The 72089-nt window shown below is 46.9% G+C and overlaps 1 protein-coding gene and 1 long non-coding RNA gene across 2 annotated transcripts; one reads left to right on the forward strand and one right to left on the reverse strand.

Moving 5' to 3' along the window:
* Positions 1-3193: 3193 nt before the first annotated feature.
* Positions 3194-15030, reverse strand: LOC149327168 (retinaldehyde-binding protein 1-like). The gene is made up of 4 exons (XM_089564806.1): positions 14806-15030; positions 13847-14086; positions 12444-12637; positions 3194-3325 (listed from the first exon to the last, which is right to left on the reverse strand). Exons 1-4 carry the CDS (start codon positions 14960-14962, stop codon positions 3194-3196), a joined length of 723 nt encoding a protein of 240 aa, XP_089420932.1. The 5' UTR covers positions 14963-15030.
* An 11763-nt stretch (positions 15031-26793) lies between these two features.
* Positions 26794-29209, forward strand: LOC149327169 (uncharacterized). Its single transcript, XR_016286571.1, has 3 exons — positions 26794-27026; positions 27094-27210; positions 28972-29209. It is a non-coding gene; the product is annotated as an uncharacterized LOC149327169 (long non-coding RNA).
* Positions 29210-72089: the final 42880 nt, after the last annotated feature.

Here is a 72089-nt window from a genome sequence, read left to right on the forward strand (position 1 = left end):
TCACTCATTGCTCTGAACAATGCTACAATCAACTCAATGTTTAGAATCTAATATCTGTATAAAAAATCTCCGATTTATTTAGGCGTACTGGAATATTCAGGACTGCTCAGAACAGCGTTATGCTATACTTGGGAACTTCTGTAATAGGTCCTTTCTTCCGGTTCAAATTTTCCTATTTTATGAGTCCTGTCTACTGTTCTCTGGCCAGATCCCTCATGACGCTTACCTTTCAGGGCAAAGTGTTCTCCTAAACAAATCATCTGCATGAAGGCTTCAAACTATTTCATGAGGCTTCGTTGCTGCTTTAATAAAACAGGTCCAACAGTCAAACAAGAATCCGTGTTCACGTCGTCCCGCTTTTTAATCGCCTTGTAAAGCGCTTGTTTTGGTGTGCTTATTTCCGAAATGTTGCTTTAAACAGTTACGTACTGTACAGCTTTTAATGAATCTGTTTGCATTTTACTAATGCTTGGAAGATATTCAATGTCATTAGTTAAAGCAGCTTGAGCAGCACGTAACTTTTGCCGCATTCGATTTGAAATTATAAAAAATTACTGCAAGCACACCTCAGTACACTATGCGTTAGCCTTGTGCAAAGCTACAAGCACTGCACCTCCCTGCTTGAAAATTACACCTCGTCTCCGCTTCTAGCTTTGAGGCAGTGCAAAGACAAAGCCCCAAACAACATAGACGCGAGCGCTTCGCCTCAAACTGTGGGCTGCTTTCAAATTTGAACTTTGAATGCGTGGTGCACATTGCTCCAGCGCTTTGATGCAAACTGCTCATGCCTTTTGCATAGACCTCGGGCGTTTAACGTTGTATTAACTGAAAAGAAAATTTTCATGGCTTGAGTTGAGTGCAGAAAAAAAGAACTGCGGCCTCATTATTCAACCATGATATCAGTTTTATGCACTACGTAACCTGCGCCCGAAAAAGATTATTGCTTTCACAGCGTATTTTTTTCATCAGCATGTTCTTTAACGAAGGGAATTTCAGTAATTTTCTTTCCATATTTGTCAAACAAACGTTCTTACCACAAAAGCTTCAACGTGTTTTCCTACGCTTAAATACACCAATTACGAATACATCTGCTTGGTCCACAGGCTTTTCGTTTGAATCCACACATGCCGCATGTGTTTTTATAAGACAAGTTGCTCATATATTTTAATTCTGTCATGTTTCTGTGGCCGTGGAACATCGGATATGACAGTGGCAAAAAGTCTTAAGCATACCTTTAATCGCGTAACGCCAGATAGATGTAACATTTGCTTTTTTTTAGAATCCATTCCGTCTACCCAAGCGACAGTTTGTATGTAGGTCTTTGTATTAGTGATCGCGATCAGTGGGACGCAAGTAGATGGAAACAATACTCTCATTCTACATGTTTTCCTCCTGGCGTCGATCTATTTGTTATAACAGCTGCTAAAGAATGTTAATTTTATTTATCGCATCTGCTTAGAATAAACAGCACGGCGAACGTGAGCTCCTCACAAAACGTAGACAACACACGTGCTGTAGCAGAAAGCCTGAATCTTGAAAAACTAGCACAAAAGTTTCATCAATGGATACCTTCAGATGCGAGACTGAATTTTTAATGCAAATTGAATTAAAAAACATTGCATGATTTTCTCCGAAGTAAAATTTATCCGAGTGTTGAGCATGACTAAGCGCCGAATATCGAGCGCTAGTTACGGTGGGCACTTAATGTGCCCACCATAATGTGCCCATGTGACCTGCACCACTTAATGTGCAGGTCAGTAGCCTGCTAAAGGCTACTGACCTAAAGTACTTTACGAGGAGGCATTTACCATCAAGACATTCTGGCCTGCAAGGTACAGCCTCCGTGAAAAGTGTACAGTCCAAGAGGATCGCTTCTAAGCTTTTTAGCGGGGCTTCTTAGCACATCTATAGCCGTCCAAAGCATGGAAGGATTGAAGACGCGACGCCATTCCTCTTTTGAAACGTCATGGTCGTTTAGACTGAAAAGGAGACATACAATAGTATTACAATAGCATACAAAAGAATACGAGGCATCCAATAGCTTAGCAATAGGCTTTATTAGCAAATCCCTTGGGGCATATATTTTGTCGGGGGTGCACTACGTACGCATGTGCGAAATTGGAAAATGCGCCCAGTAGTCGTCCTACAGCACGTCCAAATACGACTTTAAACTTAATTTGTTTACGAGAGAACTCTTACTCGGCTGTTCTTAGAAGAAAGCTAGCTTTGCGTCTTCATGTGCGCTCCCGTTTGGAACTTTGCAAATTGGGCTGTTCCAGTGAGCCTTCAGAGTTAAAGCCGTACGAAAGAAAACAATCAGGACATTTGTTGCCTTCGTTTTATGTTTAGAGGCTCCCTCCTTTCAAATGTACCAGTAGTACGAACTGTCCCAGCAGCATTCCGTCGGCGTCCAAAAGAGGCGCAATTTCTCAGCAATCATTGCAGTTGAAAAACTTAAAGCTTTTTTAAGCACATTTCGAGGTATTTGTTCCACTACATGAATTGCTCGTAAAAATAGCAGATGCGACACAAATTTAGAGCTATAAAAACTTGTTTATAGACACATAAAGTCCAGAAAATTTCATGCCATACGTGTGAATGCTTTATGTTCCATACCGCAGCATGAACTCAGGGGACAAATACAATACAAATTTATACATGAAGAAAAAACATAGGTGTCAGATTAGACAAGAACAACAACCTTAAAAAGCAAATGCAACACGTTGCCCCGACTCGCTGCCCCGAGTCTAAGAATGCCATGTCAGCGACAATGACAGAATGCTGACGCAGCTTTCAGGTCCAGCTCTTTCGACTGCGACGACCTCGATAATTTCTCTTGTTAATCTATCCGAATTTCTACCAATAACATTGCATTCTTTAGAACCAGGCTTACATTTGTGAGCACGACAGTGCCGTGCCAAATTGCTGGAACCGCCATCCCTAACTTCCTTATGGTGCTCCCTTAATCGCTCATTAAGGCATATGCTTACTGCCCAGTGTACGCCTTGCCGCATGAAAGTGGGATCTTGTAGGTTATTTCCTCAGTACACAGCACAAAGGGGTTTCTATGCGGAATCATGCCACTATTCTGAACCCTGCTGTCAGGGCATGTGAATGCTGCCATCTTGATCGGCATTTTCTTCTATAATGCAACTCAGACGAACCGACAAAACTATGTGAAATCTAAATATAATCAGAAGGACTCTAGGGTTACCCTTTCTGCTAACTTAGCTTTTATGAATGGCTTTATGAGTGCGAAGAAGAGGTCGAAAGCATAGGTTTGCCTAACAATATGCACAGCCTTCATCTTCGTCGGCATGCAGTCCTGAAGTAGAGAAAAATTGTTTATTAGGGAGCGCAGGTGCATTTCTTCTACAATAGCAGTTTTCTCCAGAATAGCAAACTTGCACTGGAACGTGTCTTTTCAACCTTATATTTTTGCCGTATAGTCGGCCATTCATGACAAGCTGGTTTAGGTATCAGGTTTCTTAGTTGCATAATTTTTTATTTCCGCACTTCAAAAGTGGTTAACATTCCCAAAACAAATTGCTTTATTCTAGAAGCACGATTGGTTGCGTGCACGCATTATCTCGTCTACCGGGAAAGCTAACAGCGGCATATTAGCGGTAGGTCTTTTCACTTATCACGCGCGAGGCGAATTTTATATGTGCAGGTTATTTGAAGAATTTTTAATTTAGATACTTGTGTTTCATTTTTTACTATGGAGGACTCAAATGTTTTAAGAGAACTGCGACGGAAAAAAAATTGTGCCTATGATTCCGAATAGAGGACACCTACTCAGCATTCTCGTTTATTGCTTACAGCCGATGCATCGTTAACTGAAAACATTTCCCGGATTGAGCAGCTAACTGATCACTTTATCCTTACGTTGTCGCTACCTCCATACTGTCCTCGCGCTGAATATCTCATCGGCGCCGCCAGGTTATCGTAGTCGGTACAGCCACATTAGGCTCGGCTGTCTGGCTCCCAGCGTGCAGACGGGTCATAGCCGCTAAAATTGTTTTGTAATATTTTCAGCCTTAACGCCTCTGCACTTTCCTGTACTATTAGCTCAGATATTGGCACAGAGAGAGCGGCATCTCGGGAATAGCACCTACTATTTCAATATTATTGCGTGGTCGTTAATTGAACCATGCCATAAGGCGTACTTTAAGCGACAGGCTGGGTTTTTTTTTCTTACTTGTACACAGCCTTCGACTGTCACTGTCTGTTTGGTATACTGTCCAAGCGACATAACTGAAATCCAGATCCGCACCTGAATGCATTCTAGTGCTCTTCGGATGAACCCGGTGCTAAGCGACAGAATCTTGTCAGCTCTGAATTCAGCGTAGTCCAACAACAGCACAGCCGGTGTTTCGCCAAGCTCCTCTTCGGCTATCCGCTGCAGCTTGAACGGCAGCGCTCCTTCGGTATTATCCAACATATCGTCCACGCATTTCTTGGTGTAGACGCCCGACATTGTGCAAAGCCGGACAGAGAAGCGGCAGTGCCATTGAGAGAGGAAGAAGTGCATGCAGTATAAGAAGCCACGCCAGAAGAAAGGTCCCCCGACCGACTCATGTAAACAGGTTGTTTGGAGAAAGGGTGGACAACGGCGGCGCGATAGCCTTGAATGCGGCGCACTGTCATCTGGGAGCGTATTAAAGGGCGAGTTAAACAGCAACTATGCAGGGGTCCGGACATTTTAAAGAAACAAGCCCATCGTGTAGATAAAGCATCGAAGATAACCTATGCAAACTACCAAAGCCATGCGCGCCACGAAAAGATGTAAAAATTGAAGTCAAAGCCCGTTCGTTCTTTCCTTCCAGAAGCAAACATCCTCATCCTCTGCTCTGGCTCCCGAGCCTTCGGGTTGACGTCATACTGAAAACTTTCACGAAATAAATTCCATTGGTGCGTCGTTCTGACTGACGGGCGAAGGTTGGGCCTAGCCGGTTCTTCGGGTCGTCTGCTCGCTGCGCGCACGCTTTCCGCAGCGCCTTCCGTATTCGCACACACCTGCAAGCCGCATAGAGGAAAAAAAACTGAGGAGGGAGCGTCCGGCGACAGCCTTGAAGCCAACTCATAAAAAGCAAAAATACAGTAAAATGAAGGAGTCAGTAAAACGGAGAGAGTACGGGTCCATTTGTTGGGCCAGTCTTTTCAGCCGGGTACGCATGGCGGGGTCCGTTTCAGAGCGAAGGCGATCGCGAACTTTCGAATCCCAACGACAAACAAGAGTCCGTTGACAACTTTGAGCAACAGCGCGGGACAGACAGCACACAATGACAGACATGTCCGGCGCTGGCCTTCCATTGGCCCTTCCATTCCATTTCGTAGATCGAGGAGTGCAAACAGAGGCCGACAAAGGGAAAGATTGCACAAGGTACTAGAAGCCGCAAAAAATAGCTAAAAAGATATCAAAAGTTCAGAGAGAAACTACGCACCTGCCGCGAAAGAAAAAATGTTGCCAAGACGCCTCAGACAACACGGAAGGCACAAAGTGCAGAAAATTGTTTTTCAGGAAAGGAGTAACTGTCGCACAAATCTCGGTGGACACCCGTCATAATTGAGGGGGACTTTGGCTCTCTAAAGTGCTGAAAGGCGAAAGCGTTTCCTGGCGCACTGTTTGTTTGTATTTACTTTTTATTTTTCATATTCTTTTTATTTTTGCTCCTATCTTGTTTTTATTGTTTTTTATTTATACTTTCATATCCTATTTTATTTGGCTTTTATTTTTGCTTATTTTCTTAATTTTATTTTCCTTTCCTTCATTTTATTCCTTTTATTTTATTTATGAAACCTCTGCATTCACTAGATGCGCCTTTATTCATGCTGCAACCTTGAGCCTTCGTGGCGGAGTGGTAGCGTCTCCTCTTCAAATGCCAAAGGCGTTGGTTCGATTCCCGCCCTCGGCGCAGTTTCTTTCTAAGCAGTGGCGCCGAAAGGCGGACAAATCTGCCGATGCGTCTGTCGACACGGCTGCCGACGCGTCTGTCGACATTCCTGCCGACGCGTCTTTCGACGTTCCTGCCGACGCGTCTGCTAACGACAGAATGAGGCATTAAAGGCTTTCGCCTTAAAAACGTGTTTGAGCACAGCGGAGCAAGGCCAGAAAGGCACACGCACCTAGCAATGCACAATGACGATGCAGAAGCGGGGGACGAACAGAGGCCGGTAAAAGACAAGGGTCAAGCAGTTTTGTTGCATACCCAACCAGGAAGGAGAGGGAAAGTTTCTCTAGGGCCTCCTGCCTCTGCTAGGGTGTCCCCCAAACTCCTCTTCTGCTACCTTCTAGAGCTTCAAGGGAAGCCCGCCTTTCGGAGTATGAACCACGTGGTCGACGCATTTCTTGGTTTAAATTTGAAACATCGTGGGAATGGACTTACTCTCAGAGTCACTCCGTGCATGGGCGATCGCCGAACGTGCTCTGGGAACGCGTTGTCGTTTGGCTGCAAATGTAGCGATTGTGAGAGGCGAAAAACAGCGAGCAGATGACCAAGCACTCTGCTGTCGAGCGCCACTGCTCATCTCGCGTGACAGACAGGGCTACAAGGCAAACTGCAAAATTCAGTAACATGTGGTACGCCCTTAAAAACAACGAACCGCAAGCCGCAGTGCGGACTGCAGCATCATTGCGAGCTTTCTCCTTAGTGAAAGCCACGTTAACTCGTGCTTATTCAACGTGTAGTGGCACTGTATATGAGGAAGGGTCACGATGTAATCGCTAGCGCGCTGGTTATGCTGACAAAAAAACTTGCACTGGTGGCGTTGGTCGCTTCGTGAGCGGATATGCTTTCGTTAATTATTGTGCGCTCCTATAAGACGCCTAGAAAGCTAGGAACTTTTTTAGCTACTACGGAGCCATATTCACAACACAAGTTTCGGATTAAAGCAAAAGATGTAATTCCACAAAATTTACGTCCATCATTCGCTTGAATGCATCTCCTCCTATTAAGACAGAGTAAACTCCTCAAATTTGTCTACAATTGCTGAGACGCTGCCTCCCTATTATTGAATATTACGCAAATAATACGGGAAAACAGCAGTAACATTTTCTTATTTTTACAGAAATCATTAGGTCAACAACACGTAGTAAATAAGCACACTGGCGACCATATGAAGCGGCGCTTAAACGAAATTCATTGCGAATAAACGCTTCATTAATCATGATGTGGTATCTTGTTATTTCATCATGCCACTGCCCAAAGCCATTAAAGAAAATATGCAGTCACTTTTATGATCAAATTTAGGAATAATAGATTCTATAAGCCGGTTTCAACGCTGAGCTGAGCTGGTTAAAAGAAGATAATCAGGTGACCACAGAGGACGCCCGGTCCGTTGAGAGTAATGTGAAATGGTTTCTTTATTTCAATTTGTCTTCAGGGTAAATGCTTTGGGAAGCACTGCATAATGAAATCACAAGTTCTTTTAACAGAACAAAATTCTATGCTGCCTAAAACATTTTCTGGGAAGTCGGCAGGACCTCACAAAGCGTCATTTGGTTTAAAAGCACAGATTGCTAAAGGGATGCTGTGGATCAATTGCAGCTGCCCTCTATCAGTAGAGGTCCACCGATCTTCTAGATAGTGCAACAAAAAAAAAATGTACGCAGGCTTCTCTATAGATGGAAATAGATGCAAATATATGCAATTTCGTGAGCAATAATGGAGTCTTCTGTTGTCGGGCAAACATGAGCATAACTAGAAACAGCACTAGAATCGATTTTTGCTCAGAAGAATTATTGTATAGATTTATCCTTGGTACACTTTTAAATTAACTGCAGTGTTATTTAAAAGACGTTAAGTAGTGCACCTATATAAATTTTAAATACAATTCCGCGCAGAATACATCAGTTTATATTAAGGACAATGGAAACTTATCACACAATAGCTAAGAAAAGAACTAATCGCTGAACAGAACAATCTACAGTTTGTATTGCTCGCAAACATGACCCAAAAACAAAAAATAAATAAATAATGCGACCAGCTGCGCCAAGCGGACCTTAAAGAGCGGACACGTCACATAGAAGTAAAGCACGCATGTGGTTGAATAATATGAGGCCGCGGAGGTAGGTGTACATGCCAGATAGCAGAAAAGGCATTGCACCTGCAGCATTTCTAAAGTGAAATAGCATGAAAATCATCACCGCCAAAAAAAAACAAAATGCGACCACCTACCGTCACATACTTCCCATTGGCTGACAGGGTCATGACGTCACGCACCACGTGACGTCATGACCCTGTTCAGGGGAGGCTCGTGGCGGGCGAGAGCCAGTCCGCAACGGCCATGTGCAGACGTTCCAGTGTCTTCGTTGGCATGCAACCAGAAACTGAGGCGCTGCGCGCTATAGAAAATCCTAGCAAATGGAGAGGGCTTTTCCTTTATGCGTTGTGTGATGCACTAGCCACTACTTTATTAGCCGTACGGAGTAGCTATGCTCACGCATTGTCCACGTATTGATAATTAATTGCCCCACCCCTCAGAGTTTTATTTTTTTTCTGTGGGGGGGGGGGGGGGGGGCACGACGGCCTTACAAGCTTCTGTGCCATATAATCCACAGAACAACACAACGCAGTTTTTTTTAGCGATGTCAACGTTGTTATTAGGCATATTTCAAGAATGCAGCTAATTAGCTAGTAATCACTGCGGTACCACTTCGACGCTTTCTTGTGATGCCTGGTATCAACCGTTCGGGACCATGTGCCACGTATCACTATAGTGGCCGTTCTTTCGCGCTCAAGGCCGCAGGAAAGGGGTGTTATTTTTTTTCTGACGCGAAAAGCGACTGGACTAATCTCGATTCATCACAGGCAAGAAGAACTGCATCTACGTTTCTCCAGATTACTGTAGATGATCTTGTCCTGTTGTCTCGAAATTTCCTCGCCGGCTTTAAATTGAGCGATGCCACGAGCGGCGGGCATTCGTAGTTCGACGACTGACGAGCACGTTTGTTGCTTACGCCGCCGCTGAGTGATTCAGTTCTTTTGCGGGCGCAAGTCAGCCAAAATAAAGAGCTTCGTTTGCAAGTTTTGTTGCTGTCTTCCTGACTGCTGGATTGCCGTCACTACAACGTGACACCTGGTGGAGGTGCTGGGTGGCCTTCCATGTACCGAACACCCCCAACAAGTCGCGACGCCAGCTCTTCGAGTCATTCACTGGAGGACTTGACTCCAGTCCACCGCAGAAGCCGACGGCTACAAGGGGACGCACCTGAGTTCGGGATTCTGCCGGAGCCTACCCGGAAGCGAAAGCCAGTAGCAACGTACACCATGAGCGTGCCCCAGGCGACGACTCCAATCATTCTTCAGCAGCGCCGGGTGCCACCAACCTTCGACGCTTCGCCTGGTGCCGACCCGGAAGAATGGCTGGAACAGTTCGACCGTGTGGCTATCTTCAAGCAAGAACTGGGACGATGCCACGAAACTTAGGTACGTCTTCTTCGCCTTGGAGGGACCAGCAAGGATCTGGTTTGAGAATGAGGAAGCTAGCCTCACGAACTGGGAAACCTTCAAGGAGCAGCTTCTAAAGACCTTCACGAACGTCGTGCGACAGGAGAGAGCCCAGCAGCTGCTACAGTCTCGCATACAGCACCCAAACGAGACCGTTGCAGTGTACAATGAGCAAATGAAGCGTCTCTTCCGGCGTGCCGACGCAAACATGAAGGAAGAAAAAAAAGTAAAGCTGCTCATGGGAGGAGTTAAAGAGCAACTCTTTGCCGGCCTCTTCCGCAAACCACCAAAAACTGTCGCGGAATTCATAGAGGAGGCATCCACTATGGAAAAAACTCATGATGCCCGAGCCCGCCAGTATGACCGCCAGCAGCGCGTTTTCTCAGCAAATTGCCTGTACACCGCTAACAACGACAACCTGCCGGAGGTTATCCGTCAAGTTGTGCGAGAAGAGCTCCGGCGATTGCTGCCAACGGGAATGCATCCGCAGCTTTCAACGCTCACAGACGTCATTCGGGATGAGGTTCAACAGTTCATGGGTGTGACGCCGACAACCACGCAGCCTCTGCAGCCCACAGCCATGACTTACGCCGCAGCTGTGCGCCGTCCTGCACCTCGACGACAGGACCCAAGCCCCTATCGCCCTCAGCCAGCTGCGTTGGACCGCCGCCCTCTTGCCCCAACCCGCCCGTCCTACGAGCGTCGCACACAGCCGAGGACATGCGACGAGTGGAGAACTCCCAACCAGCACCGTCCACTATGCTTCCACGGTGGCGAAGTCGGTCACGTCCTCCGGCACTGCCCATACAGAGGACTGGGCATCCGAGGCTTCTCTTACGACGCTCCACGACCCCGACCCGGCCAGCGACCAGCTGAAATCGAGGATTTTTTGCGTCGGGAAGGATGCTCATCGCCGAGCTGCCTATCACGTTCCCCGTCGCCATCTTCACCGCGCTTTGTATCTCCTAGCCCAGGTTACGCGATGCGTGGACGCTCCCCCAGCCCCCGACGGTTAAACTGAATAAAGCAGCCTCTGGAGGTGAGGTTCCTTCTGAGCGCAAGAGCAAAGATCCTCTATCGACGAAAACGCAAGACCATGCCTCAACTACGACAACACCGACGACGACGAGGACGACGCGGCCATACTTTAACCTTATACCACCGCCCAGAGAAGTCACGTCTGAGTACGCCCACCGCAGACTCACTGCCCGACGAAGCCAAGATCGTACACCGAAGACAACGTGCAATACGAAAACGCGAACAAGTGACCTTGAAGTTATGGTCGACGGTCACGCGGTTAGTGCCTTGGTGGACACCGGACCTGACTACTCCGTCATGAGAAAAACACAGTCATTCAATGAGCAAATTGCAGCGCTCGCTAAAGCAATCTAAGGCGGAAATAACTAGGTTTCTCGAGATTTTGACCAGTAATGCTTTTCTTTCCCTCACTGTTCCAGAATTTGTTGCTTCGAATTTTTGAAGGCGAAAGCCTTTAGTGCCTTATACTGTCGTTAGCAGCCGTGTCGGCAGCTGTGTCTGCAGATGTGTCCGCGTTTCGATTACGTGTCTTATATGGGCATATCCCAGTCGTTACTTAATCGATACTTAATCGATGGCATTCGAAAGATATTAGAGCACGAATTAAGGGATTCTATGATAATTGCATGATAATTAATGACGAACTGAGTAATAATAGTTAATCAATTAGCCTAATAATCTTTCTAGTCAGACCACATAAATAAATAAAACCGAGTAGTTGTGCGAGACGAGCATGCTGACCACTCCGCTATGCCAGCTCGATGGTTTGGAATGAACAAGGGCGCGTCCAGCTAATAAGGCGTCTTCGTTCACTCCCATCTTCCTCACATCTCGTTACGGCGAGGTTCAGGTGTCCACCGAGATCTGCAAGACAGATACTTGAGCAGGGTGAGGTCACGGGCTGGTTGGTTATTCATAATAATTTTTTCAACAGCGCAAGCTACACAAGGACACAAGACGATGAAACACACACACGAGCGCTCGTGTGTGTGTTTCCTCGTCTTGTGTCCTTGTGTAGTTTGCGCTGTTGAAAACATTATTATGAGACAGATACAATTCCTATGCTCAAAAACCATTTACCGACGACGAAGGCGTACAGCCGAACGGGCGATGGCGTTCTGTTGGCTCCCTGGAAGCGTTGCAAGACGCTGTCGCGTTCCACTCTCAGAGACGAAGTTTAACATTTTAACAACGCTTCAGTGACACAAGCAGCAACACAGCACTTAAGGATTTAGCCTCCCCGCACTTTGGGTCAGCAAACTGCCGCCCCGAATATTTCACTTGCCGCTGTTCGTTTGACTACCGGCGCTCAAACTTCAGAATGCCAATTAGCACACCTTTCTCAGCAGGACGCGACTGTATTGATTGCGAAATACAGTGCAGTCTTGTCGACTAGGACGTGTGATATGGTTTAAAGACCACCTGCGGTTCTTTAACGTGCACTGACATCGCACAGTACACGGGCCTCTAGTATTTCGCCTCAATCAATATTTGACCGCCACGGCCGGGATCGAACCCGCGTCTTCTGAGTCAGTAGCCGAGCTCCATAACCACTGTGCCACCGCGGCGGGTCTGTAGTGGGATATACTTTCTCTGCGTGGCGAAGATAAAATGACTAGTAAAAAAGCAGAACTAGAAAAAAAATTGACGAACAAATAGAATACCAGAAATTCGCGGCCATAGACTTGGCACGCGATATCGTAAATCACTGCTGCGTTGCCAGCGAGACCTTTCCATCGTATGAAGCGCTCTCACCAGATCATGGAATGCCGGGCTGGAACGCACGGAAGAATTGCTTTTCCTTTCATTATTGTGCATATATCTCCCTATTACAATGAGGTAAACGGTGTCAAGGTAATTTTTGAGGACAATCAAAAAGGGTGGGTGCTCTCTTCAGTTGTTTCAATCTACTAAAAGTTGAATTGTTCGCGGGATCTCGACTTATCTACTTACCTGTAAATATTCGAAGCCCCGCCTGATCAAGCCGACATTAATGGCGAGCACTTTGTCGGGTGTGAAGCCTCCGTAGTCAAACAGGGTAACCATGCCCAACGTATGGGTCGTTGGATCCATAGCCAAGTGTTCCATGCACAGCATAATGGCCCGGTGAACATCGACGTATGAAGATTCATCGAGATTCCAAGAACCTGAGAAAACGGAGAAGATGCGACTGTTTCGAATGGAGTTAACGCGTCAATTCGTAGGTGTCAAATATTTCTGGTGTATTGAGATATTTTACTCTATTACCGGCACTTCGTTAAATTATTCGTGATTTTAGGAATCATTAAGCGCTTGGTGCACAGCTGGACCAACTGCTCGGGTACATGGCTCAGCTTATAAAATTTTATTTGAAAATAACTACGAATTGGAGGTTGCGAAAAAAAAAAGAGGTGGCCGCTCTCTAGACGTGGTGCCAGCATAAGCTTCTCGTGCACAGTTGCAATGACTCTGATTGTCTTTCGCCTCAGGTGTCTGAATACTTCCGCACCTGAATGGGTCAACTGCCTGTTTTTCGACCGTAAGAAAATAATTACTTGCTGTACCAGATCCAGTAATATAACAAACCTTTCTTTAGTAGGCATGAAGCGTGCGCTTTAGACTAGAACAATTTTTCAATGAATGTTACATCAAGCGCTGAGCGTAATAACTAAAACAGCTGCAATCTTAAACACAGCCCAGTTTTTAACGGAGACACCAGAAATGGCATGTAAAAAAAGATGCATCTGTTAGCAGGCGTTCTCGCCATACTTTTCGAACGCAAAATGAACGTTCTCTTCGGAAACCTTCTGGAGGCCAGCACAACACTACATATAATTACACCACGGGTATTTACGCAGCAAGAATACCTTTTACTACGCACCGCAATTACTGCGTATTATTTTTTACTAGCTTCAGAGTAGCTGCCGCAACTCAGGTGACACGTAGAGCTAAAGACTCGAGTGCTGTTTGATTAACCATTAAATGATATATTAGATAGCACTGTTGCATGAAAACCTTCTCGCCAGGTGCGCCAGTGGACCTGTATACGTATACATCCGCGCCATGCAGGAAATGTACTTTGGCTGCACATGTCACAAGATTGGCGTATCTTGTCTTAAACTTTCTGTTTACCGCAGAATTTCTTTTACTTTTACGTAAAAATACTAGCGCACTTGAAGGTCGCAGTATCAGACGGCAAGATCTCACCTTTTGTTTGGTTTCCGAGATTTTGGCACTATATCAGGTGGCCACTGTGTTGCCAAAGCTATCAATAGGTGGAAACCACTAAGCCTTCTACCTACATAAAAATGATCTGGATATATGCTCGAACAATTCTCTGCAATATGAAGGCAGGTTGCTTCGGAAACATTACCCACCGGGTTTGAACAGGAAGATGCGGCGTCCATGTACGTCCTTTTCTTGCAATACCATCATGAGTTTTCGCGTGACCGGAGACACTTTGGAGGGCAGAAAGTCCCGAAAGGCCGGACCGCTAGTGTTCCGGATCTTGTAGTAGTTCTTTACGGTGCGTAGGGCTGCTTCAACGTTGTATTTCCGCACGTGTAGAAAGCGCAGAAGAAATTGCGCATCCTTCCGGGAATTGAGATCCTCCTCCTCTGCAGTGGACAGCGGGTTAAAATTTTCCAGGTGTGTTCTCAGTAAAACATCCGCTCTTCCATCCTAAACCTACAATCTGTAATTTTTTTTATGAAAGATTCCTCGCCTGAGCACTCCATGTGGCTTTCTCACCGCTTTTACAGACACAGACTGCGTGCAGACCAGTATGATGACTAGAAAGTTATTAGCATTCAAGTTTATCTGCGGCGAGAAGGTTGTGAAACAGTTCGCGTTTAGCTTCTTCAAAAAAAGGTCGCTACTTGGACATGAGTCGCTTGTGGCCAGACGCCACAAAGGGTAAAACTCTTTAGCCAGTCGGTCTTAAACGGTTAGTGCTATAACGTTTAGCGTCTTTCCAAGAAAGCTCTATATATTAATGGGTCCGGCAACGTTGCGGAACTTAGAAGAGATGAATGAACGTATTGAGTTCTACTTACTTCAGTCTTCCCTCGGTGGACCAAGGTTGATTATTTCTCTACTTAAAATCTCAGTCGGAATATAAACCTGACTGAATTTTAACAATGGCAGCAAATAACCGGTGAAGTGGCCAAGCTTCCCGCCAGTAGTTATTCTAGTGACAGCTTAAGTTGCTTGTGTGAGATAACGTTAAAAAAAAACGAAATATAATATTACCCTGCCTCTGGCACTTTGTAAAGCCGCCTGTAAAACGGGTGCACTCTCGTTCACTCATTTTTAGGCAGTCGAATTTCTACCTCACCTGATAAAAGCTGCAAAAGTTTCGCGAGGGATTCCTTTCTCCGCTCTGGAGTCTCTCCAAGCTGATCTTCGGCGATCTGTTGGAGCCTAACAGGGAGGGCATCCTTGGACGTATCGAACATGTTGTCCGTTGACTTCTTTATGTACACACCAGCCATCTCAGATAGCTGTGCCAACGAAAGCAGCAGAGTCGACTTAGAAGGCACCGCACAGCCGAAGCGTCAAGCAACACTGCAAAGGAAGCAGACACTCTCAGCGGAGAAAGTGTCTGCGCGGCTCGGGGCACTCCTGATAGCCGCGTCACAGCTGTTTGGAAACCGTTTGCTGCGGCCGCCAAAGCCGGCGCCAGCCTTCAAAGCGATGCAGGCGCACACAAGCGCGCATGAGCTGTCTCTGGCTCCCTGAAAGATGGACACCGCTTTAACCTAACTGTGCTGCCTGTACATCGGTGGACACGCAGTCCTTGGCACAACGGTTAACGACGGGGATCACGTAACGCGTTGCCTTATGTCACGTCTCTTCATCGTCATTACAGAATTTTCTTGGAAACAAAAGGCAGTCGCCAGAAAATGCTGCAAAAGGTGTCATTTAAAAACGCTGTGTCCCTTCTGTGTCGTTGTTTGTTAGCGCCTGGATTTTTCATAATGAACTTAAAAACCCTGTGTCGGCTGTACGACTTCAATAATTTTATTAGGAAACAGGCGAAAGGAGAACCTTTTTGACAGGGCCACTCACTGATCTTTTTTCTTTCATTCAGGTCCTAAAATACTGTCCTGCAATACGGCCCTGCAATAACACCAACTGCCTTTTTAAACTAGTAACAATACTATCACTGCAATAATAATCCCTAACAGGTGGAGAGACAAAAGTATGTCGTAACAACCAATTTCCACGTTCTTTAGTGCGTCTGAAATATCGAAAGTTGAAACTGCAGCTGCTCTCTTGTACACGCCAAAAAGCGAACCTGCGTTTTGATTACGGTGAAGCGAAAAAGCGTTGGATGGGCATAGATTTAGCCGGACAAAACACACAAATTCGTAGGAGAAATGATTCTTCTTCATGAATATCGCATAATTCGCTCAGACATGCAACGTCTGATGCTTGACAGTGCGTCATCTTCGAAACGCTTAGCGCTCTCTGTGCAGAGGAGGACAGCGACGGGGAATAACCGGAGTGACACTCGCGCCACTCATTTAATACCGTTCCCCCCCCCCCCATTCCCTCTATCTTTTCTCCCATTTCACCCACAACGCTGAACAATTCAATTTTGTAACTCTGTTGCATGTCAAAACTCTTGCATTTCATTTTTTTTTTTCAATTCTTGTTTTTCACTACGACTCCAGTCAGTTTTCAGGCTATGGCTGACTCGTGGACCACCGCTCTGTAATTATTCTGCTAAGTCTTCTCGCAAACGTGTCCAACGTCTCGGCAGCCGGCGGCATGTGACTGCATGCTCGCAGTCCCTCATCCAGCGCTTTTTCGGACCGGAGCTGCATTTCAGCATCATCATACAGTGATTTTTGAGTGCATAATGAGCGCCGCAACTGGAGAAACAAAACCAGGAACAGTTCGTTAACCGAAGCGTGCAAAGTGCTGGCTTGAAATGACTAGGAAGAAAATCAGCCTCTGCAGTTCCGACTGCAAGAGGAAAACACCGTGCTGAGCGTCCGAATGCAGTGTAGCCTGCTGCTTTCCGTGCGTAGCCTAGAGAGAGGCATTCCGGAGGCCAAAAAAAAATGATAAAAAACACTCGTTTCACTGCCCCGCCGCACAAAGCCGCCCATCCGGCACTGGCTCAGCGGTTAAACTGGCGGAGTTTTTAGAGTGCTGGCGCGTCCACCGCGCAACCCTGCGCAAAGAGAAACACAAATGTCATGGTGAATCGCGTCACAGCCGCGGGTTGCGACATCCTTTCGCGCATTTTGACAAAATAGCTGGGCCTGTGGGTGCTCTATGTTTTCGAAATTAAGCAGAAGACAAGAGGCACTGAAGAATACAGCATACATAATGGAATCTATCTGAAAAGTATGTTGATGTTGAGCACTCCTCGTGAGTTGGCGATTGGCTAGAAATGTGCGCTAGCCAAAGCTTGAAGAACAGAAAACCTATTGATGTTTCGGCGCTCATATCCCTTATAGGGTCAGAATGAGATTCAAGAATGGGTCGGTGTATTATATGGACACGATCTTTCAGGGCATGCATGTTGACAGTTGAACCCAGATATATCGAACCCGGATTATTGGAATTATTTCCTACATAGTCCATGTTAATTATGTTATTGTGCGAAGGATATTACACGCACAACCGAGCTCTTTCTTGCTGCGCCGCGCACGGCCGCGTAGCTACCACTTGATCGGCGCACCACGTGATATGACGTCACAACAGCTGTGAAAGCTGGGGCCTCGTGTGCTCGTTTGCGGACGCGCAGTCTCCGCCGGCGGCCTAACTCCCGCTCCTACCGCTAGGAGATACTGACGTCACGCGAAAGGCGACGCACTCGTTGAGTCAGTTGAGCAGCGAGATGTCAACCAGGGAGAGGGCGGCTTGCCAGACCGCAAAACTATGCTTCGCATCCTAGGCTTAACCATCAGCTAAGCCAGGCCATTTTACCTTGCAAATTCTATGATAATGTTCAGGAAAGGCACGAACTATATTGATGCAATTGCCGCGGCTATTCGCCATAATGAACTCAGCAGTGCAACTTTGCAAGTGGCGCTTTTCCTACCGCGTCGCTCGCGTGGAGGTGTCGGCTGCGTGTCCTTGGCTGCCGGCAGGCAGCGTTTGCGCTGTGAAATCGTAATGCCATATGAACGCGCGGCAAGGTTAAGGGGGCCTTCGGTCTTTTGCACTCATTTTTTATGCCACATTGCGGTGATCTGCTTAAGCAAACTACTGCAATTGATGCCTTGCGGCGGCCCTCGGCTAGTGCGCTTCACCTCCGATGGCACCGCTGAAACCGGCTGTACATTAATTTAATTGAATGATTAGACTATTTGTAATATACTGCTAACGGGATTGGACATAATATTCATAAGGCTCAGAAGTGGAAGAAGTAGAAGTGCATCGCCATCTTGCTTACCGCCGCTCGAGAGCCTGGAGCAGTCTGTCCCCCATTGTGTGGCCCGTAATCATAGAGAAAAATACTTATGTTTCTCTATGGCGCAACATTCATGGCAAATCTGGCGCAACAGCGGAGTACGCTTCCAGATACGCTTATGCTACCGACCAATACGGAACTCACCCTAGGTCACCAGAGCCGCGGCCGTCGCCACCGTAGAGCATCGCCTGAATTTGGACTCCTTCCGGCTGCAAAAGGGCGACGCAACCTCCGTTTTCGGAGGAGGCAGCTGCCATGGCAACTGAGAACAGGCTTTCGGCGCAACTCCTCGGTCACCAGCCACGAACACTCCCGTCTTTTCATGGCGACGTCGTCGAGGACGCCGAGGACTGCCTCGAGATCTTCGAGCGTGTCGCCCGTTACAACGGCTGGAGAGACGACCGTAAGATCCACAATGTCTATTTTGCGCTTAAGGAGTCGGTTTGGACATGGTTCGAAAACCATGAAGCTTCGTTTACATCCTGGGAGACCTTCTGCCGCAATCTGATAGCTACTTATTTGAATGCAGACCGTCGAGAGCGAGCAGAAGCTGCGTTACACTCGCGCAAACAGCGCCACAACGAGAGTGTACGCATCCATTTGAAGGAGGTGGCCCGCCTTTTTGAACGTGCGGATCCCAACTTTACGGAAGACAAGAAGCTTCACCACCTCATACGGGGGTTACAAACAAGGGCTTTTCGCAGGCCTCGTGTGCTGCCCACCACGCACTGTGGCAGAATTCCTCACCGAGGAGGCAACTATGGAGAAGGCGCTGGCACAGCGAGGCCGCCAATACAATCGCGACGTCAGCACTATTGGGAATGACCCCTTCTTTATGTCTCTCGGTAGCCATGAGACTTTTCTATGCGAGCTTGTCCAATCTGTCGTCAAAGACGAAATGCGGGCCTTCCGAATGCCGTCCGATACGCCATCTTTCCCGCCACTGTGTGGAGTCATTCGGGACGAACTACGCCTGGCAGCATAACAGCACAAAATTTCTGAGGGTCGTCGCCGGCTTGATGCAAGACCCACGTATGCGTCCATGCTTCGTGAGGCCTTTGGGTACGATGCCACCGCCGCGATTCCAGTAGTGCTCCCCCCCCCCCCCCCCCCAGTTTCTTTCGCGGCCACGATATGCCAGCCTACCAGCAACCGCGAGAGAGTGATGTGTGGTGCGCCCTGGTCGTCGGCCCCAGTGCTATCACTGTGGCGAGGCGGGTCACCAATACAGGGCATGCCCATACCGTCACGTGGGTCTGCGTGTTTTCGCGCCGTACGACCAGTGCCCACAGGACGGAGAACGACCACATGAGACAGCATCTCATCTCTCGTCACCCCAGAACCACATCACTTCAGGCAACCGAGGGGCTCGATCCCCGTGGCTGAGCCTCTGTCAAGCTGCAAGCTACTCCGGGCGCCGTTCTCCGAGTCCATGTCAGAAAAACTGATTCCAGCGGCCTCTGGATGCGAGGACTTGTGAAGATCCTCCTACGCCACTACCATGCGACGATGTTTCTCAGGCAGCCAGTAGCGACAGCATCCAACGATCTACCTCCGATTTGTGTGTTACAATTGATGGAGTCAACGGGACCGCTTTTATGAATACAGGTGCCGATTATTGCGTCATGTGCTTTGCCCTTTCTCTGGAACTGAAGAAATTTTTGACGCAGAGGTCGGGGCCTAGCATTCGCACTGCTCGGGGTCACCTGACAATCCCCGCCGGCACGTGCACAGCTCGTGTCGATATCCGTGGTTTTGAGTACGTCGGCGAATTTGTAGTCCTCCGTGAGTGCTCCAGGGACTTCATCCGCGGTCGCGACTTTCAGCAGACGAACGGCGCTGTCATTGGCCTGCACGAAGGGCGGATCATATCCTCGAAGAAACGGGCCGTGGCGCGCACTCACCAGATGGTTCACGTTTCAGTGGTATCGTTACGGAGTGCGCCGCAGAAGGAGGTTGTAGGATGATTCGACAGGATACCGGGAAGCTACCGCAGGAAACTAAAGATCTCATTAAAAGACGCCCAATAATTTAATAAATAAGCGCATGCTTGCTGACATAAGGATGTTTAACATGTATAATATCGAGCCTGCTCTCAAGAACGGAGGTAGCTTAAAAGCAGTCAACACAAAAATAGGCATAGGTAAAAACTAGATATATGCGTGAAGAGACAAAGAGGGCAATGGAGAATGTAATTTGCAACATGGATAAGATATTTAAAGTAGCCGAAGAGTTCTACAAAAATCTATACATTAACGAATATAAAAAGAACGTAACTGAGAGAGGCAGTCAAGCACAGCAATGGGACATCCCGCAGTTAACGAAGGGTGAAGTAAAGAAAGCCTTAGGAGCAACGCAAAGGGGGAAAGCAGCAGGTGAGGATCAGGTAACAGCAGATTTGTTGAAAGACGGAGTAGAGATTGTGCGAGAAAAACTAGCCCCCTGTATACGCAATGCCTTGTGACCTCGAGCGTTCCACGAGCTTGGAAGAACGCTAGCATTATCTGAATTCATAACAAAGAAGACGTCAAAGACTTCAAGAATTACAGGCCGATCAGCTAACTGTCCGTTGCTTGCAAGGTATTTACTAAGCTAATCGCTTAATTGAGTTAGGACAACCTTAGACTCCAATAAACAAAATTAACAGGCAGGCTTTCGTAAAGGATACTCGACATTATACCATATTTACGCTGTCAATCAGGCAATAGAGAAATGCGCAAAATATATCCAACCCCTAAATATAGCCTTCATTGATTGCCAAAAAGTGTTTGACCCAGTGGAAACCTCAGCTCTCATGCAGGCACTGCGGAATCAGGGTGTAGAAGAGTGTTATCTGAAAATACTGGAAGATACAGCGATTGCAGATACTTATAGCTGTAGTCCTCCATAAAGTTAGCAATAAAATTCTAATTAGAAACGTGTCGGGTAGGGAGGCCTGATCTCGCCAGTGCTATTCACCGCATTTTTACAGCAATTATTTCGGGCCCTGAAACGGTAACAGTTGGGGATAAGAGTTAATAGAGCATTCCTAAGTAATTTGCGATCTGTATATGGCATTGCCTTGCTAAGTCACCCAGGGCATGAGCAGAAAAGCATGATAAATGAGTTAGACAGGCAGAGCAGAACGGTGCAGCTAAAAATTAACACGCATGAAACCAAAGTAATGTTCAACAGTCTAGCAAGAAAATAGCAGTTCGCAGTTGGTAGGGAGGCGCTGGAAGTAGTACGAGAATCTGTCTACTTAGGGCAGGTAGTGACCGCTGATCGCGAGCATGATTTTGAAGTAATCAGAACAACAGGATTGGGGTGGAACTCATAGGGCAGGTTCTCTCAGCTCATGAATGGCAGTTTACCAATATCCCTGAAGAGAAAAGTATACAACCGCTGTATTTTACCGGTACTCACCTACGGGGCAGAAACATGGAGGCTAATAAAGAGGGTTCAGCTTAAGTTAAGGACAACGAAAGCCAGCTGTGGAAAGAAAAATGATAGGTGTAACGTTAATAGATCAGAAGCGGGCGGAGTGGCTGAGGGAACAAACGCGGGTTAATGACATCCTAATTGAAATCAATAGGAAATAATGGGCTTGGGCACGGCATGTAGTGCGAAGGCAAGATAACCGCTGCTCCTCAAGGGTAACGGAGTGGATTTCAAGAGAAGGCAAACGTAGCAGGTGTCGGCAGAAAGTTAGGTGGGCGGATGAGATTAAGATTGCGGGGATACGGTGGCCGCAACTGGGAAAGGACAGGTTTAATTGGAGAGTCTGGGGAGAGGTCTTTGCCCAACAGTGGGCGTAGTAAAGCTGATGATAATGCTCTGCGACCTGTTGACGACGATGCAATTGTGCCACCCCGGTCCAGTGTGCTCGTTCTCGTGAGGAATGGTTGCTTCCACGACTACGAGGGCAGCGCTGCCACCAACGTACCCCTGCTGCTCGAGAAGGGAGCAGCCGTCACTCGCTAGCTCGTCCAACTACAAGACTGTTGTGGCAGTGTGCTCCTTGCAAATTTTGCCAGCGAGTTGCAGCATCTCTCGCTATGGGCATGGCTGCAGCAGATGCTGCCTTACGTTACCTTTGCTTATAATAAAGTGATTGAGAGAACAGCCCACTTTATCCCGTTCCGTATTTTTACAGAATTGCGCGTGACGTCGATCCGATGCTTCTGTGCGCTGGTGACGACCACACACTACACGCGGGCAGCTTCGCCGAAAAAGCCGTTAAGCCCGTCAGCTGGCTTGCTTGCGCATCAAGACAAAGGAAAACACGGGCTCCCGAAATTACAACCTCCGCCCTAGGTAAGTGCCCTATAAACAGGTGAGGGCGTGTGGGTGTCGGCCCCTGTAAGCCAAAAATGGTTGTCCGAATTACAGTTTCTCCGCTATTAAGCACCGTATAAAGTCTTCCGCCACGTCGGCAACGTGAATTATAAAGTCGTTCCTGATGGGAGTGCGCCCGTCGGCGACTACGAACTGATATTTTATTCCTTCGGGTGTTTTAAAACCGCAGCTGTCGCGTGACTGCAATGCTCTTCACTCCGTATATGAAACTGCGCTCTCGTTCCCTGCATGCTATTCTTAACTTTTGTGGGGTTTCCCGTCCTTATCGACGGTATTTTTCAACTTTCCTCCCTGGTTTTCCTGTCGACATTTGTTGTTTTTTTTCTTTTCCCTTTGTTTGTAAATATTTTGCTCCTCATCAACACCATGCTTTCCTTTTACGGAGGAGCGACTACTGCCATTCACCTCACCAGCTCTACCTTCGCGCTGATTCAAGACGACGTTTAAGAGGACACAGTCGCGTTAGAAGCAGTTGGGCTTGGCTACGTTTTTGGGAAGGAACTCGGCCGCTCAAAGGTTTCCGTCTACGTCTACGGCCGCCATTCTCCTTCTTCGTCACAATATTGATGACCACGCTTTTGCACTCGTGCCATAGATTGCTCTGTCTTCCACCCACAAGCTTGCATGTTTCGAGCATAAGGGCTTCTATGAAATGCACACTACCAGTATATACCTGGTTAACCCGCGCTGAAGTGAGCCGCGTCGATTGCAGCGCCGTAAAAAAACACCCATCGAGAGCAGCAAGGAGATTTTGTTGCACTCGGTGAGGTATCTGAGCTGCGCCGAGAGAAGCTAGGCAATAAATGCTATCTGCCGAACGCGGGCCTCAAATCGTTTAGAGTGTGCTCGCGCGTTTGTAGCCGAGCAAGCGGCTGAGATCGCCAGTTTTTAGTTCCAAATAAAACAACTGCAGTGCCGCATGTGCCACGCGGATTCTCTATAACTTTATCTCACCTTCCCCGAAAACAGCTACCAGAATAACTTGCTTAAGAGACTGAGTCGGGTGCGTCGATCGATAAATCCAGTAAGGCACCCGTTTTGAAGAATGGCATTCTCCTCCAGCTGCCTTCGTAAACACGTGCCGTTTGTTCCTCTCAGCTAGACCACTCTATAAGATTAGTTTTCTGCCCCGCCGACAAAAGAATAATCCCGTGAAAGGGCGGATTCTTAGCTAGCGATCATTAAAGAACGAAGAGTTATGTGGACCACCAACCAGTAACTTGTTATAGAGACGCTGGTAAGCCCTTGACGCATATGCTTCTAAAAAAATGCGGCACATGACTTCATATTATCTGTTAAATTTATTGTGCGCATTTTTTTTTTCATTTTGGGCCCGCTTGACAGCGCTTCTTCTGAGATAAATACTTCCGCATCTTTCATAAAGTCTATGCAGGATGACAAAGCATAGAATGATACAGTGCCTCTGAGTGACGCCTTGAGTACATTGCGCCCGGCAGAGGGCTTGACGCCAGTCATTAGATGGAACCACCCATAAATACGGCCTGAATAGAATGAGATGTATCAGCAGCAGCACTCAGAAGTGCAATTTTAAACCCCACATCATCTTGTGGGCAATGGAAACAGCTGTGCCAGGGAAGTGATTGCGTTTGCTAACTTATCAAGAGGGGTGTGCACTTCCTTACGCCGACGAACGCCGGCTAACCATCGCCGCATCAGTACCGCAACTCGGCTCCTTAATGGCGGATATCCAGATGTTAAACCTGCAATTTCTGCTGCGTGGATTCCGTACCGCGCAACTGTTGCGCTTGGACGAAGAGAACTTGCCGTGGTTGCCGCGACTTCGGGAACTGCCGCCCTCCGATGTTCACAGTGCGTTATGCGAAGCTGTCCAAGCGGCTGAGAGCGACGAATTCCGTCTCCGGCGGATAGCATGCCTGCGCGGCTGGATGGCGCAGCGCAAGCGCTTAGTTATGTGGCGGGTCTTCCGTCTTACGACTGCGCCTACTTTTGATGAGTGTCCCGCGCTGCTGAGGCGCATTGCGGCTGCCATGGCAGTTGGCGAACGCGAAGCAACTTTCGACTGGACAGAGCACAGGGCTGTGTTCACTGCCTGCTTGCTGGCCAAAGAGCCAGACTGCCCGACAGAGACGTACTGCGACGTGTATGTAGCTCTGTGGCCGGGCGGCCTTTGCTGGCCGTCGACTACCTGCGGCTCTCCATTCGGCAGCCATTGCTGACAGCTCTGCGCGCAGCGCTGGGATACGATCCACGGTTACTGGTATGCGTGAATCACGGCAACATTGACAACGTCTACCGCGCCGGCTGTGTTGCCCTGTGTGATGTGTCTGGCACACCTCCACCTGTGATCCCATGCAGCGTGTAATTCTACGGCGGATGCGTGCGCTGGAAGTTCTGTCTCCTCGTCAATTGAAGAAGGCAAGTGTACGACATAATTTAGATTTTTTTCTTCTCAAGAACCTTTCAGCTATAAAATAATGTTAATGTTTAGAAAATATACATTACGGTTTAATATAATAGTTACATTATTTTAATATTAATTATTAAAGAACTCTTAGGGACACTTTAGAACATGTTGATGTGGAATCTAAAAAAAAATGCAGAAATGTACACAGTCGCCCACATCCAGCCTGAACATGACTTCATGTCGCCGCCATAACGCAGAACGCCATCGCTGATTCTTGTGCAACTATTGTGCATATGCGATCAGAGCCGGTGGCAGGTCCTCTGGATTCGTCGTCGGCTTCCGCCTGCTACTACAGCTGCTGGGGTCCGAGGGAAGCGCAGGGACCGACTGTAGCGGCCGACAACGCTGGTGCATCCGCCTTCTGATTTCCCATTACCTTCTGGATTTGATGTCATTTTGGACGCAGCACAGGTTGTTGTTATTGCCTGTATTTTGTTTTGTTCTCGTTGAGCGTTTTCCTTTCACTCTGCTTTCGCTTCGCTGTGTTGACTCTAATTTTGCTGTGAAGTAAAGACGCATTCTGTACTTATCAACTTCGTTACCCCTTCAGCGTTTGCCAGCAGGACAGTGAGATTTTACTGGTATCTGGCCTTCAGTGATAAATTTGAGTGTTACGTCGGCGCTGCTTGCACTTTCATGGTTGCTCGTGCCACTGGGTTCTTGGCGTATTGGATTGTATATAGTATGGCCCATTTGAAAATAAATATATTTGGTAGTTCAGCCCTGGTCCTGCGTTCTTGTGTCTGTCTTTCGTTCTTGTTGGTTCGCGCTGACGCTTTCCCCGATTGTGCTGAGCTGGGCGAGTTCGCCTCGTCTGCGTCTTCTTCCTTTGTACTCATCCCTTTGTTGAGCTGAATTTTCCAAGGTATCCAAACGCTATGCGAAGAAATTCGGAACGCCTCGAGGCACCCTTAGCATAGGCGAGCGCTTGGAAGGAGCCAGCCGAATATAGTAAAAGTGCCTGGTTTCAGCCGGTCGAATGTGCTGCGTGCCTTTTAGCGCACAGCGAGCTTTGAAACGAACAGCATCAGATACTATCAGCCTCTCTAATAAAGGAACAAGCAAAATATTTACTGTGAGATTCGCTGCAAACGTTGAGCATGCTGCAAGCAGTTAACGTCACGTGGATCGCTCTGAACAATGCGATAACTTCAGAAAACAACCGCCGGCCGTGCACAGCTCAAGGAACATACTTGGAGATGACGGTGACCCAGTCGTGTGCTTCGTGCGCATGCAGCCACTCTCGTGGAGTTTGCCGACTCGTTCCATGATAGTGCACTGATGTACTGAGCGAACAGTCGTAGCTTGAGTGATATTATTAAAATAACACAAGAAAGTACAGTTTCTTGCTCTCTGCAAACTGTTGAGACCGCCGGTAATTTTTTGCCTCACTGTCTAATGTCAGGTGCGTGATCACAGCCTGAAAAAAAGTCACCGAGACATCCCACTACAAAGCAATGATTTGGCTCGGCTGCTCACTAGCTGGTCGCTAATGAGGCACTTGTGTACACTGTAAACACAAATAAGCCCAAATAGGAATATAAATGGATAGTGTCCGCTTTTAAACTCCTTATTGAAAATTGCGCAATCGACTTTAAGTAGTAAAAAAGAGGAAATCCTCCTTTTTTACTGCCGTCGCGAAATCGAGGAGTAAAATAAAGCATTTACATGATTTTACTACTTTTCTGAGAAGGAGTAAGTCGGCTTCAATACTCCTTCAGGCCCTTTATGCACTCCTTAGTGTCTGCCCGCCGCCTAGTGGCAGCTGCCGGTTCGCTGCACTTGCAGGTGACGACGCCGGCTCTGTCGTCGCTGCCTGCTCGCCTGTGCTTTTGCTGCTTCACGCACGTTTGTCATGTTACAAGACACCGGATCGCCGCAACCTCGCGCACCAATGTGCGCCACAGACAGTGCCTGTGAAGCCCCCAGTGTATTCGGAGAACGCTTGGTGTTGCATCGCCTGCGACGACAGTCTGCGAGAGGCTTAGCCAGCCGAGCTCCGCCGAGCCAACATGGCGGTGTGTGACGCATCGACCTCCCCGAAGCCGCCAGTTTGCCACCCGCTCCTTTGCGCGCTCTTGTCGTGACGTAAGACTGGATATCATCGACCTTAGCAGCAACGTGCTGCAATGAACGTCTCACTCAAGCCAGCAATATGTGCAGAAGCAGCGGCTAGTCATTCATTGTCTACGCAGCATACAAGTGTTGGCTGCTGCCGTTTCGCCGCGCCGACATGGCGGTGTGTGTGTGACGCACCAGTTTTCTCGACATCGTCGGCCCCTCGTTCTTTCGCTGTATTGCAAGAATACTAAAGACCGGATTATCATCGTCGTGTGTTCTGGTAAGCAGTATTAAACTCTCCTTTGATGCCATAGACGCGCATGCACTTAACGCCGCTCCCTTTTCAGTGTGCGCAGACTTGCTGTGAACCACGGGTGCGCCGAGATGAAAGGCTTAACGAGAACAGCAAAACAGCAAAGGCTTCATTGTGGTCCGGTGGAGCCAACTCACACAGCAGGCATGAAGTAAGTATCTGAGAAATTTGTTGTTGCATGCGGCTGAAAAAAAGTGTGGCACTGCAGTCGTGGCTGTTACGCTAACATGTACAGCTGGAAGTACGGTCAGTTCTTCTAGGGACCAAATTTTCTTCATGCGTTCACGCCCCATGAATATGGAAAAGCTGCACAGGCAATGACAGGTGAAAATGCACAGCCTTGGGGTCTGTGAATTTTTGTCACGTTATTACGAACAGTGCTGAGAACCGTGCCCTAATCGGTTGCTTCCTTTCCTGTGTTTTAAGAGGGCCTTGTTATGCAAACAATGCAAGCGATTTTATTCTTTTCAGTCATAGCACAGGACATGGCGACGCCTTAGCGCTCACGGAGATTAGCTAAACTGTTACATTTTCCGAGTTGGTGGCATCTTAACGTTGCAGCGATTTTCGGCAGCGGACATGAGGTTTCAACCATACTGAACGCTACCTTTTCTGGATGGTTAGGCGTCTAGTTTCAAAATGTGGTATCTTGTAAGCTCTTCGCATTTGAAAAATGTTAATAGAAGTTTCCACTTCGCGTGCAGTTTCCGAACACATTCCATTATGTGAAACTCGTGGAGGTAAGCGTTCCGGTTCAGACTGCTGATCCCAGGAAGGCAGCGAAAGAAAAAGAATAAAGCATACGCCAGTGTACGAGATCCCCTGCTCGTGCTGGACGTAGTACATTGGCGAAAGCAAGCATTTCCCAGAAAAACTGAAGCAGCACAAAGCGGATGCCAAACAAATGAACAAGGAAGGAAGCGCGGGTTGACAAGACTGACTTCGAGGGAACTATCCTTGCATCAACTGTCTACGATCAGTGACCCGGCGGATGACTAACCGAAGGCTTAAAAAAGGCAAGCTGTGACTCACTCGCAGCCACACCTGCTGAAAGAACCAAGAAGATTCCCAAACATGTTTTTTTTTTTTGGTTGGCGTTCTTTCCCGAAAGTATATTCCTTTCCCAGCCATAGACCTGTGTAGAATGTTTTCTTTTGAATCCTGGCCACGAATGTGAGGGCAAAGCTTAACAGAAGACAGCTGGCGGCGGGAGGGTGGGTCTGGTGGTAGCTAGCTTTCTATTCCTAACAATGCCTGCTATGTCAGTCACCCTTGCCCTGCCTTTGGCCTATACACAGAATGAGGACGTCCTGAAAATGCGTAGCTGCGGGCTCTCCAATCAAGGAAATTTCATGTAAGCTTCCGCTGTGTGTATGCAAAGCGCTGTCTTTTGTTTGCATGTTTTGATTTCAGTAATTGGTTCTGATATGGTGCCTGAAAAGCATGAGGAACCTCTGACAAGTAAAAAAAAAATTATATCTCGAGGCCTCTTTCGGTGCAGGAACGCAGCCAAAGGCAGCGCGAATGCGCAAGTGCCTCAGTGAGACCATTTTATTTTTTTCAGTTTTATGCTTTGCGGAAAAAATGTTCCCTATCGATGATGCTTCCCATTCGCCGTATTGCCTTAACGTTTACGAAAGCGGCTCTCTGGAATTTGTGATTCCCTGAAAACCGCGTTTAGCCGCTGTCATCCGACAGGGTACAGGTATGTATTAGCTAGTTGATTACCTACTATGTTCTGCTAGCTAATCTTTTGTCATGAAAAACGTTTAAACTTCAATAACACCTACTTTATTGAAAAGTGCACTCTGAACGGCTTTGGGACGTTGACTTCTACACTTGAAGCACGTCATACTTCAAGCTTAGAGGTGCAATTCCTCTGATGCATTTGTTTTTCTAATCTTTCTTTCAGAAGGAGCCTGTATGTTGACAGCGAAGCATTTCAAGGTTCCCTCCTTGCTTTCAAGTGTGGCATCTCTATTTTCATTCCTTTGGGTATTTAAATTATGTACCCAAAGACAGCGTGGGTTAAGGCACTCTTCTTTTCTACAGGGGCCAAGACGTTGGTTCTCTGTAACCGTCGAAAGCAAGCTGCCGAACACATGTCTCAAATGTTTTGTACCCAATAAAATATTGTTTGAAATAAATCACTGTAAGTTCATCGACGCATTTATCCTGGAATATCAAGCTCTAAAATGAGCCTTCCATACGAATACTTTATTTCAAATCGGCTTCCGCATCAAGTGAAGTAATATACTCGTCTGGGAATCATAAATGTAACCCTATAGTAAGAAAAATTTCTCCAAAAATTTCCTGTCAAAACTGGTTAAAAGGAACAGGCACGTACTCCTGAAATGTACTATAAAAGTAGCTGCAAAGGAGTATATAATACTTCTATTAATTGCCATGCTAACTCCTTTGTGATCACAACTTTACTCCTAAATAAACTCCCGTCTGCAGAGCGGTAACACTTTACTCCTTCTAGCACTCCGAAAGTACCCCTTCAAGCAGAGGAGTAGACGATATACTCCTATTATGAGGAGTATAAAAACCCCTTTTCGGGAGTGCGCTACGCGATGAGCCATTTACTCCTATCCGGGTGTTTTTCGGTTTGCAGTGTAGCAGCACACACCCCCGACCTGCCGTGTTGCACGATAAGTTGAATAGGCTTGCGCGCTAGAGTAGCCCTTTCTACTACTGCCAGAGCTTCTGCTACTCTGATTTCGTTTCGTCAACAGCGTACTTCGCGCCGCAGCCGAATCGCACGAGCATTCATATTCCAAAACTCGAATTGTTCGGATTGAACGGCGTACGTAAGAGAGAAACTTGACTATATTGCCGATGAATGTTGCCAGCGAGCAGCGCTCCAGGGGATCAAGGGGCTAGGTGGATAACACTGTCATATTTGACGTGTAGCATGTGTCATGCGTAAAGGAAACACGGCAACGCGCGGGCCACGCTTTTATGAGCGGAAGCGTGGCCAGATGGCGAAAGTTTGCGCATGTGCGGAAGGCTCGAGAGGCGGCACCTATTACGCCTTTTCCAGTCAGTCGTCGCGTTCCTACTTGGCGGTTAACGCTGACTTTATCTGGCAATATCAGACAGAGAAGCAGGCGACAGCGCACAACAAAACAATGGACGACACTCGAAAACCAGGACCATAGGTAATGCAAAGAAAAACGTTCATACCAAAAGCAGTGTCAAGGGTAAAAGGATAAATTCGAAAACAATAGAATCATTATAAAGCGGCAGCAATAGCAAAAACATTCCTGTAATTCTCAAAATCTTCGAGAAACGTTACTTCCTCCTATGATAACGAAACAGGGAGCGTGCCAACCTATCTGTCACTGGCCTTCGAAATATTGCTGGCTTGTATGATTTCTCTGCCACATTTTTTTTTGTTGAATAGCTTCCAGCATTATTTTTGCACCCTCTGCTGTAGTAGAGAGGCAAGCTGGGCTACTTGACGAATGCGCGTCTTGAAAATGACGTCACTGCGCCATAAAACACGCACAACCGAAACAGAAGTGCCGAGAACGCGCACACTCACAACTGAATTTTATCCGATGAAAGATGAATGCGCGAAAAAAAAACCACGTGGTCATCGCTGCCAAGTAGTTGCGGACATCCTCGCGCCTAGAAATTGCGCTTCACAATTTGAAAGTTCGGCGGAATGATCGCTAGGACACACGTGTATTTTTTTTTCATCATAGTATAGGCCTCGAACAACTCTCAGGTACGGCGTCACTGTGCCTGTAAAAAACATTTGTCTTGTCTAGAAGCGGAAGGCGCAACTTCTCCTGTTTTTTTTTTTGCACGCACAACAATGCTTTTGAACGTGGGAATACTCACCAGAAGACAGACTGTAAAATTTTCTTTTACCACCTTCATACAAAAAAAATTCAGTTGTCAGTCTGTCCGCGTCCCTTCCAGTTCTGTTTGTGTTGTTCATGTTTTTCTCCAGTTACCTTTTTTTCAAGAGGAACATCAGCTCTTTCGCTCTCTCTTTGAAAGACCAATCCACAATTACCAATATAGGAACTGCTGTGTGACAAATAAACTTCGTGCACAGTGCCAGTTGCACCTTTCTTGAATGGCCCAGTTCGTCATTATCTGCATTTTTGGTTCTTTTTCTTGATAGGGAAAATAGGGAAGAATCTTGATAGCTTGCATGGTGCAGGAGAAAGCATTTTCGTGTTGTCTCCTGGTCGCCTTTGTTAAATTATTCAAAAGCTTGTGACGCAGAGGATCTCATATAGACGCTGAAGTTTTAGTATACAGCAGCTGATTATATCTGTTCCCCATCCAACAATCGCTTGTGCCTCAAAGCTATCCTTCACTTAATGATGACAACCTTTTTTTTTTTCAAGAATCTTGAAGGGTGTTTAATTGTATGCGGAGTTGCAAAAGCTTGTACGAGAAAAACACTTACAATTCCATGTACACAGGGCAAAACGCTTGTCTAGAACACGTTCGGGGCGTATTTCGGGCTGAGCACGCAATATCTAGCGATAACATTTGGTTAAAAATGGTCTGGATGCAACCATGTGCAGCTAAACTCGTAGGATTTCATCGCAATGTTTTGCCTTCCTGGTCGCAGCAGCTACGGGACCTGCGGAACATACAGTTCGGTCGTTATAGGCATGTGTTTTGCCCTCTGTACATAGGGATACACAAGTAACAAAAACTGGCATAAAGAATATAAATATCAATTATTTTTTCTGTCGTCTTATGGTGAACAAAAGCATAAAATTTCACTTATGTTTTGAAACTAACAACGCAGATGCATACGCACCTTAAAATACTTCAGAAAGGGCAAGGTGTGTTGATTCCAAACGTTAATAACAACACGTAGTTCTACTCGTTTTCGTGTCTAATTCTATTATTATTTTCATTACTAATTGGTCAGCAGCAAACAACTATGACCATCCATATAAACTTGTGCTGCAATGTTTTTGCAAATACCACTGCCAGGATGTAATAAAAGCTAGGCGGTCGCAGGAGCCTTGCTCTGTAACTAGAGCACTTGTCTCTCACATTCTTTTTCCTAGCTGCTGCTTATTTATCGAAACCCGGGGCTGAGGCATCCGCCGAAAGTGAGGAAACTTCTGCGCCTCCAAATTTTTTTTTTCATACGAATACTGCCAGCTGTCACTGAAAAATATTTGAATCGTCGCAGGCTGTTGGTTGCAGATTGAGAGCACTCAAGCCCTCAGTTTAAGCCCTTAGTTGCGTGCCAACGATTTCAAGGTATTTTTTTCTTTATCCTGCGTCATAGTGGCCCCTTTGTATGCTCTAGCTTTTAAAAAGAACGATTATTAGTTTAAAAATCCATTTACACCTGTAAAATTAAAAAAAAACATGCGCTGGCGCAGTGAAAAGTTGATTGTCCCTGTAAATGCCTGCATTAAGTAAAGCAAACTAAACATTTTGAAGACGATTACGATAATAGATAAAGCAAATTTTGAGCGCGGCTGTGTAAAGTTTTGGTCTTGCAATATACTAAGGTCCTCTTTAGACGCACCCTTTAGACGTACGTGTAGGAGTTTACAGTTCCAAAAGTTTCTTTATTTTCAGCACAAACTCTTTTGGAAAAAAGGCAAAGGTCCTCTGTTTGGGGTGCTTTTATTGCTGATTATTTATAACATGAACAGCCAGAAGATGGAATTCAGAAAGATTTTCAGGTGGCAGCCGTTTTTTACCTAAATCGAAATTCAATGACGGAGGGCACAACACGCAGCTGGTATCTCCTGTGCAGTGTGGTTATTTCAAGCAGTATAACATGCGTTCATTACATAATTGCAGGTTACTACACCCACGACGTGAACTCCGGTGCACTTTTCAACGCAGCGTCACAGCAAGTGCAGGCTTGGCGTAGCTGGAAAATAGATGAAAAGGAGGCGCTGCGCAACATGTGTGATGGACAGTATCCAAAGAGGAAATACGGTTCTGTAATATGGGAACGATAAATGTTTTTATGTCAAATTGATAAACAATGGTGCGTAAATATGGCGCGTGGTTCCCGTGAAAAAACAAATTAAGTATGGGAGGGCAAAATAAACTGATTATTCTTTACTTCTCTGTTTCGGTGTAGAGGCTATGCAACGATTCTCGGCATGAATACTTCGATAGGCGTTCTCCAGCCAGAGCTGCCGCTGATACTGCGCAGCCGAGCAGATACAATACAAAGTAGAAGACAAACAGTTCATGCTCATCGTTGTTGCCTGCTTCCTACGGCATGGACGTGATACGATGAGGAACAGCTAGTCCATGTTCAGCGATAGCAAGCAGTAGGTGGCGGTGTTGCTCTCTGTAAGGAAAATGACGATAAATATTGATAGGAGCAAAGCATAGAGAAACCATTTCAATTCGCAGTAATAGAAAGTCTGGTCACGAATGATTCACACAGTTCTTGCGTTTGAATTCCTATGCTGCATTCAGAACGGCTTCATTTGTTGCCTCTAAATTAGGCAGAACTTTACGATTTTATTGCCTGCAGTGTGAAGCCCCTCGTCCCGTTAGGAATTGCCAGTCATAGGGAGAAAACAGGTGACTTCTTATGTATGGCTGCGTCGGCCCCTTCGTAGGGTGCTAAATGAATTTGGAAAAATAGATTGACATGCTCCACTGACAGTAAACCCTGCTGCTTGCTCGAGCAGCAGATACGAGGGCGCAACTAGACAAGGAAAAGTACTTACCACAGTGGGTTCAAAACATGCATAGCTTGTACTTGGTGCCCTGTGGTGAAATGATCGCCAGGAGCCAGGTTCCGCTGTGCAGCCGCATACACTTCCTCCTCGTTACACGTCGAAAATGCAACACATGAACTCTCCCGTACCTTTTTGTAGCACACGGACATCTCGGTTTCATATGTGCAACTGCTAATGCACCGGTCTATAGCCTTAGAAATGCCTTGAAAGAAATCCTTCAGATTATTATCTTCTAATTCCCCTTTATTGAACCCAATCCAGTCCATGCTCAAGCAAGGCCAAGTGTAGCCTGCCTCAATTTGAGACTGAATATCCCGGAAGGATTTCACACTGCCTGAAACAATCGAAACGCTTCGGGTGGCTGTAATGCTGGACTGTATGTAATTGTTGAGAACGAGCATGCCTAGGGCCCAGAAAGCGGTTTCCAGGTGTCGATGTATTAAAGAGCCAGCCGCAGACGTCGGAGGACTCCTTCCCAGAAGTGCGCATGAAAGCAGCAACAAATAGCTTCCCGCGTGGAACGTTCGTTGCGATCCAAAAAGCAGATGACAGCGGGTAAATGAAAAGACGCCTATTGTACACGCGGCTCAAACTAAAGCGAAGCATAAGTAGACGGATGATGTCCAGGTAGCCATAAAGGTGATTCTGTTCCTTACCCTACGCCGGATGAAGAAGCACAGCGGAACAGGGGAATATTGCGCGTATGGGCAAACCTCTCCACTTGATAAAATGCTGCTACCAGTAGGAAGGAGGACTAAATCAATTACTTTATATTTGAAATCTCGCCAAAGCCCCATTTTCTCTATGTGCAAGGTGTTGTTCAGGCTTCGGTATCCATCAATCAACGCCAAAGCTTCAGATATTTTCTTAACGTCTCCATGCACCTTGCCATAAATTGCCAATACAGCGCGGATCGTCTCTCGTCTTGGGAACCTCGGTATTCTTGCCGAATCGCGATAAAAGACCTCAGACGCACTCACTCTCCGGTAAATCTTACACCGTTGGTAGCGGTCTTCAGTAACTTTAATGTCGCTTTCACTAACGCTGATAACTTCGCAAAGGGGAGAATTGAAATATTCATATAGCTCACTGTTGAGGTCAGTGTCGATCACCAACCGATGTCTCACCTCCGTGAATATTAGGCCATAAAAGTCTACTTTAGTCATATCTGGTGTACTGCTGAAAAACGGTATAAAGATTATCCTTTCCTGAATTCTAAGCAGTGGACGCGTTTTTGATAAATGACCACACCTGCTACGAATCCCTTCGTACTGATCTTTAAATTCACAATATACCTGTGAGGTTGTAGCTTTCACAAACTTAACCGCAACGGGAAGCTGCTTCCCTGTTTGGTAAAGCCTTTCTGTATCTGACGAGAAATAAAGGAGGACCGGTCTAACGGGGATCCACGCGAAGCTTCCATGATATTAATCATGGGATGGTATAGCTCAGACGAGGTCCAGTCAAACAGGAGGGAGTGGGGAATAAATACGTAAATCCACAGAAATGTTACCGACAATAATTAGCCATGTCTTTCCGAACCTTCCGCAGGAATGCCTAGCGTATATAACAACACTTTAAAGGTATTCTGCACCCAACTCACGTGCTAGGTGCACATCAATATATTTTATACAAGACGTGAAACTATAGACTAAGCTTATATCAATTAGTAGAAAAAGTATCTCTCGTGGAGTACGTCTTGCTGTGACAACGTGGCGACCTGCGCGCGCGTCTGGAAGGCCAAACCTTTGTGGCTGCATTGCGCCCACTCGGGAGTGCTGCACATTGGGCTGAGAATTCAAGTGCAGATATACAACATTGGAAGCAGTGACTTCGGTGGTAATGAGTTCACTCCTTAAAAAGAGATCAGTTCTGCTCTCGCAGCCAATTCACGCCAATGTATAACTGATTTCATCGACAGCAGAGCCTAGACGCGAGTTACCCGTTGAGCTTCATGGGAGGCAGTATATGCGCGATAAACCTGAGCAAAGGAGAAAGTTCAACAGGGAAGCCATTCGCTCAAGTCATGCCCCGCACAAACTTGTTGCTAGGCGACCAGTAAGAAACAAAACAATCTAGCTTTGCTGTTTCTGCAGTGACATGGTACCGCCTTCGTTTACAAAATGGTAATTGGCTTGATTTATTCCAAGACCGACGGTGTGGTAATTTACTGACAAAAACTGTAGGTGCGCAAAAATAAAAACAATGCGAATGTGGAATTGCGTGCAGTGCACTTCCGCCGATATTGCCTCCTATCGCACTACCTCAAGTTCTGGAAGAATTTGTTTTTTTTTTTAATTAAAAGAAGGACTAAGGTGTTTCAAGAATGTCTTGATAGCCTGCTCCTGATTGACTTCGACCCTGTAGCGTACACGAAGAACCGCAAACATTCAGCGCACAGCACTTTTCGCATTCAACCCGATCGATATCCGGCCCTCATGTCGTAGGTCAAAATCAGGAAAACTTTTATTCATGTGTACGTCCATAAGCTATGTATTCTAAAAATAGAAATATACTGAAATTAAAAAAAGTGAGCTGCTTCTTTTCGGACGCGACCAGTCAAATTTTTGCACCTGAAAAAATAAGGGTGTTCATTACTTTATATTCATTCTTTTTAATTCCAAGATAGCAAACATCTCCCTTCGGTCAGAAGAATTAACCGAACAATCTTTTTTAATGATATTTGTAGAGAAATCTCTGGGAATGGTTTTATCTCTGAAGCAGATCTGATCATTAATGATGTCAGCTGTTGCGACCGAAACAGGGCGCCATTCACAATTATCTGATTAGTGCATTTTATTCATTAAAACACATTCGAATAAAAATTCTTTTAAGCCAGCTTATTCAAAATCATTTGTTCAAGTTTATATTGGAGGTGGAGTCAGAGGCCCGGACAAAATTCCTTATGAAAACAAACTTGCGAGCCACACCATGTGTGCGGATAATGAAGGAGGACGGTTTTTTGGTGGAGCTATTATGTACTGCGAAAGCTTTATTCCAAAGTATAAACCTTGGCGTCTTGCGATATAAGACCTGGGAGGACTGGGAGACCATACTGGGCTCGGAGGACCCGTCCGTGCCGACCATCGCCACCGGCCGGGCTGCCAGTGCCTTAGGAACGTAAACACTTGAGTGCAGTGCCGTCGTGAAGGGACTAACGGGAGTACCCCGAACTCCTTCACTTTTTTCTCTCTCCGTTTTTCTCTCTGTGTGTGCGTTCGCGCTGTTTCTGCATTCGTTCCAAGTGAAATAAGTAAATAAATAATAAATGGCGGGCGATTTAGCATTGCCAGGCACAAAAACTTCTGCGGAAGCACAGTTCTTGCAGGTGTACAGTACCGCCACGTACTTTGAAAGCTCAAATGAGTGGTCCACTGACCCAGATAGACAGTATGCGTGTCTTCAACACGTTCATCGTCAATTTCACCGCACCTAATTTACGACGGCGGCCTATGCTCGAATGCCGCGTTTCTCCAGCAATGTTGTCAACGCCAACGCGTTCTCTCCATTGAGATATTTCCGCCACGACGTTCGCGGTTCGAATCGGTGGAGGAGGCCGGAGGCGTAGATTTTATGTGCAAATGCTGCATATTAGGTGCGCGCCTGGACAGTGCTGAACAGGCGAACAGCAAACCAGTGCTGTGTATGGATGCTCTAGAAAGAGAGTTACAGGTAGAAAGGGCAGAGAAGCGCAAAATTCAAGAACAGCTTGGTGTTGGAGTCAAAAATGGCTGACACCGCCACTGGAAGCCACATTATCTGACATTCCGGCGCCAGCCACGTGGATGGGGCTTGCATTGGCATGGACCACGATAAACAAGCAAGTCAGACATGTTCAGACAGGAACAGCTACGCACAGGTGGCAGCTACGAAGTGTAGAGGCGATAGAGAAAAGGGGAAGAAGCTAAACCCAAGGAATGAGGTCACAGGCACTGATAAGAGGCAGAAATATCCGGAAGTTAGGAGAGAGGCAGGCGTACCCTAGTGCTCATCGCTGGTGACTCAAACATGAGGCGCTGCAAAAGAGCTATACTGGGGCTGTAAAGGGTGATAGGCGGGTAGCAGTCGGGGTACTTCCAGGGAGGATAATGGACGAGGTACTGAGAGAGACAAAAAGTGAACTTTCCGAGAATGTTGCAAGGCGTAACTTGGTAGTGGTAGCGGCGGGGCTAAATGATGTCCTGAATGGTGACGCCGCACAAGTAGTGAAAAGATTAGCTGAGGGAGTTGACGGTATAAGGGCGATAGCACAGCAAGCGGAGATCGTGGTGTCCACTGTGCCGTAGGTGCAAGGAAGGAATGGAGAGGTTGCTAACGATGTTGTGAATCTTAATCGAGAGATAAAGACGTTAAGCCTCCGAAAGGTTTTGAGGCGGTAGACATAAACAAGGAACTTCACAGAGCAGGCTTGGGCAGAGGCTTTAGACAAGATGGCATTGATTTCAGTTGAAGACTAGGAGAAGAGAAGGCTGGCGCCTGGGAGGCCGAGCGGTAGCTTTTTTAGGGTGTCCACAGTGGCTCAGGATGCAGGGGTGGGTAGAAGCGAAGTAGTAAATGTAAAAATGGCGGCTGAGCCCAACAAAATGGCTACTAGGAGGCCCAGAAAGAAAACTACGAAAAGAAATTTTACGCCTGGATCAGTTACATAAGCATGCAAGGGGGTAGAAACAGATCGAAATGGCTAGAAATAGAACAGCAGTTAAAGGAAGAAGAAATAGATATGTACGCTTTATGCGACACATATCTGAGGGATCTAGAAAATCCACCTTTAATCGATGGCTATGTCTGGGAAGGATGCAACAGAACAGCAACGGAGAAGAAGGGAGGAGGAGTAGGTATGCTGATACACACACCACAGAAACACGCACAGGCAATGAGTAATCTTGGCGCCTTGCAGTCGCGGACTGCGTGGTTTCTCGCGCGCCGACCAGGTTCAAGGGCCGTTGGCTTCTGTGCGGCAATCCTGCCGTTGGAAACACGAGATGTGATGGCTCGCACCGGAGGACTCTTCAGGAGGGAGGGACAAATTTGCCGTGTCGTTGCTCAGGGGCAAGCGGGCGATGGGTTGGCGCCGCCGCAACTCGCAGTCTCCCCCGCGACCACGGGAGAGCACAGTTCGGGAGGAACGTCGCATTCCACATCACAAACGAGGAGGATTGATGCCTTTGTTCATGGCGACGCCATCGCCAGAAGCCGCCCCCAGGCCAGTTTTCCTTTGCTTTTTCTCCGAAAAACAGCGTCTTTGATCAGCGTAGCCCGAAGGCGCCAGCCCGGCTCGCCTGTCTCCGCTGGCTGGGCCCCCGATCACAACAGTCCGTCTGCCGCCAAGAAGACGCCACGAAGTGGTTGGAGCTGATCGGTGCACCACGAATTTGCGTCAATGTCCGAGTCCTTCTGCTCGGCAGGTCTGCCAGGAAGCCCCTGCACAACGTGCAATGGTCCTCGAAACAGAGCATTAGTGATCACGCCTACGCTAAGCCCATACCTCAAGTCGGGCAGCACACGGCCAACCTCAGAGAACTGCCAGGTTTTAGGATAAGGTTAAACAAATGCTGTAAATTTTGATACCCAACTCAGCCTTCGCCTCGAAGCGCATGCCTGGAAAGCTGGCCTACCGGACCAGTTGAGCAAATTTTTGTTTACTTCTGTACTGGAAGCCACTCGCTTCCGAATTTTTTCCACAGAAAACCGCTCAAACTAGATGACAAAGAGAACAAAACGGTGACGCTTCATAGATGCAAATGAAAAGGATAAAAACCAAATTGTTTCCCTCGGGTACCTTAAGCACTCCCCACGGGGCCACTCAGAAAAACATGTTTTCAGGTCGTTACCTTTTCAATTTTCTCGCCCTTTTGTAGAGGAGTTCAGATCGGAATGATCACGAGAAGTACAAGCGTACTTGGTTCCCTTCACTTTGAATGACCGCATACTGCCATCACCTTTGCACAACCTGCCAAAGCTTCGCTCAATATCGAAGCCCAAGTCATTAATCTCTTTATAGCCTTACAAGAAAGCTACCCAAGGCACTGGTGCTAGTGACTTACAATGACCTATCTTGCTAACACTTCCGCGTGTCAGCGTACGCTGCTATACATAGGCACCACCAGTGAATGGTGTAAAACACGCAAGACCACTGCTGCCAAAGTTAGCAAAGATCATCCAAAGACTATACAATGCTCAAAACTTTTAAGCATGAAATGCTTTTAGCTCCCGTTGTCGGCAGTGTGGTGACGTCACGCCGAGACCGAGAGCCATCATCCGGGCACTGAAATCCACTCATCCGGGCACTGAATTCCAGTCATCCGGGCACTGAAATCCACTCATCCGGGCTCTGAAACGAGAACATCCGGGCACCGTACGAGACTTGAGATTTAACGAGACTCTCTAAGCCCTCCTACGCGACCGGCATGCAAGCGCCGGTTGGTCTCCAAACGAGACAAAAAATAACTGCTGCCAGTGCCTTCTCAATGTTTATCAAGATATCAGTAGAGCTGTGGGTTTGATAATGCACGGAATTATAATTTCCGATTTCTAATAACGCGTGCAAAAAGCACATAAATGCCACGTTACACTTCGTTGTCATACGTGATCCGGGGGAGAAGCGCTGCGTTCAAAGGGCAAGGCATCGCGCCGAACGGGTGGTGGCGTTCCTCCCTTCCTTTACGGTGCGGTTCGGGTGTCCACCGAGATGGCAGAGAATTACTGCGCCATTTCCTTTCCTCAAAAAACCTTGCGTTCAAATGGCAAGACATCGCGCTGAACGGGTGGTGGCGTTCCTCCCTTCCTGTACGGTGCGGTTCGGGTGTCCACCGAGATGACATTAGGCCCGTAAACATTTCATGCTTACTCTACTCTCGTTTACGGGAGAGGCAGAGATTTTTTTCCTTTTCTGCAGGAGCAAAAAAAAGAAAAAGAAAACAGCAGACACTTTCTCTCGGAATCTGCTAACTACCCTCGTCGCGACCCGAAGGGGTTGCCCATTCTTCAGCCTAGCCCTGCGGGGTCGCAGACCGACAGTGGCTTCAGCCGCCGAGACCGGACAAAAGACGAAGGGCTTAAGTGCGCGTTGACAACTTCGAGCTCCAGACGTCACGCGACAATGATTTGTTCCGCACCCAGACAGTGCGACTTTAACGCCTGAGCAGGACTGGAAAAGAATGCGGGAGGGGAACGATCTATGAAAGCAATGCCTACGAGCATTCCCCCCTCGATTCAAGAATGGCCTTAGTTTGAAACGCGTTCTGCTGCGTTCTTTCGCGTGGTAGCTATGCATGCTTCTTTGTGTCCTGCTGCAAGTTTTATCGGACGATTACACTGTTGGCCAGACTTTAAACTTACAATATACTCGGCCGGTACTTTCTCGGTTCTCTCCAGACCACACCTTGGCTTGGCTCTCCTTTCGCGCGGCCGCCCTCCGAAAACTGCCTAGCAGATCGGCTCTGCGCGCCTCCCTTTCGCGCGGTGTCCTCAACCTCCGCATGTGCTCTCTGTCGGAGCACCGAGCCGCATTTCCCACTTGAATCCACACTATCGGCTCGTGCCTTTGGTGAGTCACTGCACATCGCAGTGTCTAACTGTAACGATGACAGTTTACTTCGTGCTGAGCATAACTGGTTCTTCCGAGGCTTGCTATTGGATCCTACTACTCTAACGCTCTGGCCCGCAACTTGGCCTGAAGCACACTCTGTAGCTAACGCTGCGTTCTGGCTTCGGGTTCCTGAGGCGCACTAAGGTGGCTCATTGACACTATGATTACAGTCAAGCGTCTGTGAAACTTGGCTACTACGGTTCGCCAGCCCCATCGAAGGAGAGGCCCCTTTGATGCCCTCACTGCGCTGGCCTGCGAGCTCACTACTGTCTTCCTGAGGGAAAGCATCAGCCTCAGTTATCAAAGCAGCCTTTGTCTCAGAGCTGGAGACGGTCGCTTCTCCTTTGTTAGCGCTGTCAGTGCTCGCTAACGAAGCAGGTCGCTCTGCGTTGTTATCGGCGGGGTTGCTGCCACCTCGGCCGCAGAAATCCGCCTCCTTCCCGGAAAGTGCATGCTCTTCTGGGCTCAAAACCACAGTTTTGCACCTTTCCTCATTCCTCGCCGTAGTGCCTACACCATCCCCCGAGCCCTTATGGCTTGCGGATCTGCACTGTTCGCTAGATTTTTGACGTAAATCATCGGTCCTCGCTGCCCAAGTGGCCTTTCTTTCTGCGACCAAATCTGCCCGATCCCGGCACTTCTTAGCAGCCGTCGTGTCCTCCGGCGACTGAGCGGAGCTCCTAAGTCGGTTTCTGAAACTCTGATGGTATACCTGACCAGAGTCAATTTGGCTTTCGAAATTGGCCTCTGCGGAAACTCGAAATTGTCGGAGGAGCGCACTTTTAGCCTTAGCGTAGTTTTTCGCATCCTCGTCCGACAGGCGCGCTAATACGTTGGCGACTTCACACGGGAGGATATTCAGCAGCATAATTGACCAGTAACCCCGGTCTAGCTGTTCCTCCGTACTAATTCTCTCAAAAGTTTGAAGAAAAGTTCTGAAATTTTCACCTGTCCGGAAAACACTTAACCCAGATCGCGTTGTTTGCATTCTGATCAGGTTATGTTCACGCGTGAGTTCCCGCAGCTCTCTTTAGAGGTCCATCTCCCGCTCTTTCATAGCTGTTTCATCCCACTTTGGCGTGTTTTGATCGAGCTGTTTTTTCTCGATCTCCCTTTTTCGCAGCTCTCGCACTTCTTCCCGTTCTCTGTTTAGGGACTCTTGAATGTCCTTCCAACATTCGACTAACTCCTCCGCGTCTGCACCGCTTGCCTCAATTGCCTCAATTAAGAGCGGTTTCCTACGGATCGACCCACAATCAATGCCCTATTTCCTGCATATCAGACCCAGATCCGGTTTGCACAGCTTTTTCCAGTCCATGCCTGCTCCCAAGCGACGGCTATTCTCTACACTACGTGGTCAGAGAAGATTCCCAAGCAATCTCTAGAGCCACATTACATTACCTAGGTTTGCAAATCCCAAAGATGTACAACCTGGCAAAACTCAAAGACGAGACCGTGCACTTACCCATACCAGAGCCTGGATGCCGCGCGGACCATCCCACCGCTGCCACCAGTTGATGTGCTCGGTGATCGGGACCGTGGGGTTCACCGCATTGCGATGAGGTGGGCAGACTGCAGAGGGAAGCCTTCAGGAGGAGCAGTAAACTTGACGGGTTTATTTACATTATTTACAATATAAACAGACAGACCCAAGAATCAGGGAAGACGCTCTCGACAAACGACAGTTCGCGGCTTAAATACAGTACATACTCCCCAGGCCCTCAGCTAGGGAATCCGAACACTGGTCGAGTGTCCAATGGGCCTTGAGCCTCCACATAAGCTCCGCCCTACCCACGTGACCACGAACACACGACAGAAACACGCACAGGCAAGGAGTAATATTGGCGACTTGCAGTCGCGGACTGCGTGGTTTCTCGCGGGCCGACCAGGCCCAAGGGTCGTTGGCTTCTGTGCGGCGATCCTGCCGTTGGAAACACGAGATGTGAAGGCTCGCACCGGAGGACTCTTCAGGAGGGAGGGACAAATTCGCCGTGTCGTTGCTCAGGGGCAAACGGGCGATGGGTTGGCGCCGCCGCCGCTCGCAGTCTCCCCCGCGACAACGGGAGAGCACAGTTCGGGAGGAACGTCGCATTCCACATCACAGACAAGGAGGATTGATGCCTTTGTTCACGGCGACGCCGTCGCCAGAAGCCGCCCCCAGGCCAGTTTTTCCTTGCTTTTTCTCCGAAAAACAGCGTCTTTGATCAGCGTAGCCCGAAGGCGCCAGCCCGGCTCGCCTGTCTCCGCTGGCTGGGCCCGCGACCACAACAGCCTCCAGGAACACATAGACCGGAATGCTGTTTAGCTCCCTCGTCATGGCCTGTTGAACCGCCTCTACCGATCCGTGACGTTTCCCCTTGAGCGTTAATTTCATTCTCAATAATAGAAAAAAGTCTGACGGGGCCAAGTCTCGGTTGTATGGGGCCTGAGGCAGCGTTGCCGCCTCGTGCTGGGCAAAAAACTGGGGTCCTCATTCACTTGATGAATATCTTGGCAGACTTCCGGTTGGCCTTTTGCTCCTCTGACCGGACTCTCGGCACCAACTTCGCGAACAGTTTCCTCATGGCTAAGCTTTCTGTCAGGATCTCAAAAACTCGGGTTTGAGGAACGCTCATGTCATCAGCAATCATTCTGATACTCCTCCTACGATCACTGTTCAGTAAATCTCTCACTCGCTACATATTTTCGTTGGTCTTGCTAGTCGAAGGGCGTCCGAACCGTCCTTCAGTTTTTTTTCTCTCTCTCTCTCTGTTTTTCTCTCTGTGTGTGGGTTCACGATGCTTCTAGATTTGTGCCTGAAAAATTCTGCGGAAGCACAGTTTTTGCAGGTGTACACTACCGCCACGTACTTGAAAGGTTAAATGAGTGGTCCACTGAGCAATATAGACAGCATGCGTGTCTTCAACATTTTCGTCAATTTCACCGTACCTAATTTACGACGGCGGCCTATGCTCGAGTGCCGCGTTTCTCCAGAAATGTTGTCAACGCGAACGCGTTTTGCTCCAGGGAGATGTTTCCCAAAGCAATCAAGGCGTAAAGCAGGGCTAGTTGGTGTGTCATCATTAATTAAAAGACTAGCGCATAAAACAAGGACACAGACATAGAAGGAGATAGGACGAGCGCTAAACATCAACTGAGGATTTGCTGCGACAAACGGGTACATAAGAGCACTTTGGTGGCACATGCGCACACTGAATCAGAAGGAGCACAAACTAATCAATGGGGTAAACTGCTCTGAGATACATTTCTTCCTTGCCCACTTGCCCACATCATCCTTGCCCACATTACTTGCCCTGTTCAAGAAGGAAGAAATGTATTTCATGAGCAGTTTGCAATTTTTTATCAGTTTGTGCTCGTTCTGACTCAGTGTGCGCATGTGTCGCCGATGTGCTTTTATGTGCCCGTTTGTCGCAGTAAATCCTCAGTTGATGTTTAGGGCTCGTCCAGTCTCCTTCTGTGTCTGTGTCCTTGTAACGACACGTTTCTGACGCAACCTTGTCCATTGCAACACATGCAGCACTTACCTCACGGTCCCTACCACCACACAGCTCAAAGCGGGCTGATTAGTTTGGTACTATTGTTAGCTGACGAAGATTAACATGTGCAATACACCGCGCGAGAGTCTCTCGCAGATTACCAAGTGGCGTATTCCGCTACTGCGGTAGCCCAGTGCTCTCAAGCGGTGGCCAGCGAAGCAAATCTTATCATGCCGTCGCGGGTTCGAATCTTATTAACGGATACTACTTTTATTTTTATTCTTTCTTTCAAGTGGCACAAACCCAAAACATCGCGAGGTCCTGCTCAGGATTAACCAATCGGAATATTACCTCCGCACTAAAAGAAATGAAATAAATATCCACGACTGGGTTTCGAACCCGCGGCGGCGCCCAGAGATAAGCTTCCTTGGTCACTGTGCGAGAGCACCAGGTTATCGCCGCAACAGAACTCGCCTGCAATTAAGCTGAAACCCATTCTCACGCTGTGCATAGCACATAGACTTTGTCATTAGCTAATACTACTATAAAACTAATTATCACGGTTTCAGTTCTGTGGTGGTAGCGACAGACAGATGTGCGCTGCATTCGTTGGAGGGAAGCGCTGTGACAGAAACACGGCACTTCAGCAAAAATTCCTGGGGGGATTTTGTTGACCTAAAGTGTGGTAAGGCGGAAGCCTTGAGCGCGATGCTGCCGCTTCTGTCACTGATGTGTGGTTAATATGTTAATTAGGCAAACAATTCTTCGTGAATCTTAAATGCTGGAGACACTGGAGGGCTGTTGGGAGGCATCCGTCTGATCCGTCTGCGGAACTGAAGTGTGGTGGTTCGAATCCCATCTTGCACAAAGATTTTTTTTCCTGGTCTGACTATAAAAGATTGACACTTCTGCTGACAACATTCTGTCGACAATGATGAGGTATTAAAGGCTTTCGCCTTAATATTTGTTAGCGTCGACAACACTGCTGCAGAAACGCGGCAGTGGACCATAGTGATAGTCGCGACGAAAAAAAAGGTCAGCACTGTGACGTGCCAAGGCAGCGGCACATGCCAGCGCTCGGCACTGCCAATAGGAACCCGCCGATAACAAAACCACCAGGCTTGTTCGCGAAGTTCACCGTTGTGCCAGCCGCACGGCGAGATTTTGCTCGCTGCGGTGACGTCATTGTGCTCATCTTTATCGCCCCTGTACACTGGCAATGACACTGACGATGAAAAGTTTCAGACGCGCATAGCTGGCTTCCTCGTCCAGTGGTTCTCAATCTGCGATTTCAGGTACGCGTATGTGGTGTCTCCCGGCAACAAACAGTGCTTCCGCACAATATTTTGCGCTTGTAGGTGCCAAATCAGCAGCCGCTTTTTTTTTCTGTGCACAGTATTCATCAGTAGGACAGTCTGATTTCGCCACTTCCAACTTTTCTAACGAAGGATGCAATAATGTTATATTTCGCTAATGAGATGCGGTTTTACTGAAAGGCTGAGAATTCCGGACACAGCATAATTGCTGGTTATTTCCTCGAAATTTGTTATTCCCAGTTTTTCTGTTCTGTGAAATACAGTTTGCTTAGTACTTACATCAATTCTCTCTTTGCGCATTTTAGCTGTGGACTCTAAGTGAATTATTCTCCTTTGTCCGAACTTAATTTGCAGTACCTGTCATTTGCATCCCTTTTCGCTTGTATTTTTAAGGATACAACTTCTGTCACTGCAGTTCCGAATTTAGTCTGGAATTAAGATAAGTGAAGAAATTAAACTGCAGCTTCTGTCCTTGAAAAAATTGTACGCAAAGAAATTCAGTTTTCAATTCAGTTCAATTTATTTATTTCGCATGTACACATGAAGAGGGTCCAGAGAAAAAAGCCAGATAAAGCCAGAAAAGTCAGAAAAGGCCAGAAAGGGCCTTTAAGGAAATAAAAAGCCAGAAGAAAGCCAGAAACGCCAAGAAAGGCCAGAAAAGGCCTTTAAGGAAATAAAACTAAACTGAGCTGTACTGAAATGAAATTTTCTAATAAAAACCTTCATTAGATCCCACTGGCTTTGATTAACCTGCGCAACAGTTGAGGGGAATAATTACAGCGCATTGAGCTGCAACTTGAAGTTTTTTAGATGGTGTATAATTCGAGATAAATTGTGGCACCGAATAGATCGCTTCCTAACAAGGCAGTCAGAATGGTGTCGACTAAGATGTTCGTTTTTCATACCTCTGTGCAAACTTTTAGGAACCTGGCATAAAAAAGGCCGCCACCATCTGGAAGATATTGAAGTAACAAGTGTTAGCTGTCTTTTTAATAGAATTTATATGAATGAGATCAAAGGGAGGTACACCAACAGAAATACGAATTTGTACGTTTATTTCCCGATGTGATAAACACACTCACAAACATTTCACTTGTACACATCCCAACCAACTATCCCAGAAATCACTGCGTAACGTCTTCACTGGTACCTTCATCAAATTCTTCATTTAATTGGTTAGACCAACTGTCTTCTTCCATAACACTTTCGTAGTCATCCATGGATTCACATTCTTCTTCTGGGCTCTACTTAACTAGCACAAACACAATCGTATGATCTGTGAAGTGGTTAGCTACGGAACATATTCAGCCCACGACGAATTCCGGTCCCTTTCCAACGAAGTCAGAGAAAACAAAGTCCAACGCAGTTCCCCAAGGGGTGGTCGGTTCTTCACCGTTTTATTCTGGTTTCAGCTCAAATGAATCTTATGCGCAGACTACAGCAGACCCCCACAGGCAGAGTTCTTTTAAAGAAACTGGGCTACACCGAACAAATTCGAGAAATATTGAGAACTAAAACGATCCCCGATGAGTACCGCAGCACGCTCAGGGTGGCACCAATACCAAGAAATATGGACCCGAACCTCCACAAAGACCGAAGAGAGGCAAGGGCCGACCGCTTACAGAAAACACACGCATCCCACGATACAACAGTGTATGTCGACGCTACCACATATGCCATGACTAGGGGACAAGGCATCAACAGCGCAGTGGCAACTGTAGTTAACTCGGAATTACACGAGATTACCAGCGCCTCCCTGCAAGACTGCACGATAGCTGAGGCTGAAGAAGCGGCCGTCGCTCAAGCGGCAGCGGAGGGCTATCGGACTGGGCGGTCACTGACAATTCTTACTGATTCACAAGCAGCCTGCCGCAACTATCTTTGCGGCAGAGTCGGTCACAGAGCGCTCCGCATACTCCGCTCTGTAGACTGCAAGACGCAACAAACACATGCAAAACCACACAAGCCGATCAAACATGAGATCATCTGGGTACCGGGGCACACGGGGGTGGCAGGAAACCAAGAGGCAGACAGGATAGCTCGAGGATATACTAACTACCGAGCATCCAACGTCAACGACCTTGACGAATCCCTGCCAGTACCTCAGGAGTACCCGGCCATACTCAACAACTACAAAGGCAGCAGGATGCGGTACCCACCACCGCACAAATCTTTAAACAAAGAAGAGGCTGTCACGTAGAGACAACTTCAAACGGGGTCATATCCAAATGTAAACACACGAAGTAAAATTCATCCCACACTTTACGCACACAATTGTCCGTGGTGCCATGAAAAACCTACACTGCATCACATCACATGGGCATGTGAAAAAGTCCACATCGTCCCAGTTATACAAAACTGAACTGTGGAGCAATGGGAGGGTCTGCTCTCCAGCGACTGCCGCGATGACCAGATCGGTTTGATACGGCGAGCTCAGCTGACGGCAGCATCCAGCGGAGCCCTGGAATAGGGGCAACCGACAGTTGCGGATGGACTCATCTGACCACATAAAAAAAACACTTGTGCTAGAGCCAAATAAAGTTATCCTATCCTATCCTATCGATGCTTGCGTGAAACTTCGCGACTGAAATCACCCACGGGAAACGCGGGCAGACTTCCATTCGTGGAAACACACATGGATACCATGGCGACGGTATCTTGAATGCCCGTGACGCCATCATTGCATGCGGCAGCTGGTTGTTTCTACAATGCTATTGTAGACGGCGCTACAAGTCTCAACTTGAGATGTTCTGTTTTCTAGAAGCTGCCACAGATGGTGCTGCAGTCTCAGGGTGGCAGAAGTCCCCACGAAATCTCGAAACGTGATGATTAAGAGATAGTGCTCTTAAAATCTCCCTCTGTCAACTTCTGACGTCTAACAGTCACTGTTCCAACCAGCGATACTGCGGACACAGTAGTCACCCTACGACCTTACAGGCTAATCCGGTCCTCAAAACCGCTCCGTCGCGGTTGACAAATCGTCCTCAAATTCCACCAGCCGTTCAAGCATTAAACACATGTCAACGTCCACAGTGTCGGCCAATGCAAAGTGTGCACCTTCAAAGGATAGCTGCGAAGGAGGATCGCTGCTACTCCTGACACAACGTCACTGCAATGCTGACACGGATACATTGCATTGCAATGCAGGCTTGTGTTCACTTTTGGAACACTATGCATCCATCCCTGCTGATACTTTATAGAGACTGAAACGAAAAGAACTGGTAATTTCGGGACAAGTATTCTGCAGTAAAGATGCTAGAAGGACCGTTTGGTTGAGATTTATTTTGAGACACACCATAAAACGTTAATTTACTAAAAATCGAAACTTTAATGCTTATAGAAGTATTGGCGTACTGAAAGCTCGCAAGTTAAAGGCCCCAACCCTTCAGCGATGTTCATGTAGAGAAGACTAGCGTGAGAAGAGCACCGGCTGTGATGATTTTTACTTTGTGAACTATTTACCGGAGCCCTTCCTTGCTGGTGCCTCAGTAAATCCCGTCCGTTGCCGGTCCCACGACTCGGGCTAACTTCCCGGTTGTCAAGTGGGGCTTGCTGTCCAAAAAAGACACCACAAAAATGCCGTGAAACGCAATCATATGCTCCTCCAGTCCACTTAACCCGACCCTGGCTCCTCACGGGAACCCTGCGTAATTAGCTGAAAAGAACAGCGCCTAACGCTTTGAAACGGTTATCATGAAAGTATCCTGCAATGACTTGATGGCGTGGCGTGCTGCATGGGAGTCTGAGTAGCACTTGTACCCGCACTTATTGCCGCCAGCGATGACGTGGAACGAAAGTGGTTTTAAGGAATATGTTTCCCGACAGACGCTGCCTCTGCATTGACAAATGCTCTTATGGTACCTACGGCATCAAGACTGCCAGAAACGAGGCCTTCGTTAAGCTATTCAGCCCACAAGGGACCGAACTTGGGGCACCGCTTCCTTGGGGCACCCAAGCGTCTTGGGGCCTTTGCTTTTTCAGATCTACATCAATGATATTGTTAATGTGGTTACTCCAGGAACTCATATTTGCTTGTTAGCTGATGATTGTGTGGTTGTCCGTCAAATTACGTGTACTAACGATCAAAATGAACTTTACCAGTGTCTTCGGAATGTTCTTGATTGGTGCAGCGAGTTTTCCATGGTTCTTAACACTGAAAAAACAGTTTCGATGCAAATAACGCATAAAAAGAACCCGATTAACCACGTGTATACCCTCGGATCATCATCACTAAAGCGCGTTAATAGCTACAAAATCTAGGTGTAACAATCACAAGCAATCTTTCCTGGAACTCACAAATAGATAACATATGCTCCTCTGCATTTAAAAAGCTATGTTTTCTGAGGCACTAACTAAGAAATTCACCTTCTCACGTAAAACTGCTGACCTATAACGCTGACATCAAGCCAAAGCTTGAGTATTGTTCGGTTGTTTGGGTCCCATTTACTAAACTTAACATATATAAATTTGAAAGGGTTCAAAGAAAAGCTGCTAGGTTTATCTATTCCAAATTTAATATCATCGACTCCCCCACTGACCTCATGGCGGCTAAAAATATTGAAACACTTGAAACGCGAAGAGGAAAATATCGCCTTGAGTTTCTTTATTCTTTACTTAACCATAAGTTTGCTTTGGATCATTCACAGTACATATCCCCTCTAACCACACGTTATATCCGACATCATCACATTCACTTATTGACACCGGATTTTGCGAAAACTGACTGTTTTAAATATTCGTTTTTTCCGTGGACAATATCCGATTGGAACCATGTTATGGCATCGTAATAGTTTCGCAAAACTTGTCTGCACATTTTTTTGTTTATTTCTTTTCATTGTGTTCTGTACCTTTTGAGTTTTAACAATATATACCTGTCCTGCTTGGATCCTGAAAAGGGTCTGCAGTATGTACTAAATAAAAAATAAAAAATAGAAAAGAGGGGCTCGTTATCACATGCCTGAAGGAAGAAAATAGTTACCGAAAACGACGAAACATAGTGGACCTTTAAATTCTTTTCATTCGACAGTGTTGATGAATAGGAATTAAACATAATGATTATTCTATCACCAAAAGGTAATTGACTGGAACGCAAACAACAATGCACCATATGCTTTGGTTGGGATGCGAACCCATGCGTCTAAAATTTCTTCTTTTAATATTTCACTTCCAAAGGGGGAGGAAAGCGCGAGGAACGTCCGTCTCTTCTAATTGGACAAACACTCGATTAAGCAGTAACTATGCCTCCACCGCTGTGATCTTAGCTCAAGAAGTAATTGGGTCTAGGGGCTATAATAAAAGGCAGGATCGAACCGCAAGAAGTTTCTGAAAAGAGATAAGATCTCTCTCCCTCTATTCCTTTTAATATCTGAAACGCGCGGCGCTTTCAACCGTCGCGCATCCTTTTCGTGTTTCGCGAACTTCTTCAGTCGTATTATCTCGGGCGCTGTTGCCTGCTTTCCGGCGCCAGTCACAGACAATGGCGTCGTGTTCCTCCCTGTGTTAACAATGACTGTGCTGCGACAGCTACGGCCGTTTTCTGTTTTTTAAATTGCAAAGGGCGCAGTGATGCCCGCTCGGATAAGAAGCGAACGTCTCTGCCTGCGGTCGCCTACTCGGAAGGCACCGCTAATTTCGACTCTGTGAATAATGAACTATACCTTATTCACTACTGCTAACGAAACAATCATCGTGTTTGGTCCGCAGAAGAGTTGGCGAATTGTGGGAACCCATTATGCGCTTCTATGTAAATATAATACTATTCACATCTGTCAGCACTTCGCGCACCTTAGTGTGCGTTCCCAGACAGCCTTACAGCGTGAGGTAGGGGGGGGGGGGGGGGGTAGCGGTCTCGGTCACAATGCGGATGGCCACTGCTGAGCGTCGCAGTCTCAACCAGAGAACAGCTACCGAGTGACGAGGGGATTGGTCGTTTGGTGTCCAGCTGTCGCCGGCCGCAAGCCAGAGAATGGATTGGAGTCAAAGGTTCACAAATAAAACATACTTTATACAGCAAAGAGATTATACAGAGGATTTCGATATCACTCGTACGAGCACATACAAAGTAATTGATAGAACAGTGCAACTCGTGCAAAGTAACACTCGAGAGAGATTGCACAAATGAATTATTGCACTTAGAGTGCACGAACCCAAGAGATAGCCAAACAAACAAACAAACAAACAAACAAACAAACAAAATTTGTTCACCGCGCACTGCGAGAGTCCGACGAACAGAGGTTCACGACGGTGCGACCCGCAGACTGGCGCGCGCTGCCTCGTTGGACCGTGGCTGTCCCGGGAGTCGAGCGGGCGCGCTTCTCTGAAGCTTTTGAAGGCGCATCTCCATGGGCCCATCACAGGTGCAAGAGCGCAGCGCCTACGCGTAAAAGCGTACGCCGTAGCTGGTCTGCGAATGGACCAGATGAAGACGCGAGCTGGCACTGGCGCTTGGCAAATATCTGTCCATGTCAGATACTTGCGCCTCGCTCGCGCCCGCGCTGGAAGTGGCTCGCTGGTTTGCGGTCGGTGTAACCGATCAGATAACGCGTTCTCTCGGCATTCGTTACCGCCCTACGCGCCGTTTTCTTCGCTAAGCTGAGCTGAGCGCAGGTACCAGCGAAAGGAGGTGACAGGCCATCGAATTGCGTATGTTTTGCGACGCTTGTCGCGGCACGGCGCTGGGCGCGTAGGCGCTGCTCTCTTGGGCCTCGTATTTGTCCATGGAGATGAGTCTATTTATTTATTTATTACAGATACCTGCAGCGGCCGAGGACATTATTGCAGGGGGGAAACACAATAACTTCTGCTCATTTGGCCGAAAGTACACATGAAAACAGAAATACAATCACACAACTAATAGATGAGGAAAAGCATGCACTGAAGGAAGACAACCACGCTCCACAAATATAATGACACTAATGAAATGAAAAACACCCGCTCAAGACAACTGCGCGCCACGTCACACAACAGATAAGAATGCACGGAATTCAGAATCAGAATCAGAATATATTTATTTAACATCATGGCGATGTTGGGTGCACCGGCAAAAAGCCAGTGGCAAGGCTTGACGAGGTCGGCGCACCCTACAGAAGCTTGGCAGTGATACACTTGTTCACGTTAACAAAACAAACGAAAGAAACAATACGAAGGCACTTTCAGAGAAAAAAAAAAACGTACAAACACACAGGACATATAACAGTTGTTGGCATTATTTAGCTATACATTTATAAGGATTTCTTATTTAATAAATGTGGGAGAGTGAAGTTCAACATTTGATACCCGTAATTTGTGCGGGTCTTAGGTACAAACCAATTGAAAACTGTTCGAGTAGAGTATTTAGACTCTTTGACCTTCCGTGCAGCACTCAGTGACGCCGGCTGGTAGCCTGTTCCACTCATTGATCGACCGTGGAAAGAACGAGGTTTTGTAAACTTCTGTGCGACATTTAATCTCTCGGATCTTCCACTGATGATCAACTCGTCTAGAAAAAAAGTGAGGTTGAAGCAGATACTGGTCTTTGTCAATGCTCAGCTTTCCAAAATAGATGCGATGCATGATTTGTAATCTCAAATGTTTCCTACGGTTAGTTGAAGATCCCCAGCCAAGGTGGTTTTTAAGAGACGTGACACTAGTTGATAAGCTGTAATTATTGGACACAAATCTCGCAGCATTATATTGGATGCGCTCGAGCATATCACGTAAGTAAGCAAACTGGGGTTCCCATACAGGGCAGGCATATTCAAGAATTGGTCGGATGTAAGTGAAATACAGGAGTTGTTTGACATTAGACGGTGCTTTGTTGAAATTTCGTTTTAAGAAATTAAGCATTCTGCAGGCTTTGGATGTAGTGTACTCAACTTGCCTCGTCCATGTTAGGTTAGATGAAAAATAAACGCCGAGGTACTTTTTGGAAGGGACCATTATTTAGTGAGTAATTTGTTTGTAATGGGGAACGCTTTCGGGTGAAAGAGACAAATTGGCATTTTGTGGCGTTCAAAGACATTTGCCATTTTGAGCACCAGGACTGGATCGAATACAAGTTTCGGTGTAGTTTTAACGCATCAGAGGAACTTTCCACAACATGGTAAACGACACAATCGTCAGCATAGAGCCAAACTTTGCATGTAAGATCCAAAACAATATCATTGATATAAATCAGAAAAAGAAGGGGTCCAAGAGCAGACCCCTGCGGTACACCTGAGGAAAAGTTTACATAACCATAGTGCGAACCATTAATCAAAACACGCTGCATGCGGCTCTGAAGATACGAATGAAGCCAATCGATGACACTGGGGTGCAGACCAAGACAACTTAACTTATGTAACAATAGTGAATGAAGTACAGAGTCGAGGCTTTCTTAAAAGCTAGAAATACGCAATCTATTTGAGAGCCACGGTCAAAGGAAGAAACCAGATCATTACTAAACTCAAGCAACTGAGTAGTACAGGAAAAACCTGACCTAAAGCCATGCTGAACTTCTGTAAAATACTCATGAGAGTCAAGGTGTTTTATGACTGCGCTATATATTATGTGCTCCAATGTTTTACAGCACACACTCGTTAAAAAAATCGGTCGGTAATTAACAACGGAGCTTTTTGAACCACTTTTATGCACTGGTACCACATTAGCATTTTTCCAGTCATTTGGCAGAGACGCCGACTTAAGTGATGGTCGGAACACGATGACTACGTAATAAGCTATTTCATTCGGGCATGACTTTAAAACAAAGTTAGGAACACCATCAGGACCACCGGCAGAAGATGAATTGATATTACTAAGCAATTTTAACACACCTTGGTGAGTAAAAACCAATTCAGACATGGTTTCAGTGACAGATTCACAAGTTAACGGAAGTTCTCCGATGTAGTACATTGGCGCAAAAGAAGACTGGAAAAAGGCATTAAAACAGCATGCCTTATCACCATCATAAGTAATAACTTCACCATCGTGGTCTAAATTCGGTATTCCGTCTTGTTCACGACCGTTGTGTTTCAAACACGCCCACAATTCCTTGGGATTATTACGCAGTTTTGATCCCAAGTCATTTAAAAAGCTATCCTTAAGAGCTTTAATTTCAGTTTTTAGTGTACTGCCAAGAGCCCGAATCGACTGCAATACTGCAGGGCACCGATTTTTTTTGTATGATTCTAGAAGGCGATGGTTTTTCCTGATAAGCCATCTGGTCTGCCGTGTGATCCACGGTTTGTCGCGGCGGCGCTCTCCCTGAAAGGCTTTTAGATAGGATATATTGATCAATTAGGCATTCCAGCTTTTTCTTGAATACTTCCCAAAGGGAACTACAATCTAAATTCTGGTTAAGTTTAATAAATTCAGGAAGGACAGACGCAAGTTCGTCCCTCATTGATGTATAGTCTCCCTTATTAAAAAGGAAAACCTTTCGTGGTCGACCTCTTGTAATTAAATAAGGAAAATGCCGAACATTCGCGACAACACAACTGTGGTCGCTTATTCCTGGTATGAATACAGTGTCACGAACTACTGAAGGCCGGTTGCCGAAGAGTAAATCTAACACTGAAGATGAGTGCTCAGTTTCTCGTGTAGGTTCTGTGACGTACTGATATAGGTCATTAGTAGTAATTAATTCATAAAAGGATGAAGATAATGAAGAATGATTCGTACGAAGAGGTTTGTAGTCTACCCATTTGAAATCAGGCATGTTGAAGACTCCACCAAAAAGAAAGTCATTTTTTAAGCTGAGTAGAAATTCAGACAGCGAACTGAAAGCGTCAGGGTTGGTAGCGGAAGGAGGACGGTAGACTGAGCCAATAGCCAAATTCTTCCCATTGTTTAGGCGAAGATTGCACCATACTGACTCGCAACCAACTAGAGGCGCTGTTATTAATGAAGAGCTAAAACACTGGCCAATAAGTAAATACAGCCCCCCACCATGCAAGTGTCGATCGCTACGGTACGCGTCATAACCGGTGGGAAAGCCTCAATTATAACATGAGGCTTTACAGAGGAAACAAGGGTAGCAAATTCATCAGTTTTATTTTTGATACTCCTGCAATTCACGACGAGAGTTATCAATTCAAAATTTGATGACGCCAAGGGCACAGATTAAAAGGTGGGCACGAGCAGCGGAGCGGGCAGTTGCCTCCCTTTCAGTCATTCTCGAAGCTCGACGACACGGTCATGTTCAAAATCATAGACAAAACACTTAATGCTGCCGAGAAGCTTATCAAATCGTAACTTGGAAGGAAAAGCCAGGTCAGTGCGTATTCTGAAAGCCTGAAACGTGCCTTTCTGACTGCGGGCGTGAAGTCTTCGCGTATGGCATACTTAGTGACCTTTAGCTTAAAGCCGCATGATAAGATATTGTCTTTGACTTTATAACTGCCAAATTTAACGACAATCGGTCGGTGCTTTCCTACACCAAAGCGACCTATTCGATGAGCCCTTTCGATGGTTTCAGGTGGAACATTTTGGTTAAGATGAGACGAGAAGAATTCGCGCACATTTTTTTTTAAGTCTTTATTAAACGCCTGCTCGGGCTGACAGACAGCGATAAACGCCCTTAATATATAAGGAACCTACGTTCGTTCTTCGCTCCAAGGCAGGCACACACATACACGCAGTATCATCTGCGCAATTTGCTTGCTCTCTCGCACCGGGTGCGCGTCCCAAAGGTCAGGCGCGAAGACTGGCTTCGATATGCTTCGAGATCATTGTGTGTCGCTGCCCTCGGGGCGCGAGTGAAGGGGGATAGGGCATCATTAAGCACACTCAAGACTGCGCCCTCTCCCTCAGCATTGAGTAGAAACTACTCCGACATTCTGGAAGAATCGACGATAAGCGCTGCCGCAATTCCTTGGCGCCGCGCTGGCGAGTGATGGTGTAGAGGGCAGCTACACATACAAGGCTAGGTGTTCTCCGAAGTTTTCTTCTCCGCTGTTCTAGCTGCGCGGGCTGTCGAGATCGCTTTCGCGCGGCGGTGATTTTTTTTTCTCATAAATGCGCTGGATTTTGTGGCAATGCCACATATATTAGCATAGACGCTGAAAGCCTTAGCGTAATAGTGGTTTGCTTTCACATGTTTACGTAAGTACTAAACAATTTTCTTGCAATTATCTAACATTACAAGGTACGTCCTACATGCATTAAATTGCGTGAGCTCACTGTGCACAGAATGATCCTTCTCAAATGAGTGAACAGTATGCGCGAAACGACTGTAGATGTAGTGCATGAATGATGCCCAAACTGATGGACTTAGAATGTCAGGTGCGCCGTTTGCGATAAACCTAACGCACCTGGTCTGTCGACACGCAGTATCTGTATTGTGTGGAATGCTGTACCCGAAACATAGTGTATTTTGAGAAATATCTCTTTCGGATTGAATGTACCGACAAGGATATATGTGTCAAGAAATCCATGGAGGAATGTGTTCTCTGCCCTTCGTGCATTAGGCCAGAGCCACGGTTACTACGGTCGACTAGCGGCGCATTCAATTTTACCCTGCCACAACAGCAAAGAAACTGTGTAGAAAAACCTCTGTAAACCGCGGCGCACGGCCACGCGCAGAGCAGGCGGACAACTATACGTCCGCCGACCTCCCTTAGCAGGCCCGATTTTTACCACTCCGTGCCTTGCCAGCAACTCCCCCCGCCCACGTGTTTCGGGCGCCCGTTGCCAGATTACGGCGTCCAACGGCTATTAACGCAAGTGAAAGAGGGATTGGCGTAGCGTCAGTAATTCGTGGCGTCTGGGGGATATAGGAATTTTCACCCCCTTAGTTGTAATGCCTTACATAACACGCTCCTGATTTCCCTTTTCTTGTCTGCTTACACACAAGACGCAAGAAGCTTCATAGAAATTCTTAACAACCAGGTGCATCGGCGCCATAGCAAAAGAGCAGTTTTATGTGCCGATGTTGTAAGGTATTCCTACCCATGCCTTCCGATGTCACGACGAGTAACTTGTGGTGTTGGCCAAGGTATGGTTTAGTTTCCTATGTGCGGAAAGAAAAATATACGCTTCGCCGTTGCCTAATTCCATTTGCATTTACTTGCTCTGAGAGCACACGGCTGTTATATTGGACTCGTGCCTCTACTCTAAAGGAAAAAAACTTTACAATAGTCTCAGGAATTTTTAAGAAGGCTAATAACTGCTTGAGGATATTCGAGAAGGTTGAGAAGAAAGTAAATTCTAATTGTCCACCCAATGTTGATTCTTGAAGAAATAACACTAATATAAGGCCTCCGCATTAAGGAACTCGAGACGGAATTTGATTGCGCCTAGAAGCACTGATACCTATGCCACGGCCGGTCCCCATTCCTTCGACTAGCATTCTTAGGCTTCGGTCGGGCACTATGACGCCGCGGCGCTATGACTGACCATGTTCGTTCGCTTCAGTTCGCATGATGCTGACGCATCTTGCGTCTGTCTCATCGCGGGTGCGAGTATGCGTGAAGATACGCTTGCACGAAGAGCCAGTGATTTTCAGCAGTGGTCACTTTAGTGATGAATGACGTGGCGCCACGGCTCCCTAAAGACGAGGAAGCGGCTGAGTTCTTGGGCGTTCAACAAAAGACACTTGCGCTTAGTGTGTTTGCGGTACCACCAGAATCCACGCAGGTGGCCGCAATCGTTTACACTAGGCGGAGTGTCGGTGCAGTAATGCAGAGCGCTGCAGTACTGAATAAAAATTAGTATGAGGGCTTCACAACCTGCCACAACAGGAGAGAGCACACCGCACAGCCTTCAATATGTGTGCGCTTACTAAGCTTACGACGTCTAGATTGCGAGCGCGCACAACTGCGAATCGGTTTAGTTCAAGGTAAGCGTAGCGGGGGGCGCCAGAAAAGTAGATGGGCGGATAAAATTAGGAAGTTTGCGGAGACATGACACCGGGCTATTTTGATTGGAGCGATATGGGAGAAGACTTTGCCCTGCAATGTGCGTAGCCAGGCTGATGATGATCATGATGACAACAGTGAAGTCGACTAGGTCTGACGTAATTCTACGTATCAACGAGGCTTGTGTCGTACTCACCCACTTGCAGTCAGTCAGCACATTATAGACCATGGACTTTCTAGACTCAGGCGCGGCTGCACAATAGCGGTACGTGCTCCACTGAAGTGCACTGAAGCTCTGGAGTTGTAGGGGTTTGCGTGTTTAGCACCCCGAGGCTGTACGTAGGGTGTGGACAGTACGGTATTGGAGGGCTCTCGGTTAAGCGTGATTAAATATCTTGGTCATAATAAATACGATATCAGCGTTAACTATGACTGTACTGGAGTAACGCCCGAGTCAGCACGGCAATGCAAGGCTGTGTCATCGTATTAAACACACCAACCCTAGGCCCGTGCTAACCCATATTTTTTATCCACCTGCGATCCATTAGCGCACTCCGACAATGCGAAACGGATTTTCGTAATTTGCCTCATTAGAAATGGGGCAACATTCGTCCCGGGACCCTGGAGTCAGAACCCTGGCCCTAAATCCACTGAAACGCCACGGAAATGAAAAATAGAAAAAGCATCAGAGCATGCTGAAAAAATGCGATACGTAGGCACGAAGAAAACCTGAAGCGAATTTGTGCCGCAGTTTCGTTTGAAAACAGCTTTGAATTTAAGTTTTATATCCCATACCACATGGTTATTCCCTCTCGCCAAAAATAAATGGGCATGGCAAAAATAACACGCTTTTGCGCAGTTTTATGCAAGCCGCAAACACGACGTGCACTTTCTCTAAAGAAGTAGAGCACGCAAAGCAAGATTTTTACGACTAGCACGAAAGTTAGTCGTCCATCCCGATTAAATGTGTAGAGTCGCTCAGACAAGGAGCTGTTGGATGGATGGATGGATGGATGGATGGATGGACGGACGGACGGACGGACGGACGGACGGATGGATGGATGGATGGATGGATGGGTGGGTGGGTGGGTGGGTGGGTGGATGGGTGGGTGGGTGGGTGGATGGGTGGATGGGTGGATGGGTGGATGGATGGATGGGTGGGTGGGTGGGTGGGTGGGTGGGTGGGTGGGTGGATGGATGGATGGATGGATGGATAAATGGATGGGTGGGTGGGTGGGTGGGTGGGTGGGTGGATGGATGGATGGATGGATGGATAAATGGATGGGTGGGTGGGTGGGTGGGTGGGTGGGTGGATGGATGGATGGATGGATAGGAGCGCCCCCTTTGAAACGGGGTGGTGGCAATTGCCACCATCCTCCAATCGCTTTTTGCTCACTTCCACTGCAGATTTATTTACATGACCATTGTTGTCTTTAAACCCTAGGGCCTCACGAAGAGTGACTGCGCCTGCATCGACATCCGGATGGATACCATCACATTTGATTATGAGGTGTTCAATTGTTTCCACAGATCTACCACACATTGCACATGTGTCATCTTCTTCGTTAAATTTCTTTTTGTAGCTGCGCGTTCTAAGACACCCTGACCTAGCTTCAAAAAGTAGGGCACTGCCTCTTGAGTTATCATACAAAAATTCTTTCCTGATCTGCCTTTTCCAGTATCGATATAGTTCTACACTAAGTTTCTTTTCCATTGAATTCATCCAATTTTTAACTTCCGCGTTTTTAACTTGTCGTTTAGTGCTCTTTCTTTCTCCGTCCTCATGACCTGCATACTTACTGGCTAGCTTTCTAGCTCTTTTCCGCCACTGTGAGTCAACGCTCTTTCTGTATAAATATTTAAATACCTTAGCTGCCCACCTGTTATCGTCCAATTTCCTCAGGCGTTCTTCATATAGTATTTTACTCTTAGCTTCCCGTGCTTCGAACAATGCCCAGCCCATATCTTCTTCTGCTGCCTCTTTTGTGGTTTTGCCGTGGGCACCTAGTGCTAATCTTCCAACAGCTCTCTGATTTACGTCTAATCTCGACTGAACTTCTGCCCTTAAGCACAGAACCGCATTGCCGAAAGTAAGTCGCGGCACCATTATTCCTTTCCAAATACCTCTTAGTACTTCATATTTGTTGTACCCCCATAATGCCCTATGTTTCATTATCCCGGCGTCTCTTCGTCCCTTTGCCCTAAGAGCCTGTTCGTGCTTTTCCGTGTATATCTGCCCTTCGTTTCGCCATATCCCGAGGTATTTGTATGCGGCTACTTTGGGTATTTCGTGGCCTTGTATTGTAAGCAGGGTGTCGAACCGGCATTTTTTCGGGTTCGGTTCGGGTTCGGGTTCACGCCTTTCGGGTTCAGTTCCGGGTTCGGCTCCAGAGGGTCATTCCGTTCCGGTTCGAACCGGTTCGGACCGTCCCGAACCGGTTCAAACGGGTTCAAACGGGTTCAGGACAAAAAAAAAAATAGAACACAGATAAGTTTCATTCAACCCTGCTATGCGTTTTCATTTTTCTGGCACATCGGTATACAAAATAAAAAATGCAAATATTTGCTTACGAGAACATAAAACTGTGCTAGTTGGTTAGAGTTCATGCTTAAGCAGCGCTGTAAAGAGGACAAAAGGAAGACTAGAGACGACACAGACGCTGAATAGCAACTGGTTACCACATCCTCGAAAAGTGTTTGAAGGCGCCGGACACAGTGAACAATCCAAAAAACAGAAGAACAAAGATTAAACTAAAAAACCATACGGCGCATGCACATCATAGTCGAGTCATGACGTCTTTTTCAAGGAAATACGAAGACTATATTCCATAGTAGACAGCACTCCGCTATCTCCTGGGCCTCACACAGTTGCCAAGAAAGTCTGACTCCTTCTCTACCAAATTGGTGGATGGTGAAGCAACACGCCCATCTGCTTCCTTCCTGATCATAAATGCCTCCGCCATCTCCCTACGAATTCGATCAGAGTGAATAATCAGGACACTTGTCTTTCTAAGTGGGGAAGCAATGAGCATTTGTTCGAACATCACAGATGGGTGAAAAAAGTAGTGTCGTACAACTTGGCTTTGCACTGCAGCGAGTGCAACGATTGCTTCCCCCAGTAGAAAAGACAAGTGTGTTTAATAACCCTGTTTGCATATGTAGGGAGTTGGTCCAGGCCTATGTGATCAGGAAGGAAGTAGATGAGTGTGTTGCTTCACCATCTATCAGTTTGGTAGATAAGGAGTCAGGCTTTCTTGGCAATAGGGTGAGGTCCAGGAGATAGGGGAGTGCCGTCTACTATGGAAGATAGTCTTCGAATTTCGTTCAAAGAGACGTCATGACTCGACTGTGATGTGCATGCGCCGTATGGTTTTTAAATTTTAACCTTTGTTCTTCTGTTTTTGGGGTTGTTCTCTAAGTCCTGCGCCTTTATATACTTTTCCCAGAATAAAATAACCAGCTGTTAGTCAGCGCTCTTGTCGTCTCCCGTCTTCCTTTTGTCGTGTTTACTGCGTTACTTAAGCATGAAAAAACTGTTTAATGCGAGATGTTCTCACTTCACCCATTTTACTTATCGTCAGCAGCACAGACGAATTTACGGCAAGAGGCGCAAAATGAAATGAACTCGAAATTGATGAAAATCGGCTATGTATACGCTATAATCCACCTTATGAGGTGTAAGGCGAAAAGCCGGTAGATTTTGCGTCTACAAGACCCTCCTGCTTGAGCAGTTTGGGAGACCCCGTCGCGCGAGTTATAGGTCTAGCTTGAAGCTTGAGTCAGTTGGGACTTTCTCGTACGCAGTGTACTTACGAGGCCCCAAGATTGCCACCGCACGCGCCCCCTACGTTCCCGCGCACTAGTGAGAACCGAAAACGCCATGTATCGGTACCTACATACCGACGGACACCTTTCCGTCGCCCCGAAAACGACTTGCCAGTCCCCCCTCCTTTACTAAATGGTAAGAAAATGTGCGAGAATCCCTCCACCGCCCATCCCCCACCCAACGAGAGCCTCGTGGGAGCACTGGCTCTCCCTAACATCCAGAACTTACACAACATATTTTATTTAAATCACCTATTCGACATCGCCTTTGTGATCCACGTTATAAATCCCGAACCCCTATAGATCAGTATCTTCAAAAACACAGCTAATCGTGCCTTCTCACTATAGTACAGTGAGAAATTACGAAATTGACTTATTATGATGACGTCAACCTCCTCTCTTCTGATAAAAATAGTATCATAAAAAAACAGATGCTTGGATGGGTTGAGAACGCCTTGTTTTTGCACGGACACAAACTGTCAACAGCCCCGCCGCAGTGGCTCAGTGGTTACGGCGCTCGGCTACTGACCCGAAAGACGTGGGTTCGATCCCGGCCGCAGCGGACGAATATCGACGGAGGCGAAATTCTAGAGGCCCATGTACTGTGCGACGTCAGTGCACGTTACAGAACCCCAGGTGGTCGAAATTTCCGCAGCCCTTCGCTACGGCGTCTCTCATAGCCTGAGTTGCTTTGGGACGTTAAAATCCAATAAACCAAATGAAAGCAAACAAATTGGCAACATGTTTGTTGCGACGTTGAGCTGCAACATTCTTGCAAGTGCAGCATTGTGCAAAGAAGGAGATATACTTGCACTACATTGAATGTTTGCGACTTTTCCTGGGGCGCTATCAAGGGGAACCTTTGCGTCAACAGAATTTTTTGCGCCCTTAATAGTGATAAAGAGTGGTTAATCTGGCGTGCACCATTTGTCCACCAACTTGTTTCAGGCATTTATTTTCAAAATTACAAACATCCCCTTTCTGGCAGCTATGCTTAATAGGCGACTAAGTGCTCGCCTGCCTTTTCTTGACATGCTCGCGAGAAAACCCGCGTCGATGGCCTACGAGGGCAATCATTGCCTACGCGTTCGCCAGCTCGGAAAAGCATCCCGAATGGGAGAAGCGCGGTGCGTGTGAGACGGGGGCATTGTCGAATGCGAAGCTACTGACCATGGTCGCGGATCAACTAACAGCAGCGATTTGATAATTTTGAAATCCTTGCTGGCCATGCCGGTCACGGGGTATGCTTAGCCTGCCTAGTCGTCTCCATCTTTTGCGCCGCTACTATGTGCAGACATTGTCATACAGCGGACAGTGCAACAGATACATTCTGCGCCACAATTGAGCGCTGCGCTACTTTGTCGCTGCGTCAGTCCAGGAATGACAGAAGAAGCTTGAAACACACGTGACCAGACTCATGCAGATTTCTGGCAACGCTTCGTTGATCCATAGCCGACCAGATGTCTCCTCGGATAACTACGTTCCTGCGGACCACAAAATCGCAGAAGCGCCTGCTCTGACGGAGACGTTGAACACCAACTGCAAGCTCTCCCTACTGCCAGGAATATCATTTATGTGGCCGACCTGCCGCCACCTGCCATGCACATTTCATCAATGATTAGTTACACCCGTCCCTAAATTTGATAGTTGGCAACAAGGTCTCGACGAGGATTAAATGACAGATAGCCCGGAAAGAGCAGCGACAGGCTCTGCTTTGCACAAGTAGGCACGCATAACGTAGTTTTATAGAAATAAACCCCACTTTTAGCACCCTTAGTATTTTTGGCTGTAGTACGATGATGATGATGAAAACGTTTATTAAAGCCACAATGCCTTAGTTGAAGGGAAGGTTGATCGGGTCCCTAGTCCGGGACGCCGTTGGTGAAAGCCGCTGCCTGATTAACTCTGATTAATTATGCAAAATTTCAAATATTCATTTTAGTGCCAAGACCAATACGTTAGGTTGTAGAGGAAGTTTATAAACAACCGATCCCATTTATTGCAGCATCGTATCTCCTACGGTGCCCTTTTTTCCGGCATTTAAAGAAAGCCCGCGAATTATGAAAAAGTACCACGTGACTACGCTTGTGCGCTACCAAATTGCAGCGCTCTCAGCGGCGTTTCGAGCAAACAGAGCCTGTCCGCTGACCGCGGCGAAGTGAACGGCCGCCATCTTAGCAGCGGCTTGATAGTGTGTCAGCACTTTCCGCAGCGGCCGTTCACTTCGCCACGGTCAGCGGGCACGCTCCGTTTGCTCGAAACGCCGCTGAGAGCGCTGCAATTTGGTACCGCACGAGCGTAGTCACGTGGTACTTTTTCATAATTTGCGGGCTTTCTTTAAATGCCGGAAAAATTGACACCGTAGTAGATACGATGCTGGAATAAACGGGATCGGTTGTTTATAAACTTGCTCTACAACCTAACGTAACGGTCTTGGCACTGAAATGAATATTTGGAATTTCGCATAATTAATCAGAGTTAACTAATTAAGCGCAATAAAAAAATATGCTGAGGAGCGCCACGTGATGGCGAACAATGTGTCGTTGGTTTCAGCGGGCTGCGGTTTATCGCTTTTTTAAATCCTTGGTTCAAGTTACGTGAAGCACCCTGTATATTTCCGCATTGCCCTTTTGATTATCCGGTATTTAAGTTTTTTCTTATTAGTACATCTCCACCGTTGCCATGAACCCGCCTTTCGTTGCTTATTTCCGTCGCGTGCAAACAAGAATATGCGGATTCTAAAGAAAAGAAAAGGAGCTGCACCAATTTATACATCCTTCTTTTGGTAATACTAGTAGTAATACCCCGGGTTTAACGTGTCGAGTAGACATTGAGGCTATAGGATAGACGGTGTAGTGGAGGGCTCCAGGTTGACGGAGATCAGCTGGGGATTTTTGGCGTGCGTCAGATTTTTGTATTTCTGGAATCAGCAGCCGAGCTCCAAAGCCATTGAGCCATTTTTTTTTCTTTGTTGCCCTACATCGTGAGGGGTTTTATTAAGAACCTGCTGTCTGAGACAATGAGCGCCTACAAAAGTAAATGTTTCACTACCCACTGCGGTGGCGCAGTGGTTAGGCGCTCGGTTACTTATTCGGTGTACCCGGGTTCGAACCCTGCCCGGGGGGCCACATTTCGACGGAGGCGAAGCGCAAAAGGCACCGTGTGCTGCGCGATGTCAGTGCACGTTAATTGGTAACTGCGCCACTTTGAGAATTTCGCGATACGCAAGGATTCAAATCTATATAGGCTGTAGGTAAAACATGCTAAATTTTTTTCACTGCCATTTAAAATAGTGACGTAATCAACGATTAAATTTTGCACTTCTCCTCAAAGCAATGGAGGAGTGCAGGGAAGTTCAGTGTGACATCAGGGAAGGTATGACTTCAAATTACCGCTGCCGTCAGCCACGCCCTGCCGTGCCTCGTTGGACGCTGCCAAACAACGTTCGGCGGGTTTTGCCTTCGGTGGCGTTGGTTTTTTTCCTTCAAAGCAGCCGTTTATGCGTTGGAAATGTACCGATACCTTCGATGACGTCGTCATGCGTCCCCCACTTAGCGTTGTGCGCTGAGGAGAAGCTTGAAGGCCGTCGCAATTTTAATTGGTGATTACGTAATCGTTTCAAATGCCAGGCGAAAAACACTTCGCATACTTTACCTGGAAGTTTCACACTTTCGACCCTTTTAAGCTCATCGATCTCTAAAACCTATGCAGTTGCTCCTTAGGGATCCCCAGCTGTTAAAAATTATTCTGGAGGCGTCCCTTACTGCGCCTGTTCCTCTTTTTTCTTTCACTCCCACCTTCCTCCCTCCCTTACGGCGCGGTTCAGGTGTCCATCAGGAAGTGAGACAGTTACTGCGCCATTTCCTTTCCTCAAAAACCACCATCACAACGTTGTTGGATTCTCGCGCCAATATTTCATCTATTTGTGGGAAATGACGCAAATAAAAGGAAGCCATTCTCAATCGGTGCTTAAATGACTATAGACACCCAGTTTTATAGCGTGTTTTCTCCTTTCAAATGACGCCATAGATATTAGAATACATTGACCACCGTGTAGTATTCGCCTGCTGCCACTAAATAATTTAGAAAATAATTTTTTTTCCTATGCTGTCCCGGTTTCATCAACCGAATGATGGCTGTGACATGAGTTCAACATTAGGTCACGTAAGGCACAGAAAAACTAATACAAACGCTGATACATTGTTTTGACTCACTATAGCACTTAAATCAGCCGGCTTCAAGACCTATATTTACAACGAACGACGTATCAGCAGTTATATTGCCGTTTTATTGCAATTCACGCGACCTAATTTCTTCTACATGTCACAGCCATCGTTATGTTGGTGAAACCGAAACAGGGCCATGAAGAAATTCAGATATAAATTATTTATTATGTGTTGGTGAAGTACCACGCGGTGCTCCGTGTACGCCAATGTCTAACGCATCGTTTCAAAGAAGAAAGCACGCAAGCAAAAATTTGATGTCTACCGTACTTTATTGAGTTAGAACAGTCCTATCAATTTGATTAAAGATTTACGCAAATATGTAAAAGGGGAGGAATAATAGCTCAAGATTTCACATAAACCTGAAGTACAAAGAATTGGCGGTAGTACATTACAGAAGCGTCAATTAGGCTTCTTCCCAGGCACCAGACCTCCTGTAAGTTTGCTGTCGCATATACTGGGTACCATTTTCGCACTTCCCAGCGCAGACAGCTACGGGTGGGTAAATCTATGCGCTAGACCATTTCATTTTGTCCGGAAACAAGAAGTATGCCGAGATGCAAAAAAAGTGGGGCTGAACCGGGTCCCGAACCGGTTCGGAACGGTTCCTTTGAATCGTTCCGGTTCGGGTTCAGTTCCAAGATGGCGAAAAAATTACGGGTTCGGTTCGGTTCCGGTTCCGGGCGAAAATTCGGGTTCGGTTCCGGTTTCGGGTTCGGGTTCGGTTCCGGTTCGACACCCTGATTGTAAGCACCTGCTCAGTTGTATCGTTAAAAACCGTCACACCTGATTTAGTTGCGGTAAAACTGAATCCTAGAGCGCCTGCTTCGTCTCCACAGCAATTAACCAAAGTTTGTAAATCTTCCTGGCTATCTGCTAACAGTACAATATCGTCCGCATACATTAAACCCGGGAGTCGCTCCTCAACTACATTTCCGCCTAATCTGTACGACAGATTATAACCTAGATTACTTTCTTCTAGACTTCTTTCCATATTTATCACGTAAAGCATGAACAGCAGCGGTGATAGAGGACAGCCTTGCCTTAATCCTTTGTGCACCCCCACAGTTGTGGTACTTTTTTTCCCTTCCCATGTAATTTCAACTTCATTATCTCGGTATATTTCCTGTAGAAAATCAATTACGTCATGACCGATACCTAAATCTTTCAATATGCTCCACAGGAGTTCCCTGTTCACGTTATCGTATGCACCGCTTATGTCCAGAAAGGCTAAAAACAAAGGTCTGTTTTCCGCCTTAGCTATTTATATGCATTGGGTAAGCACGAACAGGCTATCATCTAAACGCCTACCCCTTCTGAACCCATTATGAAGTTCTCCGAGTATCCGAATACCTTCTACCCATGCCTGCATTTTTGATTTCACCGCCTGCATGGCCAGCCGGTACACAACAGACGTTATCGTAATCGGACGGTAGGATTTGATGTTCATCTTATCTCCTTTCCCTTTATAAATCAAATTCATTTTACTCTGTCTCCATCTGTGCGGAATTTGCTGATTTGTTATGACGGTCTCCAATGCTTTTATCAGCGCTTCCTTGCTTCTTGGGCCAAGTTCATTAATCAGCTTAATTGGAATTTCGTCTATCCCTGCGGATGTGGTTTTAGGAATATTCGCTTCCGCCTTTTCCCATTTAAGACTAGTCAGTTCAAAGCTGTTGTCTATTGTGTTGTCCTGTGTTGCCGCCTCACTTGGGAAGATTACCCCATTGTCGTTGCTAAAAGATGCAGCTATAAATGATGTAATGTAGTTCACAGCATCGTCTCCCTCTAAACATTTTCCGTCAGCATCTATAATCTGTTCCAGCGTTCCTGTGTTCCTGCCGTCCGCAGCGTCCTCTAGCGTGGTTCTCTGCCATCTACATTTTCTGAAGTGGGCAAGGCCTAGAAGACAACCACATAACCTTACTCGTTAAGTGCAGCGCCAATTTTATCGGGGTAGTGTGATGGTTCGTTGCGAATCTAACTGATATGCCATGTGCGCCTGTGCCACCGCCACATCCGTATAGATACGGTGCCCTAGATATCAAAGGAAATTTCTTGGTCCGGTCAACATGCTGTTGGCTACCTCCAGTACGATCTGAAGCACAAGCTATCACGAGTACTACGGACAAACGTTAAGACATTGATAGCCGTCGGTGCTTTGAGATATGTTATTAGGAATCTATAGATACGAGCCAAAAAATTCAGGGGGCCCTTTGACTGTCTAAAGTGGGTAGAGGCGGAAGCGTTTTCCGCACCACCTTCGTTGTTTCTGTGGCACTGGTGGCGTCACATGTAATTGAGTACTAACTACTAAGTGATGACAAATCACTAATTAATGGTTAATTACTGATTAATGCCTGAATACTAATTAACTGCTACTTAATGACGCTTAAGCTTCGCCTTTAGGAGTGGAACGCGACAGCGCGTTGTAGCGCTGCCAGGGAGTCCACGGAACGCCACCACCCGTTCGGCGCGATGCCTTGCCCATTGAACGCAACGCTTTTTGAGGAAAGGAAATGGCGCAGTAATTCTCTGTCATCTCGGTGGACACCTGAACCGCACCGTAGTGGAAGGGAGGAAGTGGGAGTGAAAGAAGATAGATAAAGAGGAGCCGTAATGAAGAAAATGAAAATTGTATTTGAGGAAAGGAAATTACGCAGTAACTGTGTCACAAAATTCAGGGGGGCACTTTTTTGACCTAAAGTGTGGTCACTGATGTGTGGTTAAGATGTTAAGCTTCGCCCCTAAGAGTGGAACGCGACAGCGTCTTGCAACGCTGCCAAGGAGTCCATAGAACGCCATCGCCCATTCGGTTCTACGCCTCGCTCGTCGGTAAATTGGTTTTTGAGGAAAGGAAATGTATCTGTCTATCATTTGTCGGTGGACACCTAAACCTCGCCGGAAGGGAATGGAGGAGGATGAGAGTGAGTGAAGACACCGTATTCACAGACGCGCCTTTGTTCATTCCAAACCATCGAGCTGGCATGGCGGAGTGGATAGCATCATAGAGTTTCTTACTATTACCTAGAGGGAAAGCTGGCAGCCCGTCTATGGGAGTTTGCATGGCGACCCCTCGAGACCACTTCAGCCAGCATGGGCGCTCAAAGCATCATGGGGCGGTGAGCTACTTGTTGCGGAACTGCAACTTTTGGCCAAGAAATAATAGAAAAATAAAGTTGTTTGATAACTACAAACGTCCTAATATTCGATATCTTGTCTAATGATTGCAACAAACGAGCAGAAAAGCATTTAAGTGCAAAGTTTGCCCAAAATAAGAGACGACTCGCTCTCTATTGGCCAAGTAGTGAACACTATAAAAACTAATATTTCGTAATTAACAGGCGCGTTTTTAAAAGGAAATATGTTTTCAAAAAAAATTTAGTTGCTTAAATACTTCAAAAGGTTTTTTAATGGCATTTTAGAAAAGTGAAACTGTTTATTGGCGTTGTGTGTCGTTGCGGTTTCACTACTATGGTTTTTGCACACTGCATTCGCGCGAAAGTCGTCTGCGTACACACAAACAGCGTTTTCGGAATGAAACGTGTTAGTAGTGTCACTATGTATTCCCGAAAAACTACGATTGTCCCGCAACAAGTAGCTCACCGCCCCATGATGCTTTGGGCGTCCATGGTGGCTGAAGTGCAGCGCCGCCAGCTTTCGCTCTAGGTAATAGTAAGAAACTCTATGGATAGCATGCTCGTCTCTCACGCCGAAGACCGGGGTTCGATTCCTGAGCTCGACCAATTTCTTAATGGGTTTTATTTATTTATGTGGCCTGACTAGTAAAGCAAATTAGGCTAATTGGGTAATTAAGCAATTAACTAAGCTCAGTCCCACTTACTTGGAGCATCACTATACGATCCCTTCAATTGGTTGCATGGTTACTAGCCAAAGTACAATTGGCCCCGTTTGAAATTCGCGCACTGTGACGTCACGACCGTTTCCACCAATTGAAAAGCGTGACATTTTCTGTCGACAACGGCTGCTTACAACGATGAGACATTAAAGGCTTCCGCCTTAAAATACGAGTCGTCAGCATTGCGACCCATTACATTCTATGGGATCAACTTGCGGACAGCAATACAGGAACAGGCGAAAACTGTTGTCGCTTTCCGATGCATTGCAAATGTGGACGAATCCATCCTGGCGCCCAGCTCGAATGCAGGATTACTGTCTAATCGGGGAAGTCGCGCTGCCGTCTGCCTTGAAAAAGATGTCTCGTATGTTCTATATGCAGCTAGAGACGAGCACGAGACTGAAACGAAATATATAATCCTGAATCAGTAGAAGAACCATCCAGGATGGAGTGAAATCAATATAAAGGAGTAAATATACCTTCGGACAAATATTTCGCCCTGTTACAAAAATTACTGCTTAACTGCTATATCACCATAAACTACTGTGTGTGACAGAACCAAGGCTGAGTCCAAAAGTACTTTTAAACGAGAAGTGTTTATACATAAACAAAACTAATTTATCGTCCACTAGAAATACAGTTTCGTCCTAGGCACTCCATTTGCTTAAGGTGCATCATCTGCCTGTGACTTCAACTATGGTGACAGGATAGACTTGATCTTATTTCTAATGAGTGCGATTTTGCTTACATCCAGTCGTGCATCGATGACCGCAAGCAGGCACAAGTTCTTTAGTGTCGGTTCCAAGTGCAACGCGTGAAGATCGGTCAGAGCCGCTTCCTCCTCCTCGTCTCCTTCCTCCGGGTCCTGTACCGGGCCATAACCGCCGAATAAAAACACTCTTTCGCCAGTAATACAGCAGCCTGGATACCACCTGGCAGACGGGCATAATCCCCGCGGCCTCACCTCAGACCAGCAGGATGTCTCAGGGTCGTACTTGTGCATGTCTGCACAGTAAGTGTCCCGAAGTTGGTTGAGCCCCCCAAAGATGTACAGCTCGCCTCTGTAGACAAACGCTGAATGCCCGTGCCGACCCACGGGGGGAACGCCCTGTACGTGTGGGCGCACCCAGGTCGAGGTGGTTGTTTCCAGGTAGAATAATGAGTTGACATTTTCAAAGCGACCAGCGCGAAAAGTGGCAGCTAAGCCGCCACCCCACACGT

Source organism: Amblyomma mixtum, chromosome 10, assembly GCF_055824585.1.
Source record: "Amblyomma mixtum isolate Tamu chromosome 10, ASM5582458v1, whole genome shotgun sequence".
Classification (NCBI taxonomy): Eukaryota; Metazoa; Arthropoda; class Arachnida; order Ixodida; family Ixodidae; genus Amblyomma; species Amblyomma mixtum.

Bases quoted from the DNA above. Each gene is read 5' to 3' on its own strand.
- LOC149327168 (XM_089564806.1), bottom strand. From the start codon at position 14,962: ATGGCTGGTGTGTACATAAAGAAGTCAACGGACAACATGTTCGATACG. The intron at 14,087-14,805 runs GTGAGGTAGAAA...TGTCCACTGCAG, and splicing joins ACTTTTGCAGCTTTTATCAG to AGGAGGAGGATCTCAATTCC. The intron at 3,326-12,443 runs GTAAGTAGATAA...TCTCTACTTCAG, and splicing joins GGGGCTTCGAATATTTACAG to GACTGCATGCCGACGAAGAT.